Source organism: Actinia tenebrosa, unplaced genomic scaffold (assembly GCF_029948245.1).
Source record: "Actinia tenebrosa isolate PJP-AT-01 unplaced genomic scaffold, QUT_ActTen_1.0 PGA_scaffold5__44_contigs__length_20552954, whole genome shotgun sequence".
NCBI lineage: Eukaryota > Metazoa > Cnidaria > Anthozoa > Actiniaria > Actiniidae > Actinia > Actinia tenebrosa.
In genome coordinates, this window is record NW_028292582.1 from 9381652 (window position 1) to 9453740 (window position 72089).

General features: G+C 40.4%; 3 protein-coding genes across 9 annotated transcripts in view; all 3 read left to right on the forward strand.

Annotated features, from left to right (window-relative positions):
- The first annotated feature begins 11598 nt into the window (after positions 1-11598).
- LOC148906496 (uncharacterized) lies at positions 11599-37274 on the forward strand. The gene is made up of 2 exons (XM_089038429.1): positions 11599-11706; positions 35824-37274. Exon 2 carries the CDS (start codon positions 35826-35828, stop codon positions 37272-37274), a length of 1449 nt encoding a protein of 482 aa, XP_088894555.1. The 5' UTR covers positions 11599-11706; positions 35824-35825.
- Positions 37275-44002: 6728 nt separating this feature from the next.
- Positions 44003-72089, forward strand: part of LOC116289738 (uncharacterized) — a 147410-nt gene continuing 119323 nt past the window's right edge. For 2 of the 7 annotated variants that reach the window (XM_031696681.2, XM_089038419.1), the window contains exon 1: positions 44003-44110. The gene's annotated coding sequence lies outside the window, so the exon portion shown is untranslated. Of the gene's footprint in view, positions 44111-44137; positions 48118-48324; positions 48487-49316; positions 49486-72089 lie in introns of those variants that run through there. The other 5 variants (XR_016121424.1, XR_016121426.1, XR_016121425.1 and 2 more) reach the window with 5 other exon arrangements.
- LOC148906497 (uncharacterized) lies at positions 52184-57198 on the forward strand. Its single transcript, XM_089037625.1, has 2 exons — positions 52184-52366; positions 52465-57198. The coding sequence occupies exons 1-2, from the start codon at positions 52184-52186 to the stop codon at positions 55768-55770; spliced, it is 3489 nt and encodes a 1162-aa protein (XP_088893751.1). The 3' UTR covers positions 55771-57198.

The following is a 72089-nucleotide window of genomic DNA, read 5'->3' on the forward strand; positions in this document are numbered from 1 at the left end:
GTCGGACACGGCAGACCTCAAGTCAGACACAGCAGATATTAAAGATAAACTATATCAATACATCAAAGCACGACCAATGAATCAAGAGATCCCACAGCTGGCTACTTCAGAATTTGGACCAGAAATAAATACAAAATGTAAGTGTTACCATCCAAACACCCGTCAGTGGATTCTAGATCAAGTCAAATCCCATGTTGACAGTGACTACCCAGACTCGTGTATAATGCTGATCACCGCTGGTCCAGGTATGGGCAAATCAACTCTTGCTGCTAAGATCTGTCAGACATACAAGGATCTTGGATGTCTTGCAGGATGTCACTTTTTTCAGTTCAGCAATGATACAAGAAACAATCCAAGGTTGATGTTGCAGTCCATAGCAGAGCAGATGCGTGGCACTGTTCCTGGTTATCTAGAGGCCTTAGAAACCAAACTGCAAACGGATTTTGGCAAGAAGATATCCGAGATGAACTGCGAAGAGCTGTTAACCATTTTGCTAGAGGAACCATTGTGTAGCGTGGAACAAAAAGACTCTAACTTGGTTGTTGTTATAGATGCTTTAGACGAGTGTTCACATGATCCAAAAGATGAACTACTGAAGGCACTGAGGAAAAAACTCCCATGTTTCCCTTCATGGCTTCGATTTATTCTAACCAGTAGACCATCAACAAATACCATCTCTGCACTTGGTTCAATTGTTGCTGTAGAAATAAGACCAGAAGATCAATCTAATATCAAAGATCTTAAACTTTTTTTCAGCCTGGAGCTTAAAGCCCTCTATCCACAATGCGACAGTGACGATAAAGCGTATCTTGTAAAGAACCTAGTTAAAATGACAAAAGGTTTGTTCTTAGTGGCTTTCTTTGTCATCGACTATTTGAAAAGAGAAAACGTTGCATCAGCAGAGAAGGTTTTGGAGCTGTTTCCTAATGGAATCTCATCAGTTTATGAGAATTATTTCTCTCGTCTTAAAGAAGTATTACTACCTTACATATCAGACAAGGAAGGGTTCTACAAGATGCTTGAAGCTGTTGTGGCAACCAAAAACCCTTTGCCAAAGAACATGTTTTACAATATTCTTTGTCTCAAGAGCGAGCGTGAAGTGCCACGCGAAGAGAAAAAGAAAAGAAAAGATGCGTTGAACTCACTTCATTGGTTGTTTCCTGTTGAGGGTGATCACGTGACAGCATTTCACAAGTCAGTATTTGATTGGTTGATTCTTGAAGAAGATGAAGAACATGACTTCAGTGTTCGTGTAGAAGACGGGAAAGAAGTACTTGCCAGTCAGTGTAATGATGTCCTGAGTGACATACGAAACGGAAAAAAAGATCTGGACAAACCGTTGTATCTTACAGACAGTGAGAAGTATGCTCTAAGATTTCTTTGCCACCTTGTAGATAAACGCTCATCAGTAGTCAAAGCAGATAAGTATGGATTCTTTTCGAACATTTATCTCCTGACTGCATTAAGGATGGAAAACATCAACTTTGCCAATTCCATTAGTGGCTGTGATATCATATCTAGTTCTTTACTGGGAATAATTAAAGATTTAACATTTGGTTTCCCTATGAATAGTATGACTCACGTCCATCCTCTTAACTTTTTTCGTCCCATTTCATTTGGTCGTTACCTTGCATTCTTTCTTCAAGCAGCACATGCGAAGGAAGTGATTGTCGAAATAACGCCAAAACCACTTTTCCCTTATTTTGATGAAAAGAGTTTATTGCAGAATCTGCCCATAGCAAGGAAAGGACCGGAAGAACACTCAGTTGCTGAATTATCTTCCTTACAATATCTACTTAAATGTAAGGATGGATTTACAGCTGTTCTACCTATTTCTTGTTCAAATTCACTGTCAACTGCAGTATATACGTTCCACCTTGATGGACGCTGTATCACGTCGAAATCCTTTCCTGGCAAAAGGCTCATAACCACCTCTCCGAACATCAACTTCATCGTTGTTGCCCAAGAAAATGGGAACAAGATTGAGATATTAGACGCGACGACACTTGAAGAGGTCAGTCAATACAAGTCTCCTCATGATGCAATACAAACATGTCACGTGTTTGGAGATGATCAAGGCTGCTTTGTTGTCATCAAGGGTTGTCATGACAACAAGGTCTACGTCATTAAAGGACTAACGGGACACGTACATAACACCATTACAGTGAATGAAGATAGTACTGTAATGGACGTTAGCTGCAAAGGCCATATTTTGGTGTCAAGAACATGGAAGCGCAATGGGCCAGAAAAACGAAATACTTTTAGTATTAGAGATTGGATTGATCATGAGCCGTTTACATACACCCACCGAGAACTGCTCCTGTATCACTATGACAGGGCAGAGCGACCCATTCGCATCTACCCATATACACTAGTAGAAAAGATGAGCAATCGTCCGTTTTACCACTTTTCGCGTAGACGTACTGTAGAAGACGTAATTCATTCTGAAGATGGTCGCCTTCTTGTATACCATCATGAAAATTCCATATTTATAGTGAAGACGTCAGATGGCTCTGTGTTTAAACAATGGGCATGTGACGTATGGTCGCTAGCGTGTCCTGACTTTTTGTTCCTATCACGGTCATATCTCGTGATCACTGATTTTAATTTCATGTCCGTGATAAACGTCCAAACAGATACGGTTGAGCACAGAATCTATCTTCCTTATCCTATTATGTCAAAAACGAAACAATACCTTCTGTTACCAGAAGGAGATGGGAAGTCCTTCAACTTGATCAGCAATCATTTCAAACCTGTTCATGAAGTGTCAAGACTTGTGTTTCATAATTTAAACCTTCGAGGTCTTCAATAAAGACACACGTCTTCACGGGATTCTACACTCAATCCAATTTTAGTTGAGAACATACTCGACAAGTTTGCACGTGACTACTTACTCAATCTTAAGAAAATGTCACTGACCATAAGGAGAAATTGGCACACTGACTGCTTACTACTGGTCTGTTTCGCATGTATTGACCCTTTAGACTCGCTTACATGACTTGAAAAAGGAAATAGCTGTTGACTACGGGCTCAACAAAAATTCCATATAGCTGAAGTGAACATAGAAAATCATGTCCCACAAGCTCATACAACAAATATGATGGAATATCTCAGATTTTAAAACTCTGATCGCGGAAAATTCATCATAACTGAATCGTTTCTGTTACTGGCCTTTAAAGAAAAACAGAAAAATTGCCTCGTAATCCTCGTTGTTATTTTTAAGACAGATACTGTGTAGTTGTTTCTGGGACAAGATTTTAATTCCACTAAGAAAACTGCTGAACGGTGATTGGTTCATCGTTGTTTGCCCAAGAAAACGGGAACAAGATTGAGATATTAAACGCAACAACACTTGAAGTGACCAGACAATACGAGTCTCCCCATGATGCAATACAAACATGTCACGTGTTTGGAGACCATCAGGGTTGCTTTGTTGTCATCAAGGGTTGTCATGACAACAAGATCTACGTCATTGAAGGATTAACAGGACACGTACATAACACTATTACAGTGAATGAAGATAGTACTGTAATGGACGTTAGCTGCGAAGGCCATATTGTAGTGACAAGAAGTTGGATACGCGAGGAGCCAGAAAATAAACAAGAACTTCTGTTACCGGAAGAAGATGGGATGTCCTTCAACTTGATCATTAATCATCTCGACCATTCATCTCACAAAGTGTCAAGACTTGTGTTTCATAATTTAAACCTCCAAGGTTTTCAATAAAGACACACGTCTTCAATGGATCTCAGTTGAGAACAAATTTGACAAGTTTACGCGTGACTACAAACGGAATCTTAAGAAAATGTCACTGACCACAAGGAGAAGCTGACAGCCATTTACTGACCATAAGGAGAAGCTGACAGCCATGTTACTGACCATAAGGAGAAGCTGACAGCCATGTTACTGACCATAAGGAGAAGCCGACAGTCATGTTACTGACCATAAGGAGAAGGTGACAGTCATGTTACTGACCATAAGAAGAAGCTGACAGTCATGTTACTGCTGACAGCCATGTTACTGACCATAAGAAGAAGCTGACAGTCATGTTACTGCTGACAGCCATGTTACTGACCATAAGGAGAAGCTGACAGTCATGTTACTGACCATAAGGAGAAGCTGACAGTCATGTTACTGACCATAAGGAGAAGCTGACAGCCATGTCACTGACCATAAGGAGAAGCTGACAGCCATGTTACTGACCATAAGGAGAAGCTGACAGCCATGTTACTGACCATAAGGAGAAGCTGACAGTCATGTTACTGACCATAAGGAGAAGCTGACAGTCATGTTACTGACCATAAGGAGAAGCTGACAGTAATGTTACTGACCATAAGGAGAAGCTGACAGCCATGTTACTGCTTTTGCATTTATTAAACCTATAGACTCGCTCACATGACTTGAAAAAGGAAATAACTGTTGACTGCGGGCTCAACAAAAAGTCCATATAGCTGAAGTGAACATAAAGCGTTATCAATAAGACTTATGTCTCGTTTCTGTTCGAGATGGCGAAGCGTTGATATAAGGTGAACTATAAAGTGCCTTCAAAGCGTATTTAACTGAGTTATTCTCTAAGAGGTCACAGATTCATAGATACAACACTAGAAATAGAGACAGTCTCTATCTTGCTAACGGTGCCGGACAGTTTTAGAGCAACAATCGTTTGTCTATCGTGGCGTTATCATCTAGAATTCTCTTTCTGATGAGCTACATAACTGTCCTTCTGTATCGTCCTTTAATCGTAATCTTAAAACAGTGTTGTTGCGCAACTGGCTAAGTAATTAGTTTTAATACTTTGCAGATTTATTTCTTTTTTCTTTTATTCATTATTTATAATTGTAGTATCTTATAGTAGTTCGTCCTTATTATTATTGTTAGGCATTAGATATTCGATAACAGTGGAAGTTCATTATCTTTCTATTTCAATTTTATTGTAATTTTTGATACTCTTTTTATAGTTTTATAGTTATGAAGGTCCCCTCGGGTAACCTAATAAAGTCTATTTTATTGTATCATGCCTGGAAGATATACACCTATTCCAAAAACGCGTTGTCATCGCCAAAGGCAATAGGCGATAGGTCATTCCGACAAGGAAATGGTTTCGTTGAATGCAAAGAACATTGAATCAGTCTCAACACTAAAGTCCATGTTCTTGATGAGAATAAGGAGCAAAAACACAAGTCATTCCAGCTATTCTTGGATCTTGGAGTGACCTATCTCCTTTCGCCTGTCACCTATTGCCTATTGCCTTTGGTGATGAAAACGTTTATTGAAATAGGTGTATAACGTATGTGTATTAGATACGGATTGATTCAATAGTAAGACCTTTCCCGAATGCATGCGCATGATGAATGACCACGAAATAATGGTTCCATGTCGAGGTTGGACTTGGTAAAATACAGTGAATGTATAAACAAATGAAGTCTAACCTCGACTTGAAACCATTGTTTCGTGGTTACTCAAGCGAATTCACGAAAGGTCTATTAGCATTGCCTCAGACCTCTTGTGATTACTAATAAGACTGTTTCGCTTAAGCCAAATATCAATACGAGAAGGTCTTGATTAACCTTTTCTTCGGCTATATTAACGTCTTTCGAGCAAGAATATATCTCCATATCGTCAGCAAGTTGCATTACATAACTGTTTTTACAGGCGTCGGAAATCCCATTATTTTGTATATTAAATAGAGTCGGACCCAAGACCGACCCTTGAGGGACTCCATAGGTGATCTTCATCTGTTGAGAACATTTCTGGCCAACATGCTTTTAAATTGGTGGGAAGACATCACGCAGTTATTTCATTTTACCTAGAAGCGTTATTGTACAAAATGGAAAGCTAAAAATCAGTGGCCGGAAAACGATGAAGAGATAACGCTGACATTACTATATCCTATACTTTACACCCTTAGCCTTATCCTAGATTAAAATTATGGACAATGCTTGAAGTTTTATTTTGAAATGTTGAAAAAAGGTCTATATAGAATCGCCGTTCTTGACATTTAAAATACTCGTATCTTCATTTAGTCTGTCCGTATTTTCATACTAGTTCATAATTTCAGTACTAATTTAAAAGCGTTTAAGTAAATGGTTCATTCGAAATAGGGACGCCAAACTAGAAACAAAGTCAATAAAGCTCGCTAAAAGCCATCTTTAGGATAAGAAAAGTGCTCTTATAGAATAGAGCTACTGCCATTGTCAACGATAGATCAACATTTCTAAGTCAACTTTACAGATTAGAAAACTAAAATTCTATGACATTGAATGTAATTAATTAATGAAATATCTCAAGCTTATATAAATATTACATCAAATATTCTCGTTTTTTGATAAATGTGTGATATCATAAATCATAAATCAGGCATTGGACTGTAAATGGAGTATATGTAGGACGACAGGACTATTGTTTTTGCAGTTGGAGTCGTGGATTGAACTAACACTACACCTTCAGAAATCTTCGATTTTTTTTTTTTTTTTTTTTTTTTTTTTGTCTTGTTCTCATTATATATAAACACTCCTTTCTACCACCTCTTTCTCTTTTACTCCAACGAAGGAGTAGCGTCCGAAACGTCAGTACGTTTTTTCATCTTTTAACGGTGTATAATTTACCCTTTTATCATTACTGTTTAGTTAGAAACACCGACGTAGCTCACACTAGTTTTTAGCTAGTTATCTCTTCTTAATGACAGCTTATGTCAAATCGAAGACAAGAAAACGGAGCGATTGGTTTTGTTTTTTTAGTGGATATTAATGAAGAGCGCTTTTCAATTAGTAATATACATTCCAAGTACTAACAATACATGCGAATATACCTATTTAGATATGGGATGTGTGAAAAATGGAGAGCTGCACACATGAGTGGACAGCGGTATACTGGCTAGTAAACAGTTCCGCAACGCGTCGCGTGGGAGGGTGGGTGGGTGAATGGGGGGGGGGGGGGGGGGGTGAATGGGCGGGTGGGTGGGAAGTCGAACTATCTCAAAGGCGTCGTAGATAATAGTGACACAAAAGGGAGTGTTCACGCTAATATATACAGAGCATGATGGGATATCTATTGTTATGTAAATACTCGCTTTTATTTCAAGTACTTAGAATAGCAATGAAAATCAGTAGAAAATTTATCCACGGCTGCTTATTTTACTATGAGAGTATAAAAGACAGTGTCATCATTCGGTCGTCCCAATTATCTGCTCACATCTTTTAAAATTACTGAATAATGATTTTCATTATGTAGTGGATTCTATTGGGAGAGAATTCCTGTATAACAGGTTTTCGTAAGCCCGGTATATGAACAAGAAATTGAAGTCGCCTACCGCGTAATCACCAACCTCCTGAAACGCTTAAAAAAAAATTATTTGAAAAACGACAAATCCATAATATCCAATCCCATATTTAACTATTTAACTTGCTTTGAGACATTTTTGTATAGGAGAATTCCCATATAACAGGTTATTGTAAAGACGATGCCGAATCAGTGTCCTTTCCGCGCAATTCAAAAAGAAGAAGAAGAAGAAGAAGAAGAAGAAGAAGAAGAAGAAGAAGAGAAGAAGAAGAAGAAGAAGAAGATGAAGAAGAAGAAGAAGAAGAGAAGAGAAGATGAAGATTACTCAGAAGAAGCGAAGAAGAAGAAGAAGAAGAAGAAGCGAAGAAACGAAGAAGGAAGAGAAGAAGATGATAATGAAGGATGCTCGACGAGATCAGCAGCTAGCTATCATGATGATGATGAAGATGAGAAGATGAAGAAGAGAAGAAGATGAAAGAGAAGAAGAAAGATGATGAAGCGCCAGAAGAGATGAAGAAGAAGAAGAAGAAGAAGAAAAAGAAGAGGAAGAGGAAGAGGAAGAAGAAGAAGATGATGATGATGAAGAACTCAGACTAAGTGTCATTTCCCTAGAGTATACATTTCTTTGTTTATCGGTTGTGCATGGGAAGACACATGAATATGGATATTCTCAAGAAAGTGACAAGTGGACTAAAATACTAGCAAAATCTCTAAAGAATACATTATTTTGTTCAAAACCGCATGCATGTCGTCATCGAGACAGAAATAATACTCAAGGGAAAGGAAATGACTAATCCTATAATGGCCTCAAATAGTAAAACGTTAAATACTCGTTGATTCCAAAATTTGTTGATGTATTTTACCGTATATTGTCTTGTGGGGACCTTGTGGGCATAATTCTGCTTTGCTGGTAAATTTACATAAACAACTTTTTTTTTTTTAATATTTATTCAAAATTTAATAACATTTGGCAGCTTACTTGACCTAATAAGTAAATATTACATGATGAACCGACTAAGAAAATCATTTTTTCACGACAGAAGTTCGGAACATACGATTCTTTAAAGTAAAACCCCTTTAAAAAGTTTTACCCAGAAATGGTTGCCAGGGTTACATTAAACAATCATAAAGCCATCGGATTACGTTCAACTTATGAAACTATAAAAGGTTAAGTTTAAAGCATATTACTCCTATAAATAAAGTATTTTCACCCCACCACCCTCATAAATCGTGAGATAGCAACTCTTCGACCCCAAAATAAGTTGCTACACAGGGCTGGCAACATTCTAGGGACTTTACTTATATAGCCCTATTTACAATAATACGGATCAATAGTGACAGTAATAGATCAATATAGACAATGTCTGTCATAATCTGGACTCAAACCGGGTGTATTAGTAGACATGAAGTGCCGGTTCTACACCCGGTGCGAACCGGTGCTCTCATCCAGACCCTACTCCGGGCCCGTAATAACGGTGACGTCATAACTATTCTATAGGTGAGGTACCGTGAAGTTCCGTAGGGGGAGGGGTGGTCAGCCATATCTATTTTTAGTTTGCTGGATTGCACCATACCAACGCAATAGGACGTTTGCATGATGGCGTCATTTGACTCCCACTACTATAATGCTTCGCGACTTTTCTTTCTTATTCAAATTTGTATTTCCCTATGAGAATAGTAAGACAATTGGTGCTAATTAACTGAATAAAAGAAAGTGTTCTTAGGTGGCATGGTTAAGTAGGAAGTAAACTTCAAAAAACGACTGAACCGTCAAAACATGAAAAAAGTGGACTTCTATTTTCTTACGGGTCCCGCCACACCGGATCGATCACAAATCAACTAAGCTAATTATGCAGAACACATTCCTCTATTGTTTCAAGTATACTGACCAATCAAAACATCATTGTGACTGATGTCACGCAACACAGTCACTGTTTTCTTAAGTGAGTGTCAGATTACATTAGTTGAGTTCGGTCAAGTTCGAGCTTCAAGTTTGAAGTTAACATCTGGACAAGGTACCGATCATTTAATATGTATGTAAAGTGTTTATGTATTGAGTCTTAGTTTTACATCGCCAACCGTTCCGGCCATGCGCCGCTCACCAAGTCAGCGGATCACATGTATAAAATAAAAACCACAGGCAGCCCAAGCTCTCTCAGGTCCGGACTTAGAGAAACAAAACCTTTTGCTACGGTATTCCTGTGCTTGAATAGGTATCCTATTACAAACGATGGCAAACGAGAGCTGAGGATTCAAGCTTTATTTTGGTACCAAACATGGCGTATTTTGCGAATAATTTTCAAGGTTTTTGCTTCACAAAGTGCCTATTCTTGAAGAAGGATCTCACAAATATTCGTCTCAAATCGGAGCTTTTTGAAAGTAAAAAACGAAAAGTATAAATTCGTTCAATCGACCACAGATTCGACATCAGTAGTTTAGAATGTGTGTATTTTATGGATCGACCCCGGCAAATGAGGTAACTAATTTTGATTTTGAGAAATCCTGTTTATAATATTTGACTTTTTGTGTTTTTCTGGCAATTTAACAAAGCACATATGGCAAGAAGGCTGTTAAAATCTAACTATCGAGACGAAAAGGTTTTTCCAAACAAATTAAAGTATGTTTGGTAAAAATTAAATGCTTTAATGTTATATATTGTTCTTCTACCCCGGCAAGTGGAAAACTGTTTACACAGAAATTTATAAATCGAAAACTATCTTGACTCTCTATACATTTCTTTGTAAAATCTGACTTAACTCGCCTAACACTTTCAAGCGACACCGCTGCATTTGTACGCGGGCGCATGACCGGAATAGTTGGCGATGTTAAAGTGCTACTACGACGAAAATCGCTCAAACTTGGATTCAGCTGAAACTTCCTAAAAATACTCTTTAAAGGTCCAATAATCACTGTACGAAGTGTTTTCTCGATATTCAGTACGAAAGTATGATATTTTTACGATTATTTCTTGGAGTCTGTGACGTCATACACTCAACATCAAACATTGCTACATATATTTCTTTGTATATAAATCCTTAATTTATTTTATTCCTATGAAGCCCAAAGGGTGGCTTATGTGCTTATTTCACATTACTTGTGACTATAATTTATATTTTGGGGTGTTTGGGTATTTCTTTCTCCCTTTACTACTGATATTTTGATCATAAACTACAAAGAAATGTATGGAGCGATGTTCGATGTTGAGTGTATGACGTCACAGACTCCAAAAAATAATCGTTAAAATATCATACTTTCGTCCTGAATATCGAGAAAACACTTCATACAGTGATTATTGGACCTTTAAAGAGTATTCTTAGGAAGTTTCAGCTGAATCCAAGTCAATCACGCGAATCACCTACTAGATATCAAGTCCACGATCTACTCTTTCTCAGTTTTTACAAAACAAAATGTCCACTATTTTAAAAATTAATTTGCACATTTCTTATTCACTAATGAGTTCAGCCAGGTGTGGACTTTCAAAAGAAGGAAAAATGGGGGCTAGGCGAATACGAAATCGTACTAATTTTTGAGGCAAAACATGTTACCATTGTACCCTTGCCAACCATAGAGCATCCGAGCATCTCATTTGATATTTACAAGAATTTTGATTTCAATAATTTCATGATTTTTTTTTTTTTTTTTTTTTTTTTTTGATTTTTTTTTATTTATTTATTTATTTATTTTTTACGGATAATGCAATAAAATACATACATACAGTTAATTATTCAAACAGTTAATCATTCAAGGGGGTTAAAAAATTTCCATAACGGTTTCCATTTCTTTTTATGTTTATCTAATTTGCTTGAATCTCTCGCTATGATAGATTCACACATAAAGGTAATCTTTAATTTTTTTGAAAAGAATCTATAGTTGCTGTGAGTTCTTTAAGCTTGCAAAGAAATATTCATGGGTTCGATTCCCGTCTGGGGCTCAGATTTTTCTGAGTCAGACGTTCCAATCTTGTCTTCTTTCATATGTTATTCTATTCTATTCCTTTAAAACATGCCGGACCGAGACCTGCAAAATGCAGTGGAGCGAGAAATCTATTAAGAAGTCAAAATGACCGGACCTCTTGTCAGTTGACGGGTAAACAAAGAGATACGACTAGATTATAATAGTTAGAGGATTTATTTTGACATGTTTTGGCTTAACATCCACTAATTGCTCCTCAGTCAACCGTTTGCTTGCCTGACGTCACACTTTTCGGTGTATCTTTTGAAAAAGCTTTATACTTCATGTATCTAATTTTTATTGTTTCTTTTCCGGTTGTTTCTATGATGAGTCGCATTATGATACCTTACACAAAATATTTACCTAAAACCTCGTCCAGACACATTGAATCAAGTTGAGTAGAGAAGTTTATATCGATGAAAATATCCCAGTATTTGTGAATTGTGTGGCTTTGAACATGGCTTAAAATACATTCAGGTAAGTTGTGAATGTTTTAGCATAGAAATAGGAATATATTTAATATATTCTAGAAGTTGATGTTGTATTTTCCTTCAATTTTCTTGAAATATTTCATGCATAAAATTTGATTCAGATTTCCCAAGATCGCTATTACTTTATATCCTTACATAATGTTTTGAAATACACTGAGCTTTTTTAATAGGATAGTTGATAGATGAAAAATGTAAGCAAAAGGGATTGGAATAGTAACAAATGTCGGAGCAACTTCAGAATACCCGGCCAAGCACTTTGTTTTAGTATTAATCAAGTCTTTTGGAAATGACGCAATAAGAAAAGAAGAACAATAGGGGATTAATGTGTGCATACTTTTGGTATGAAAAAGCATTATCATATGCCAAGACTTTTGGCAACGATTGTACATATTTTTACCATTAAATTGTAATAAATAAAATAAATAAACGATCGAAGATTCAGGCAGCTTTAGTTTAAAAATATCGTCATTTAGAAGCACTTGAACGTTGGTTAATTGTATCAGGATAAAATAACAAAATACCTAGATTATCTAGAGATGACAGTTGCTTGTATTGTTGATCAAAACCATACATATATAGTGGAGGATTAGCCTCCTCCGCAGGCAACTCTATAAACTCTCACATACTATCTCTCTAGAGAGCGGGCTTCCTTTTCCTTTTCTTTTTTCTCCCCTCCTCCCCTCCCCCTCTCGTCTGGTTTTTTGTTTCTTCGTTCCCAGGCTCCGGCTCATTAATAGCTAGAGAAACTAGAGAAAGCTACAGAGATGCCTGCGGAGGAGACTAGTGGAGGATAACACTTCTGAAGCATATAGTCGTGTGTTGAAGCAAAAGATAATATCATAACTAGTCGTTGCAAATTGCAAATAAAATGCTGCGAGTAGTTATGGGACAACGGTGATCTGATACTGAGATGGAAATACAATATTAAAACATTTTTATTGAAGTGTATTTATCAACGTTTGAAGAAGATACGAAAATATGTGTAAAAGCATAAGCAGTTGCCTCAATGGGCGATTGGCTTGGTTTGTTTTGCATCATGTTGCGAAGACCAGCGAGCTCTATCAGATAGAAAAGTCGTCAATGACAACGTCTCGGTATCTGGGATGATTTGTCTTTCAAGGGCACTCAAGTACGTGGCATCTCCCTCGGCAAGGATCTGATCTACGGTTGCGGTGTTCCAGCATTCGATTGGCAAACTCTGAACGTATAACAGCGCTGAAAATCTCATAAAAGAACATTGTCTTGGGATTGTCTTCCTCGTGAAACCTCACTAAAGTTTATGTGACCTTGATAAATGCTTCCAGCAATAAATAAGTTCGAATGTGTCATGATTAAACTACAAGACTCACCTCGGGTTATTTGAAGAAGAATCCAACTTCGAAGATCATTCAAGCTATAGCGGAGCGAAGGAACGCACGATTTTAGGTCGATTACCGCTTAACATAAGAACCAGGACGGATTATCGCGCGGTTTTCTTTCCAGGTTTACTCGGAGGAACGACAGAGGGGCTCTGGGGCGAATCATCGTGAGGCACGCAGGCAGTGACAGAAAATCGAGATTTCTCATAGCATCCACAAAGGCACACAGGGATCCCAATCGTCAAGATTAGTGTTGCTGCTCGCCTCCTGGCTCGCAGCAAAAAGCTTTGCTGTATTTGTACCAACAACATTTAAAGGGAGACTAGAGTGCAAACAATTAATCCGTGAACACTAATTACTAAATAGTACAAAATAGTGCTAATTAAACAATAGAAAACAATGGAATTTACATGAAATTGTGCTCAGTTACAACCCACAACTATTAATTTTTCTATTTTTCATGTGCTAAATAGAGTGAAGTCATTAAACCCGTGAAATAAATATTAGACTAATACACTTTAGTAGACCTTAATTCCATTGTTTTCTTTTGTGTCTTTTTGAATATTACATGTTGACTAGTATTTTTTATTTCAAGGGTTAAATATATGCCTTCGCTCTATATTGATATCGTAAAATCATCGAAAAAAATAGACCTATAGAGCCGTTGGATTGCTTTTTACTTGTACACATTAATATTCAGTAAGTGTTTATTAGTGAAATGCAACAATCTTTGGACCATTTGTAATATCTTATTTGTCATGAGCATAATTTAAATTAAATTAGTTGAATATGAATATATACAAAATACACACTTATCACAAATACAAAAATATACATATATTATTTAACTATATTATAATTATTACTATGAATAACAATATAATTTTTGGTATCAAAAAAGAAGTAATTTGTATAAGCAAGTTTTGTTTTTACTTTTAAATATTAGAGCAGCTTTGTCTTTGCAACAAAACTGCCTTAACTATTTTTGGAATAATCAGTAAGTATTACTATTAGTATTATTAGTCTGTAATAACCTTAAACTCAACTAATGAAATTGGAAATAACAGTTTTATTCTACGAAAGCCGAGAAGGGACTTCAGACTTCAGAGATAATAATTTCAGAGATAACGATTTCAGAGATGATAATTTCAGAGATGATAATTTCAGAGATAATAATTTCAGAGATAACGATTTCAGAGATAATAATTTCAGAGATAATAATTTCAGAGATAACGATTTCAGAGTTAATAATTTCAGAGTTAATAATTTCAGAGATAATAATTTAAAACTTATTATGCAATGACATCAAGTCTTTGCTTCGTCTCCTAGATCGATGTATGCAGTACGAACTCCGTTATAGCCCCTATTTTTTGGTAAGTGAAAGTCATTCTTATCGGAGCTATATCATCGGGTGTTCTGCATTTAGATCATACAATACTATACTCGTTTAGAGTGGATGCCAGTGGATACTCGATAATATAGCTCGTATAATATAATTAAAATTCATTGAATGACTTTTACCTGACCAAAACATAGAATTGAACAAGCTCGTGAACAAGGTATTAAAAAAGTTCAAAGTGAAATATTAAGAACAAAGCAAGGACGAATTGTTTAATAAATGTCCCGAGAGATTCAAAAAATTTATTCCCTTTATACAAGTTAGTTAGTTACCAAGAAGCGTGAAAGCGAACAAGTTAAAGAAATAGATTAAATTTTAACTGACTCGAAGAAAAAGGTTTCAAGTTATGACTTTATGGCCCCGAACAGGGGCTATAACGGAGTTCGTAATGCATACGAATCGATCTAAAGGAGACGAAGCAAAGACTTGATCAGTGTAATTGCATAAATAAAATAAAATAAAATAAATAAATAAATAAAATAGAGGATATTGCATGGGCGCGCGGAGATACGAATTTTATCTTCAAGTGATGAAAAGATCTCTCACGAATCCGTAGATATAGAGAAAAATAGATATTTCATTGGTAATTATATAATAATAAGCCTTTATCTCTGAAATTATTATCTCTGAAATCGTTATCTCTGAAATTATTATCTCTGAAATTATTAACTCTGAAATTATCATCTCTGAAATTATTATCTCTGAAATTATTATCTCTGAAATTATTATCTCTGAAATTGTTATCTCTGAAATTATTATCTCTGAAATTATTATCTCTGAAATCATTATCTCTGAAATTGTTATCTCTGAAATTTTTATCTCTGAAGTCTGAAGTCCCTTCTCGGCTTTCGTATTATTCAGTGTTCTTTAACGTTGATAATATTAATTTGGCTGCCTACTTTTAAACGTTCGATTTGAGCCCACGACGTGCGAGCGCTCAAAAACCGCTGAAAAATCTACAAGACTTTATTGAAGAACCATACGCGTTTTGAACTTCAACAGGGCAAAACCCTCAAATTTTGCTCATTCGAAAAAAACTCCTAAAAATCCTGGTTATATCATCATTTAAGAAAAAAGTTTATATTTCTAACACATGAAAAAATAGATTTTTGTAGGGATTTTTGTTCGACTTTATGAGATTATTTAAGAGCACCGGAACTACGAAATATGAAAAACCAATGTGTCTCTTTGTATTTTTGTCGAAAATATCCATGTATTATTGTAGGATGATTGACTTGCCTTCACTCGTACAAACATATAATAGTCTGCAAATAACTATTATCTTATGAATCTTTATTTTTTTCTAATCACTTCCGGCGGTGCTCCAAAAGCTCGTGCGTAGGCTTCCATTAAATGCTGATTATCTCGAAAACGAGCTGGGGACACCCTATTTTTCTTTCCAGATTTGGAATCAGCATTAAATTTCAATTCGGAAAATCAAAGTTTAAAAAAAAGTTTAAATCAATTTCCAAAAGTCATTATTTGTAAAGACACTGACCCAAGCCTAGGATATTCAATACAACTACTTAGTGCATTTTATGAGGTGACTGCCTACTTTTGGAAAACGATTTAAACTATTAACTTTATAACGCAAGCTAGAATGATTTTACTTGGCCCATATATGAAACAACATTTTATAATAATATGCAGGCTTGGATCAGTGTCGATAAGTATACAGTCAATTCAAAAAACGTTGTCGTCGACCGGCTCAAGCCTACGCGACTGGACCGAAAGGAATATCGGTAAAAATCACTGAAGCGGTTTAAATATTCGTTCTGAATAAATTGTGCCCACTAGTAATAAGATAATAATGGCGAGAAACAATCCATCAAATGTCTTTGGGGTTAAGGAAACAAAAACAAAGAACTTATGATTCAGTTCACAATTTCGAATATATGAAGGCATTTAAAAAACGTCTCCTTCAACACTTCCCGCTCGCTTACGAAGGTTCGTGCTGTAAACAAGGCGAAACTAGTCAGATAAAATTATGGAGTCAACTCGGCTTCAATGATTACTACTCAGAGTTCCTTTCGGTCCAGGCGCGTAGGCTTGAGTTGGTCGACGACAACATTTTTTGAATTGACTGTATGACTAAAGAAACTACAATTAACTTTATAACACAAGCTAGACTGTCATAATAAGATTCTCCTTTTTAACCAACATTTTTAGTACGATTACGAACCACTGCTTTGGAATACTTTGGCAAATTTGTCAGTATAAAAAAAGCTAGATTGCAAGAGCAAGCCATAACTCTTTTTAAGGGTAATACCGCTAGATGCTCGTCCCAGTCTTCCATTCCCCATTCCCGGTCATTCCATGTTTTAGTAACGTTAAAAAAAATTAAAAATTAAAAAATTAAAAAATTCAAATGTAAATAAAGATATGCTACTATTGTGAAATTCATTCATTGACGAGGAAATTACACATTGAATTTCATTAGAAAACCACACAAAAAGAAAGAAAATATATTTGCACTACATTTTGACAATGAATTTGACAGTTTTGAACAGTTTATTTTATACAAAAATCTTCAAATAGTATTAGAGATAACTGTTGTTCAAGTAATTTACCACCACAGGTATCCCAACCACCCAAATACTGAGCCTGATAAGCCCGTGGTTCAAGATACTAAAATATAGGGAAATTTTTTATGTAATGTGATTGTTATATCAGTGCATGAACTTGGTATGACCGTGTTCATGACTTGGGCATTTGATTGACGTGGATGGAGAGTAAGATTGTCACTCAATGTGATTGGTGTGCCCCATGAGCCTCTGGCTTGGGCTTCATCAATTATTGTATATGTTATTTTTTCTTTATTGACTGTGTTCGCACCATGAGCTTTTCACAGTTACATGAAAGTGTCATGTACTGAGATTCCTGTGGATAACAGTATGTGGTTGAGTAGTATAGGGGATGGGGGTTCCAGCGCAACGACCACCGGAGGATTACCCGTCTAAAGTGAGTTCCTCGATTCGTACCGCGATTACCCGCATCCCGTGTTTATGTAGTTAAATATGTTAGTCTATATATGGAGTGCGAAGATTGTAAAGAGTTTGCTTATGATTTCTGTGTAAAGTGCTTGAAACCCAAGTTTGTACCTACTAAGCCAAATAAGTATATTTGTTGTGGTAAGAAAATGCAAATAGAAGACGACACGTCAGCACAGTGTTACGAGTGTGGTAAGAATATTCGCAATGCCGTACCAAATGCTACCAGAGAGCAGTATTACGCTAATGGAGGTCGTAAGAAGACCCCATACAAAAGAATAAAATACTTTAGGGACTGGATGAGTCATATCCAAGGTTATCGACCGGTATATTTAGACAACGAAGTAAAGAAGAAAATCATAGACCATTTAGAAGAGCCAACCCCACAAAGCCTACGGAAAGCGTTGAAAAAATCAAAACTAGGGAAATATTACAAAGCTATTCCCTATCTTTTGTCTGAAATTACCGGTAAGTCTATTCCCGAGGTTTCTGATATGAGCAGAGCCGAGTGGATGTTTTGTCGGCTGAATAAGGATATTCCTTATTACCCTGACGTAATTTACGAAATATTTTACAAAATAGACCCCAACCACCCCCTGTTAGGATGGATTCCAAGAAGATAGCGAATCTTATGGCATAAGATGAGAAATTACGCGTAATAATTCGCCAAATAAGGTCATGCAAATAATTTATATTACGCGTAATAATTCGCTAAATAATTTATATTACGCGTAATAATTTACTAAATAAGGTCATGCCGTGTATTATGGTATAAATCTTATGGCATAAGATTACGCGTAATTTCCAGACTGTCGTTCGATATGTAAACGAAATCCTGTCACGCTCTTTTCGAAGCAGATGTTTACTGAGCAAGCTTTTTTTGAAGCTCTTCTTTTGCCTCCTGGTAGATCTTTTTGCGAGATTCCTCGGAAAGATCTTTTACGACTGTTTTTTTATTCCTTATGCCCGTCTTTAATTTCTCGTACTTTTCCTCTTCGGCCAGAATAAGCGAGAATTCTACGTCGTCTATCTTTCTGTCACGCAAAGCCTTTGAGACAAGATCGGTAATTGTATTTACTTTAGCCCTTGACAGAGCTATTGTCGTGTCATGCTTGGATATTTTGCTTGACAACTGCTTCATAATACCCGTAGCAACGGCTGAAATAATACCACAGGCTGCCCCAACGCCGGCCAAAGGAACTCCAACGATTATTCCCGGCCCAGTAAGCGAAGTAGCAACGCCAGAGCCCGTTAACACAACAGATATGGATCCTGAAGTTATCGCAATCTTATGTAGCGTACTCCGGGCTCTAACGTATTTCTTCCTAACTTTTTCGTAGTGTTGTGTCTGCCCTTCCAAGTAAGCCAGTATTAAATTTGCTTTATTCAAACGAAAGTTCTCTGCATTTTCAATGGGTGTCGTAGTGTGATAATTGAGAACATCTGGGTACAACTGAGGTGCTGATGGTATAACATCCATTATATATACTAATGTACGACGCTTTTGGGAATGATATTGAGGAGCAGCCACATCACGACAACCGGGATTACTGGAATTGGAGGGCCTTTAGGAAGATGTTTCCACATGCAGACCCTAGTAAGTTCGAAAGAAGACCCGATGGGATTTACTTCAACGGCTCCAGGATGTACAGCAATGAGGATTTGAAACCTACGCTGGTTAATCAGATAGACAATCAACTGAAGAATTCTGGTTATATCGAACATAAGCCCTTGCATGTCGAACCTAAACCTAGTTGGTCAAAGGAATTATTGCTGGGTACCAGTACTTATCCGATACCCGCGGTTCCATTTGATGAACATCCAAGCTTGGGCCTAACGCTGAATATGCGGATCTCTAACAACCATTCCTTTCCGTTAAAGGTGCGAGATATCTTCAAAAACGTGCCCATTGTTCATACCACTGCTAAGGAATCTCATGAATGGCTAAGTGGTCCTAACATGCGTTATTGGCCACAGCAACTAAACTTTGCGGTTTGGTGTGCCACTAGCGGCTGCGGTGTAAGTGTGAACTTGATGAAGAATTCAATATTCATGTTTCATTTTCACTTCACGGTTAGAAGAATACTGCATGAGATGGGAGTTACCGCTTTACCGGGAGATGCTGCGTTTTATCCTAGAGATAACAAATACGATGTTCCAGCCTATAACAGGCTTTGTAAGGAGTTCGGTGTTGTAGGGAAGGATTTTAGATGCACTACCGGTGCTAACAATGGTTTGGGACATATTTGGGCTTATTGGGGGATTGGCGGACACGAGCTAAGCGATAAGGAAGTTCATGCATTGCAGTTGCGATGGAACACCGGGTATCATAAGGAAACTCACGACAGTAGCACCTTCTTTGAACCAAATGCTAAGACCACTAAGGAAGTTAGAGACGGGCCTCTGTTTAAAGACGAGGGTGGTAAGTATCGTGGGGCTAACCCGCTAATCATCAAAATAGTCAACGACGAGCAAGCAAAGCAATATTTTAATTTCATACCCAAAGTAGGCAAAGGACTAACTAGAGCCGGCCTTGCCCGTTTGAACCGCAGCATAGAAGCTTACGTGTATTCTATCCTTGGAGCCCAAGTAAATACCCGATCGAGTATAATTGGAAATACCGGCGCCGCAGAAGAGACGCGGGCCGAAGCCTTGATGTTATTTGAAAGTTCAATCTTGGAGGGCGACATTAGCAAGGGCGTACAGCGTTACCAACTAGCTATACAAAATTCTAAGGCGAGGTTGGACTATGCAGTAGCCCCGGGTTGTTGCTTAATGCCCAGTAATTTATCTATAAATACTGGCTCTGTAGTAGGATACAACAACAAACTTCAACGAGCTACTAAGGATATGAAGTTTGGGGTGAACGACGTGAACTCTGACACTCTTAGGAACATTCCCCATTTCGTGGAGAAGCCAAAGAAGGAGCACGTAGAGAATCCTGCAGGGAAACCAAAAAACGTAATCAAGAAGAAGGTCATGCCTACGATACCTGAGGAATATAACCATAACTTATTAAAAGCCGGCTTAGCCGCCGCGAGCATTGGTCTGAGTTATTATATATGGCGATGAATAACCCCTACGTAGCTGCAGTAGATTGTGTCTATACGACTTACACAGGCGAGAAAAAATACACCCAGGCGTCTTGGGTTGATGTCACGGGCATGTCCGTGAATTTGAACTACTCGGGAAAGAAGTTAATCCTTTGTAGTATTTGCATTGGCACGAGTAGTCACGCCAACGTGGGTTTCAGGTTTCTAGATGACAACGGCATACTGCAGCCTATGAGAAATAAGACAAACAACAGGGAGCCTACGCATTTCTCCGTAGAGCCCAACCCCGGCAGCGCCGAAAACATCTCGGTTTGGACTTTCCACATGGTTGCTGATTGCCACGGGAAGGTAAAGCTGCAAATGAGAGTAGACGACACGGGCGTAGTAACGATAAATAGCATACATGACCAAAGAGATCGACCTTATAATCACGCTACCATTAGCACTCTTACGGTGCTTAGCCTTTAGAAGCAAATTTACTTGCTGAAATATATGAATCCACACGCGAAGGAAGATTGGTTTCTCCATTACCTGGAGGAAAAGGAGTACGTGGGCGACAAGTGACAAGACGCCGGATTGTGGGTGGAGGTTGGAGGCCTGGGATTGATCATGTGCACTATTTGTATTTCGGCGGGGTACTCATGCAATGCCGGTTTTAGGATCGTTGATGAGAATAACCACCCATTACCGCCATACAGGGTAAAAAGTAATAATAGGTATCCAGCTCATTTTTCGTCGGAGCCCGTTCCTCCGCAAGCGGAAGACATAACGCCGGTAACTTTTCATATGATAGCCAATTGTCAATATGCGAAGCTTCAAGTTCGCCCCAGCGATGGTAACGGCCGCATACGAATAAATGCCGCCCCGACTGTTAACCCTTCGACGGATGCCACTTGGAATCATAAGCCCATTAGCACCATGAGCGTGCTGCCGCTAGTTCCGCATTATCAAGGCGGCGCGAATACTATCTTTACTTATCCCCAGTCGAGAACACCTCGGGTACCCGACGACGATAAGCCCCCAGTAATACACAAGGACAAGATTAACCCCTCATCTTCTTCAGGAGTACCACTCCAATAGCTACGACTAATATCCAAATGTTATTCCCCACAAACTTTAGCAGTTCACCGCCGGCCCTAAGTGCCAGGCCAAGAACGCTACCCAGCAGCCCAGGAAGACCGGCTGCCATCTTTTTTCCCAAGTCCGTTAGTCCACTGCCTAATTTCTTTACGCCCGCGCCTGTAGCCTTAAGCGCGGACAAGATCACGCCTACTACGCTCGAAATAGCGACCGCAAATGCCAGCGGAAGACCATACTTCAAAAGGGCTCTTTTTACCTTTTCCTTGGTGGTAAGTCCCAATTCTCTTTCCAGGTTGTCCTTTTGCGCTTGTAATTCCGCAACCCTCTCCTGAAGGGCTTCTAATTCCTTTTGGGCTGCCTCCCTTTCCTCTTCGGGACGAGTTAGGTCATTGATTATTTCCTGCTGCCGCTCTATTTGTCCCTCCAGGTCTTCAATAGCCTGATCTCTTTGCCGGATTTGTCCTTCCCTAGTGTTAATTTCGGCAACCAACTGCCGCCGTTCCTCCAAAGAGCCGACTATGGTGGTACGTAAGTTCTTAGCTTCTTCCTTGCTTATGTCTAGGTCTTGCAGGGCAAGTTCGAAGGTCTTTTGGGCTTGGTCCCTATCGCGTAGGGCTTTGTCTGTTTGTTCTCTCATTTCTATTATTCTTTGGCCCTTATTGTTAAGTTCTCTCTTTTGAGCATCGAGGAGTAGTCGGTTTTGTCGCATGTATTCTGCCTCCCTTTCCTCCATTGTTTCCTTTAGTCCTTCGACTTCCCTTATCGCTTCGTTGCCTTTTTGTTGCCGCTGCATTAGGGTCTTGAACGTTTCAAAGGCTTCGCTGGTGTTTTCATCGTTTTCTCTTAGTCTTTCCACCAAATTAGGTCTTCCTAATGCGTTTTTGATTTCTTTTGGGAGATTACTGGTGAGCCTGTCGGAGTCTCTCCTTTGGTAGAGATTATACCACTTATCCCTTCCTTGATACTGGATTTGAATTTGCCCCTTATCTCCGGTTTGGAAATTAAGGCGGGTCAAGTCCACATTTGGAAATTTCTCCCTTACGTCGTCTAAAAGCCCCCTTAGCATTTCAGTTCTTAGGTCCGTGGAATCCAAGTTTTGCAATTCCAAGTACTCCGGAATAGATCTCCCTGGGTTCCTTGATTGCCACTTATCCTCTAAGGAACGCCAGGCCTCGCGGGCCCTGCTGCCATATTTGCGTCTTAATTTCGTAAAGAGGCCTTGCCCGTCAACGTTGTCATTAGGAAGTAAAGACTCGTATTCTTCGTCGTTAATATCGACTTGGCCTTCTTTGGTGGTGGGGTCAAAATCCGTTCCTTCTACTTCCATTATATATGATAAGCTCAAAGTTAAATCCCAACGTATTGCCTAAGCAGGTTGGCGGGCTGAAAGCAGAACGCACCTTTCACCGGGTCACATTCACACCTTCTAGCGCAAAGCCAGGAGAAACCTTGTACGTAGGCGTGCCCCGCCTAACGGATAACCTAGTCCTAGTACCCGGTACCTTGGCTTTAAGGTTCGACCTAGCGGTACAGTCAAGCCCCACAGATGAAAGGATTATCGTTAACAACGTGGGTCGCAACATTGTTTCTAAGATGCGCGTAAAGTTCGCCGGGGAATCCTTGCTGGACTTAAATAGGTACGATCTGTATACCACGTACAAAGACTTATGGTTGACAGCCTTTGACCGCGCGCAAAGGATAGAACAAGGAATTGGTAGTGTCATTCTACGTAAGGTCCGCACACCTACGAAAACGCAACCTACTGACGGCAGCGGAGAAACCGCAGTGGCAGACGCAAAGCGAATAAAGACAGCCTATGGTAGCAAGTATGTTATACCACTGGACTTTGAAGTGATTACGAATCACGGTGTGTATTACCCAAGACAGTTATCCGAGCTACAGTTTGAAGTAACTTTAGCAGATGCTAATAACATCATTGGTGGGCTGACCACTGCACTTACCAAAACAACCCCATACTCTATTACCAACTTAGAGCTGCAGTACGAAACGGTGTACAGCGAAGAGCTGGCCCGTAGCGCTGGCATGGAATATAGCGCCGGAAAGGCATTCCTTTACGACCACGTAGTGATGTATAAGACATTTAACTTCTTGGATAAGACGGATGAGGTTATCAATCAAAGCATTAACCTCCCGCGAAGAAGTCTCACGGGGTTAATGCTGGTGTTTGCTAAACCCTACGAGGCCGGTAAGCGCGACTCCGAAGCCTTTCACAACCCTAACATTACTAACGTCGGCGTGAATATTAACGGCGTTCCAAACAAGGTTTACTCCCAGGGAATAAAGCCTGAAGACATTTACAGAGAGGCCGCGCGCAAGTTTGGCGACCAAATTAACCCTGAGGAATTCTTCAATGATAAGTACGCGCTGTGGATCGACATGCGCACAACGAACGACGAAGACCTACATGGTCAGGGTTTACGTTTAGTAAATACGCAGGATGGGATAACATTGGAGATCAAGCGCACCAAGAACGCCAGTGCGGGCGACGGAGACAAAATAAACTGCTACGTTTTCGTAGTCTCAGACGCGCAACTGAGCGTAGAAATGAATCAGCTAAAGAGCGTTGCCTACTAGGCTCGCGTTCCTTGAGCCAAGCGAAAGGATAAAAAAATATTCCATACGTATAATATGCTTCGCGTATTTCAAAACAACGAAACCAAACTGCAAGCTGTACTTTAAAGCAAAGGAAGTGGCACTGGCGTTAGAATATGAAAACACCAGGAAGGCGATTAGAGATCACGTTTCTGAAAAGTACCAGAAAAGATTGGATGAGTTAAGAGGAACGAATCGTTCCCCCTTTACTACACAACCAAATGCCGTGTTCATCTCAGAGCCTGGGTTGTACGAACTGATATTTAGTTCGAAGTTACCTAGAGCGCTGGAATTCCGCGATTGGATATTCGAGGAAGTACTCCCCACCCTTAGGAAAACTGGTAAGTACGAGGTCGAGAAGCGGTTTGATGGTCCAAACAAGTTGGTATTCAAAATAGAAAATGAATTCGACCTGCATAAAAAGGTAGTGGACTACATCCGCAGGTTTTACCCCCAAATGCTTGTGACCCCTGGTCTAGGCGAACTGCAGGATTCGGACGGCAAACGTATAAAGTGTTGGCAGAAAGGATATCAACGCGGTCAGCCCGACTTAATGATCTTGAATGCGCACACCCATTACCGTGGATTCTGCATCGAGCTGAAGACTCCAAAAGGCAACGGGGTATTATCCGAGGATCAACGCCGCCTCTTACAGAGGTATGAAGAAAACGGTTATAAGGTAATGATTAGCAGCGACTACGACGAAATCTGCAGGGAGATCACCGCGTATGCAGAACGCCTACGAATTCCTTGCAGGTGGTGCTGTAAGGCCTTCAAAACCTCGGAGACCTTGGCAACGCACTTAAAGATATTCCATAGGTATAATGAGCCTGCGGCAAATACATTGGCGAGATCTAATAGAAGGTATTGCGTATGAAATAAAAAATTATGTCGTCTTCGAGGATATCAACCGCTTGCGGCTGGTCCTCAAAGACAGTGACGGCATAGAGTATTCCCTGTGGGCGCCTGATAGGGTCAGGTACGTCATACAGGGCGAGGAATTCACCCATCTGCGCTCGCATGGTAAGAAGAATGGGAGGTGGGAGTTCGACATTGAAAGGAGGGTCACTCCATCTCCTCTTTGTAGTTAAGCGCGTCTGCTAAAGTCCGCTGCGCTTTAGGATCCGCGGAGCACCAATGCCCCACAAAGGATTCTTCGGGGAATACCTTGCCACAATGAAGGCAGGTGTATTTTTTCTCCTCACGAATTGCGGGGGTTTCAGGGATTATGCAGTCGCTTGGTAGTTCGCATGTAATACAGTCCATATATTGAAAGGGCGATTAGGAATCCTCCAAAGAATGCGGCTGCGTAGGCTAGCATATACCTTTAAAAGGGGTCCTTATTTTTATTGTTGTTTTGTTAAATGTTGATCCCTAACAAACAACAAGAAAAATAAGATCAGGATTTGAGACTCTTTGCGCAAACCCTGCTTTACTATTAAAGGCCCCAAGAAATGCTATTGCGTATCATATATTTCAAAGAGTGTCTCAGAATGTTGACAATAAGGTTAAATCTTTGTTAAGGATGCCTGGAAACTATTTCAAAGAGTGTCTCAGAATGTTGACGTTTAGGTTAAATCTTTGTTAAGACAGTTGAAGATATGTTCCTCTTCTCTGACACAACCACAACGATCGCACTCCTGCCTCCAATACTCCCTTTTAGTCCACGGAACGCCTTCGGCGCGTTCAAAAGAGGGGAAAGTACGGACTATCTTCTTATGGTAATCTATGCGATTCCTTAAGTAATCCTCTTCATGCGGGCAGCGACACATCAAATCCGCACATTGGTAGCAATCCACGCCTTCCAAGTCGTAAGCGCGGGAGAGAAACCTATAATCATGCGTTCTCCGGTGCGTCTGTAAACGTTGACGACTACTAAGTATCTTATTACAGAAACTACACTGTCTGGTTCGATTACAGACGCCCCTTTTCAGATGCTGCTGCATTTCGAAGGGGTTGTGGAATTCCTTATTACAGTCCTTACAGAGCCCACAAATGCGTTTATCCTGATGTTGTTGCATCTTTTGAACGGTGCTGAATTCCTTACCGCAATCCTTACAAACCTTACTAATTGGTTTCTTTGTACAAACGCCACGACGAATGTAGTATCGTAGTCTTTGTTTGGTGCTGAACACCTTTTTACACATCGAACAGTCCATATATACTTAACTGTATCTTAGCCTCCATTTAACATCCTTTAACAAAGATTTAACCTTATTGTTAACATTCTGAGACACTTTTTAAATAGCATATACTTAACAAAGATTTAACCTTATTGTCAACATTCTAAGACACTTTTTAAATAGTTTCTGTGGTGTCTTAACAAAGATTTAACCTTATTGTCAACATTCTGAGACACTCTTTGAAATAGTTTCCAGGCATCCTTAACAAAGATTTAACCTTATTGTTAACATTCTACAGGGGATATCGCATGAAGTCCTTAACGGACTCCTTAGCCCACGTTGCCATAGTTATCAGCGCACCAAACCGTTCTGCGCGCTTCAGACCGCACATTTCATCGTACAATTCCTGCACGCGCTCTTTCAGCCGATCGATCTCCTCCCTTTGCATTTCTATGGTGTCTCTTTTATCTTTTGCGTCGGTGGCAATCCTTCTTACTGCGTCCACTGGGTCCATCGTATATATAATGGATCCGAACCATATTCCCTGCAATGCTCTGATAGTAGGACCCACCGGCTGCGGAAAGACCCAGTTCGTCGTGGAGCAGCTATTAGGACCCTTTAGATACCGCTTCGACTACATAGTGCTGCTTTGCCCCACCTACGTGAATAACCGCACCTGGACGGGTGTAGGCGTAAAAGATGATGACTTCTTTGTGGATATTTTGGACCCCAATGAGTTATCTGGACATCTTAAGTTCTGGCACAAACAATTCCCTAAAGATACACAAACCCTCCTCATACTGGACGACATCGCCTGCGGGGACGACGTAAAAAGACGCACCTCCGAATTAGTGAAGCTCGCCTTTAGCGGCAGACACGACAATATTAGCGTTTGGTTGCTCTCGCAGCAGCTTACCAGCGTCTCTAAGCCTTTTAGGGAAAACATAGGCTCACTTGTCGTATTTTATACTCCGAGCAAGTCTGACCTGGAAACCATCTTAAGCGACTACGGCGGTGAGATATCCAAGGAACAGTTACACGAATACATGCGGCATTTAAAAACGCACCAACATTCCAAGATGATCTTCTCTTTGAGGTTTCCCTACACGGTTGGAATCTATGATTCCTAATGTATATGGACATTGAGCAGCTCTTAGATGAAGTCCCCACACAGTTAGATGAAAGTAACCTCAAGGAACAACTTAACATCCTCGTGTCTTCTGGGAAGTGTAAAGAAATGATAGGCAAGGAACTTACCCATGAGCAGGTTAATAAGTTGTCGGAAGAGGAAGTCAAAAAGTTCCATAAGAGGTATGAGGCTGCCCTTGCAAGTAAAACCACGGACGCCGTAGCAGACTCCGCTATCCGACTTGCCACTAAATTGCTTGGACTTGCACTGCCCATAGACGACGTGGAGCAACTGCGGAAGGACATAAGCGATGACTATGTTATCGCCCAAGAACTTAAGATAACCTGTGGGTGGTTGTCTTTGAAGTGCGGTAAGTTAATGGCAGTCGCCTCTGCGGCACTTCACGTAGCTCAGCATGTCGACTTGAAGGAGGTACTAGGTTCCTTCGGAACATCTTGGAAGGACTTCAAGAAGGACAGAGAAGTCGAAAAGGTCTTCCAGGCGGCACTTGCTGATGATCAAGTCGCCTCAAGTACTTAGTCAAGTCGTTGTCAAGTCACCTCAAGTACTTAGTCAAGTCGTTGTCAAGTCATTGCCAAGTCATTGTCAAGTCGTCATCAAGTTACTTGTCAAGTCCTTCAAGTCCCTTAATATAAGATGAGTGGCACCGAAGAACAACCACCCGTAGAAGATACCAAGATTACCAAGGCTAAATCTCCAGGCAGAGTTGCCGCGGGGAAGAAGCTCGCAGAGATGAACAGGAAGAACAAAGCCAAAAAAGAAGAAAAGGTGGAGGAAAGAGAAGAGGAATCCTTTAATAATCCGGGATACGTCATTGGCGCGTTAGGAGTCGCTATAGCAGCAGGCAGCCTCTACTTACAATGGCGGGCTACGAAGCCAAAAGTAAAATTGGAACCAGCACATTACGCACCTGCGGAGCCGCCCGTGAGAAAAAGCAAAATCCCTGAAATGGAGTGATAACCTTCTCGCTTTGTAATATAATGTCAACCGCGTTATTGAAAACTGTTGAAGAAGCAGCTATCATTACTTCCATCGTTGCGGGTATTGGTTGGGTAGGTAAGAAAGTGCTCAAAGAAGACTTTACTGAAGACCCAAGCAAGAGCTTCGCTAATTTTGCTAACATGACCGCTGCCGTAGGCGGGGCTATCATGGTAAAGGATTACCTACGGAAGGAAAAGTACCTACCTACGGTGTGATTTTCTAATATATAATGGCTAGCGTGGTCGCAGGTGGAGTTATTGCAGCTTTAGCATTCACTGGAGCTAATTATGGTGGTCAGTATTTGGATAGATTAGTCAGAGGCGATAAAAGCGGAGATTTAGCCGCCGAAAGGAAGAGGCACGACTTAGCGCTGGAGAAATATCAGCGAGACGTGGCGGCTTGGAATGAAAAAAGACAAGCTTACAGGGATTGGCTGGACAAGAACTACCAAGACAAAATGCAGGCGGATAAGAACTTCGAAAACACAGACTACGCCTCCAAACTTTATGCGCAAGCACACCCCGCGGCATTAACGGGGTTGAGAAAGCCTCAGTTCAAGAATTACTACCAGCCTTCTAAGAAACAAAAAGACAATGAATTGGTATTTGTAGGAGTTGCAGGGCTGGCAGGAGGCGCGGCTTTGGCGTATCTAATATAATGATCGTCTTTTTGGAAAGCGATAAAAATAACTTTACCACTTATTTAAATCCCCCCATTAAAGCCCATAAGGTTCGGCTCATAAGTTGCTCTTTGTACAATTCTTGGTATAACCTGATTAGGGGCATAGTCACTGAGCATACAGGAGGATCTAACTATCAAGCCGTATTGCTGCCCGATGGACATTATACACCAATCACACTGGCCAAGGAATTAGCAAAACACGGTTATACGCTCACCACAGGATTGCCGCACGAAATGACCCTCAAACATATTATGTCAAATTATTCAATGACTTTTGGAAAGTCTGACCCATTGGGATCTTTATTATGTGCCTCGGGCAAGACAATTACCGACACAGCCATACCTGTGAAATGGAAAGTCGCATCCTCTTACGAAGTCTATTGCGATTTAGTCAATAGTTACAGCAATGGGGAAAAGTCTTCTCTTATGTCCAAGTTTCTACCCAAAGGTAATCCATTTGACCCAGTAGAATACACTCCCATTTCTTTAAGCTATGACTTGTCTAATTTGGTAGAAAGCATAAACATCACCATCAAAGTGGACGGAAAGACGGTGGATTTCAACGGGCGAAAGATCAATCTTGTCCTATCCTTCGCTTGAATCAAGCGAAGCGCGATTCTATTCATATAATGGGCCGCGTAGAGGACAAACTTAAGAGGATTTACTACGGGCCTGAAGGCTATTGGAAAGGAGCGTCGGCCATCAAGAAACTCGCGACCGCGGCCAGGGTATCAGAAGAAACGGCTAAGAACTGGCTAAGAAAACAAACCATCTGGCAGGTTTATCTTCCCGTGCCTAAGTACATTCCCAGGCCCAGCTTCACCGTAAATGCCCCCAATGAAGTTCATCAGGCGGATTTGCTTTTCTTACCGCACGATAAGGTGAGAAAAAAGACCTATAGATACGCTTTGACCGTAGTCGATATCGCAAGCAGATACAAGGACGCCGAACCCATAACCAGCAAGGATTCTGGGGAAGTCGCAGAAGCCCTAGGTAGGATTTATAAGCGCGTCTTGAAATGGCCTAAGCTGCTGCAAGTGGATGCGGGGACAGAGTTCATGGGCGTGGTTACTAAGACCCTGAAAGACCACAGCACTAAGATTAGGAGAGCTGAAGCTGAGTACCACAAGGGTCAGAGCATCGTCGAAAGATTCAATAAGACCCTGGCTGAGCGTCTCTTTGGGTACCAGTATTGGAAAGAGCTGGAAGATCCCTCCAAACGCAACAGGGAATGGACTCAGAGGCTCCCCCAGGTCGTCGCGGCTTTGAACAACGAGGCGGCCAGGGCTACGGGAATGAAACCCAAGGATGCTATAAAAAAGAAACACGTGGAACACAAGTCCTACGTCAGAAGTTCGAGGGCAGTCTTCCCCCAGGAAAAGAGATTAGGTGATGTCACGGTTCGATATCTCTATGAGCCGGGTGAATTAGAAGGAGGATCCAAAAGAGCTACGGATCCCAATTGGTCTTTGGAAACTTACCAGATCCGAAGTGCGATAGCTAAGAAGGGTCAGCCCATCTTGTATTATCTTCATGATGGTCCCACTCGTGGGTTCGTCAAAGAAGAACTGCTTATCGTGTGATGTCCGAATGCTATCGTATGGATACCATCATCACACATCCACCTCTTACCGTCAAATGCAGACAGCGACACCTTCTCCTGTGTAACGTTGTGTATTTGATGTCCGTAGCTGCGCAGGCTGTTCATTTTATGTCGCTGTTCCTTACGCGTACGCAGGACCTTTAAGTAGGAATCGTGGGTTATGTCCTTCTTAACCACGTATTTTTTTACGCCTTTAGCTTTCTTTTCTACACCGTCCAGCTTTAGCACGCTGTACATCTTGGGTTTCAGGCCCACGTATTCCACTATGGGTTTTCCTTTCATCTCATCCTTCATTTTCCCGATTACTTTCTTGTTTTTAGGGGAGTAAAGAAAGTGGTCGCGTGGGTAATCGCTGGTGTCGTATTCATCGATGTCGCGAACACAGTCTTCGTAAATGTCTTCCGTCTGCACCTCTAGTATCAAGGAATCGGTGTCGGTGTATAAAAGGCGGCACTTATCACAGTATTTCGGTTTTAGCTTGTTGTAGTAAAACTCATACATGAGCAGCTTTGATAGGTCTAACACTGTAAACCCCGTGTATACGGGTTTATTCAGGAATAGATTCGCTTTCTTCATGTGAATCACGTAGAAGTTTAACATTTCTACGTATCTAACGAATCCAGGCTGTGACACGTATGCTTCTGCTTCCTCTCTGGTGCTGGCTATCTTTATGCTTACGCGCTTGCGGATGTTCTCCATCGTCTTACCAAATACGCTATTGTTCATTAGTTTAAACAGGTTCTTTTCGAAGTCATTCTTTGCCTGCGTACGCTTTTGTGTGTTAAAGTCAATGTAGGAGCGCATCCATGGTTCCTGCGTGAACTTCAAAACGCGGTGGATCTTCTTCACGCGTAAGCCGTGGCGCACATAGAACTGCAGGTTGCGGTAATGCACCACGTACTTCTTCTTGTCCATCAGGTTCATCGTTAGCTTCCTGTATGGCTTGTATCCGGGACACATTTGCTTTTGCAGCGGACTCAGCTGCTTAAATGGTATTTCTATTGCTTCTGGTGCTAATGGGAACTCATTGTGCGCGTCGTGCAAGTGCTCTGGGTATTCCAGGTCCACCTCCAGCACGTAACCTTTGTCGTCTTCTTTACCTACGTTTAGGTAAAACTCTATGGGCTTTATGTTGTCCCATTCGAAGTCGCGTACAGGTAAGTACTGCGACATTGCCCAACCGTAGAGGTTGTTTGCGTCTAAGTAGAAGATGTATGTGGTTGGCTTCTCCGGGTCGTACTCCACCGTGGGATTGTTCGCTTTTGCGTATCGTCTGCTGGGTCCGCAAACACCGCCGCGGATACCGTCTTCCATAAAGCGGTACATGTCGTATTCCGTTAGGAGATCCAGTTGCGCGTTCGTCTTCTTTAGCAGCGCACTCCAACTAAGCCCAGGAGCCGTGTAGAAGTTCGCTGGATCCAACCCGTAGTATTCCATTGCCATCTTTCGAAAGCTTTGGAAAACATCTGCGAGCAGCACTACGTCTGAACGTAGGTAGATGTCGTGGTATTCTCCCATATTCTCACAGGAGTACTTTTCCCACACATCTAACGCATGCTGGTACTCCTCGTCCTTTATACCAGACTCGTTTAGGGTGCTGTAGAATCTCTCTTTGGGTGGTAGGGGTTCTTTGAATCGATCCCAGGAGTCCATGTATTCGTATGGGTAGACTCCTTTCCTTTCCGCGCCGTATTGACTGGAAATGGGGAACTCCGTGTTGTATTTAACCAAGTTTGCTAAGGAGTCCGCCATAAACTGCTGCGAATCTAAGAACTTTAGCTTGCCCACAGTTACGGACATGTACCTTTCTTTGTTGTTGGGTATGCACTTTACTTCGGAGCCGTCTGTTCCTTGTAAGAGTAAGTGACTGTCGTAACCCCTTAAATTGTGAAAGAATACGGGTATTTCCATTTCTGGATCTACTTTGAAGTTTATATTACATTTCCAATGAGCCGCACCTCTGTATTTACCCGTGATGTGGCAGTGATCTCTAACCTTATCCACATAGAAATCCTCAACGAATGCTTTATGACAATGAATGCAGTGGGTGGAAGGCTTGTTGGGCTTTCCCCCTTCCTTGCATACCTGCCACATTTGAAATGAGCTTCTCCTAGATACTTTCCATCTTCGTCCCACGCTTTCTTGGCTCGTCTTCCAAACTGGAGAAGCGTATGTTGGCAAATGTGGCATTTCTTTGCCTTGGTAAAAGCCTCCTGGTTCTCTTTGGTAAATACCATCTTCTTTGGGCGTCTTAATTGTTCTCTTATCTCTTCCTCCTCTTCTCGCAATGCTTCTAGAAACTCATTAGCTGCGTTCTTACCTCGGTAAATCACAGGAGGGTCGGCCTTACCATCTGATCTGACTACTATGTAACCAAAGGAGCAGATCTCGTGTAATCCCACCTTATTCGTGGCACCACTTTTCTGCTCTTCCTTAGTTATCAACGCTTCAAAGTCTGCATATATCACGTAAGGCACCTGCATCTGCTTTTGATGGTCTGAGTAGGATAGGTTCTTATCTGTGGGCATCTGGATCCGTTGCGCCACTTCTTCGACTCCGCGACATATTTCGTCGTGATCCTTTAGAGCTTTAACGCTGGTAAAGGATAACAAACAACAGTCGCAGAAGTATTTCTTGCCTTTGTGTTTGGTGTGTCTGTAAAATAGTCTGCTAACATGTTTGACCCACGAATAATGTCCGCCGTGGTAGAAGAGGTGTATTCGTTCTCCTTTACTCTTTGACAGCACTAGTGGCACTATCGTTTGGTCTCTGACTCCGTAAACGTTAATGGCTAGGTCATTTTCCTGCTCGAATATCGGTATGTCTGTCAGCTGCATTGGGAACTCCACACCGTCCCACTCCAAATCGTCTGTTGGGTACTTGCTTGGTCTACATGGATCCTTATCTACTGGATACAGTGCGGATCGTATTGCCCACATAAAGCAGCGATTGTCGTCATTCTTTACGTTAACGATTGCCTTCTTCCTTTCTACCCACACCGGCAGGGGCACGTAACTTCCTCCTCGTATTGGCACGTACCTTGCCATGCTAACCTCCATACCTTCTACCTCCTCCACTGTCCAACCTGATCCTTCTTTCGTGTAGTTAGACAGCGACTCCATTATTGCTTCTAAGGCTTCGCTGAGTGACCTACCCAGATTCGTGGACTCTAATATCACTAACGACTTCGATCGCAACATTGCTGCCGTCATTACCTCGTCTTTTGACAAACTTACTTCTACCATTATACTCGCTTTCAGGGCTCCTAATTCTTCTATGCCTTTTCGAAGAGTCCTTTTAACCTTCCTTTCTGACTGGCGCCAAAACTGTCTAACGTCAATCTCACCGTTACCGGGTATTGACACCGTTTCGAAATTGCTTTGGGATTCCATCTATATAATAGGAAATATCTTATACCTAATTCCAGACCCTTTTCAGATCGTCGTAGTCATACTCACAATCCTGACAATGCCAAAACAATTTAACCTTAGTCTCAAACTTCTTACCACATCCACAATCATAGCTGCTCATACATTTCGACTTCATCTTCAAATGCTTCTTTAAGTCCACTTCTTTCTTAAAAGTTCTCTTACGATCTTCGCACTCCATATATAGACTAACATATTTAACTACATAAACACGGGATGCGGGTAATCGCGGTACGAATCGAGGAACTCACTTTAGACGGGTAATCCTCCGGTGGTCGTTGCGCTGGAACCCCCATCCCCTATACTACTGGTTGTAGTTTTAAGATGGCAGACGAATAAACATAATCAGATGCAATCTGTCTGAATCATCGAGTTAAACGACCGTCCGACAGAAAGCAACTCTATTCCACTCTTCCTTCCCATCATGAGCTGAAATCTTAGTTATTTACCATATCTTCTATGATTTTGGATAAAAATAGTTATATGATGCTTTCTCATGACAAACCATGGAATATCCCACTTGTCACTTTAATATATTTTCTTTGCATACACACTCACATAGAAAATACAAGTGACCCATGGAATATTTTATGTTATTATAATTATAACAAGCTATTAATATTTGAGTAAAAATAATGCAGTAGAAAGCCTGGAGCGACTACCAAATATCCTCCAATATTTGTACTCTACGTTATTTGGTACAGTAAAAAAACAGTTTTAAAAACTAGTTAAAAAATGCTGTGAAGCCTTCTTTTTGGGAAATAGTAAGCTTAGTTTGATAATTAATAATTTATCAGACTTCTTAGGCTAGTGGGCATTATTTTCATCTTTTAATTGGTCTACCCCATTCCAATAAACAGCAGACTCGAAAAAACATCTTTAAAAAATTTATGTATTATTACTGTGAATATGAATAGGGGTTGGGTTCAGAGAAATAACAAGATTATGGAGTTTGTATGGAAAAAAATTGGAATTTCTGTGGTAAGGGGAGTCTTTAAAAAATCCCTCATTGGGGGATGTGTGGATCATTTCTGGAGCTACACAATATGAATATTGAATAAAAGATATACACTCGATTGCAGAAACGTTGTAGTATACATTTATACATTTATACAAATATCTAATGAGATGCATAATGCAAAATAACCATTTTCAACGCTTAAAACCGACTGATTTATAATCTGTACGATCTAATAGACAAGAAAAAAATATTTTGACAGTCATTGAATGAAACAAACAATAAATAAAGCGATTTTTCAGTTATGCATATCATTAAATATACTGAATAAATTAGATATATGTATAAATGTATACTACAACGTTTCTGCAATCGAGTGTATATCCAATAAATATAAATATCAAATTGAATGATCATTTAGCATAAACCTACTATGGTCTATCGCAAATCCTGCTTTCTGATTGGCTGAGCTACTAGTGGTATATTAGTGATAGAACATTATTGGTGAAAAGTGCCGGTTTTGAAAGACAAACAATGTGAAAAATAAATTACACGTATTTCAACCTCATTTCAAAATCGTTGTTTTCTTTTGTGGACCAATTAGTAGGTTTATATAAAAACAATAAGACCTCTCACCCTTATGGAAGCATTAATTGATATCATTACTTTTTTATTCCCTTCCTCAGTGATGGCTTCAGCAAGCTGGTGGAAAGAAACAGATGAAAAGATCAACTACACCAAGCTTTGTAGGTTGCTAGTCGATGGAGGCGCACAAGCAGTTTGTTCTGTATTTGATGGTAAATATCCACCATCTTCATTGAAAGCCTTCTTAAATGGTTACAAGACAACACTACAAAAGCTGAAGAAACCAAAAGGGAATGTACTGAATAACGAGCAATGGGACAAACTGTATCCACCAAATGGGAGCGACCCTAAATCTAAAGACTTTGATATCACTTTACTGTTTGTTCTTCTAAGAAATATTTGTGGACTTACAAAACCAGCAACTACAGGTAGTTGGGATGCCTTACCACCTGCAACCGACAACTCACTAGAGGCTAACCTTGCCAGGATAAAGTACTACAGAAACAATACAATAGCACACATACCAAATACTGAAATAAATGATGCCGACTTTGAACAACATTGGCAAGATATGTCAACTGCCCTTCTGTCACTGGGACTGAGACAAGAGGATATTGATACATTGAAGTCTGCTCGTTTGGGAGAGAAAGACTACAACCAGTTACTCAACGATTGGTATATATCAGATAAGAATGTCAAAACGCAGCTAGAGGATCTTAAGTCAGACACAGCAGACATTAAGGATAAACTAGATGACGTCAAGAATGTGTGCATCGAAGCACGACAAATGAATCAACAGATCCAACAGCTGGCTATTTCTGAATTTGAACCAGAAATAAACGCAAAATGTAAGTGTTTCCATCAAAACACTCGCCAGTGGATTCTAGACCAAGTCAAATCCCATGTTAACAGTGACCAACCAGACTCGTGTATAATGCTGATCAACGCTGGTCCAGGTATGGGCAAATCAACTCTTGCTGCTAAGATCTGTCAGACATACAAGGATCTTGGATGTCTTGCAGGATGTCACTTCTTTCAGTTCAGTAATGCCACAAGAAACAATCCAAGGTTGATGTTGCAGTCCATTGCAGGGAAGATGTGTGACACTGTTCCTGGTTATCGAGAGGCCCTAGAAAGCAAATTGCGAACAGATTTGGGTAAGAAGATATCCGAGATGAACTGCGAAGAGCTGTTAACCATTTTGTTGGAGGAACCATTATGTAACGTGGAACAAAAAGACTCTAACTTGGTCGTTGTTATAGATGCTTTAGACGAGTGTTCACATGATCCAAAAGATGAACTGCCGAAGGCACTAAGGAAAAAACTCCCATGTTTACCTTCATGGATTCGATTTATTCTAACCAGTAGACCCTCAACAAATACCTCTGCACTTGGTTCAATTGTTGCTGTAGAAATAAGACCAAAAGATCAATCTAATATCAAAGATCTTGAACTTTTTTTCAGCCTGGAGCTTAAAGCCCTCTATCCACAATGCGACAGTGACGATAAAGGGTATCTTGTAAAGAACCTAGTGGAAATGACAAAAGGTTAGTTCTTAGTGGCTTTCTTTGTCATTGACTATTTGAAAAGAGAAAATGTTGCATCACCAGAGAAAGTTTTGCAACTGTTCCCTGATGGAATCTCATCAGTGTATGAGAATTATTTCTGTCGTCTTAAAAAAGTATTACTACCTTTCATATCAGAGGAGGAAGGGTTCTATAAGATGCTTGAAGCTGTTGTGGCAACCAGAAACCCTTTGCCAAAGAACATGTTTTACAATATTCTTTGTCTCAAGAGTGAGCGTGAAGTGCCACGCGAAGAGAAAAAGAAAAGAAAAGATGCGTTGAACTCACTTCATTGGTTGTTTCCTGTTGAGAAGGATCGCGTGACAGCATTTCACAAGTCAGTATTTGATTGGTTGATTCTTCAAAAAGATGAAGTACATGACTTCAGTGTTCGCGTAGAAGACGGGGAAGAAGTACTTGCCAGTCAGTGTAATGATGTCCTGAGTGACCTACGAAATGGAAAAAAAGATCTGGACATACCATTGAATCTTACACGTAGCGAGAAGTATGCTCTTGGATTTCTTTGCCACCTTCTAGGTAAACGCTCATCAGTCGTCACAGAAGATATGTTTGGATTCTTTTCGAACATTTATCTCCTGACTGCATTACAGATTGAAAACATAAAATTTGCCAATCGTGTTAGTGACTGTGATTTCATATCTAGTTCTTTACGTGAAATATTTGGATATATGATAATTTGTTTTCCTACGTACAGACGCCGTCACGACCGTTCTTGTGACTTTTTTCGTCCCATTTCGTTTGGTCGTTACCTTGCATTCGTTCTTCAAGCTGCACATGCGAAGGATGTGATTGTCGAAATAACGCCAAAACCACTTTTTCCTTATTTTGATGAGAAGAGTTTATTGTCCGTAAAAATGAGAGGACCGGAAGAACACTCAGTTGCTGAATTATCTTCCTTACAATACCTACTTAAATGTAAGGATGGGTTTATCGCTGTTCTCCCCATATCTTGTTCAATTTCACTGTCAACTGCAGTGTATACGTTCCACCTTGATGGACGCTCTATCAAGTCGAAATCCTTTCCTGGCAAAAGGCTCATAACCACCTCTCCGAACATCAACTTCATCGTTGTTGCCCAAGAAAATGGGAACAAGATTGAGATATTAGACGCAAGAACACTTGAAGTGATCAGTCAATACAAGTCTCCTCATGATGCAATACAAACATGTCACGTGTTTGGAGACGATCATGCTTGCTTTGTTGTCATCAAGGGTTGTCATGACAATAAGGTCTACGTCATTGAAGGACTAACAGGACACGTACATAACACCATTACAGTGAATAAGGGTAGTACTGTAAGGGACGTTGGATGCGAAGGCCATATTGTGGTGACAAGAACATGGGAACGCGAGGAGCCAGAAAATGTAAAAACCTTGACCGATAAAAATGGTGAAGTAGAGATGATGAATTGGAGGATTATAATTAAGGATACTGGGGATTCATTTCCTCGTTATAAGTCCAGTATTCAGACACCATCCAAAGCGTTCGATATCTACGTCTTCCGACAAATGCTCCTATATCACTATGACAGTGCTGAGCAGCCCATTCCCGTGTACCCACTAGTAGAAAAGATATGCATTTGTCCCTCTCCCTATCTGCCCAGTAATGATATAGACGACGCGGTTCATGTTTCTGAAGATGGATGCCTTCTTGCATATCATTATAAGGATTCCATATTCATAGTCAACACGTCAAATGGCTCTTTGTTCAAACTTTGGGCATTTGACTTATGGGTGGTATCGTGTCTTGATATTTTGTTCGTATCAAGGTCATATCTCGTGATTACTGATGAGAGTTGCGTGTTCGTGATCAATCTCCAAACAGATGAGATTGACCACAGAATCTATCTTCCATATCCTGTTTTCCCAAATAGCAAACAATACCTTCTGTTACCAGAAGAAGAATGGAATTCCTTCAACTTGATCAGCAGTCATTTCAAAGGTCCAGTTAATGAAGTGTCAAGACTTGTGTTTCATAATTTAAACCTTCAAGGTCTTCAATAAAAACACACGTCTTCAATGGATCTCAGCTGAGAACAAATGTCACAAGTTTACACGTGACTACAAATCTTAAGAATCTTAAGAAAATGTCGCTGACCATAAGGAGAAGCTGACAGTCATGTTACTGCTGACAGCCATGTTACTGACCATAAGAAGAAGCTGACAGTCATGTTACTGACCATAAGAAAAAGCTGACAGTCATGTTACTGCTGACAGCCATGTTACTGCTTTTGCATTTATTGAACGTTTAGCCTCTCTTACATGACTTGAAAAAGGAAATAACTGTTGACTGCGTGTTTAAAAAATGTCCATATAGCTGAAGTGAACATGGTATTCACTTCAGGTTCAAGAGAATGTTAAGTAATATTCTCTTGCTTCAGCTGTATGGAATCTTTGTTGATCTCGTTAAATTAATTCAGCTTTACTGTACTTACTTACTGTTGTTATGTCCCACAAGCTCAACAAATATGCCGATGGAATATCTCGGAATTTAAAACTCTGATCACGGAAAATTGATCATAAATTGTTTCGGTTTTTACTTGCCTTTGAAAAAAAAAGAAAGAAAAATTGTCTAGTAATCCTTGTAGTACTCTTTATAACAAATACTGTGTAGTTGTTTGTGGGACAAGATTTTAATTTCACTGGGAAACTGCTGAAACGGTGATTGATTCGCTATTGTACGAGGGAGCAACCACGAATGGCGAAGGCGTCCATTTAGGGTGAAGTATAATGCCTTCAGAGCGTTAGATGTAGAATCAAAATTGAATTCAGACTTCCTAAAGGTTGGAAACTGGTCAAGATAAAAACCAGCTTTCTTTAAAAATATATCAAAATGTAAGTAGTTTATGTTGATAGGCAGTAATAAAGCGGCTAAGTCATATAGATTACATAAGTTTTTCTTTTGATGGTTAACCATTAGACATAGTTGAATCCTTTAATTATTTTGTAATTATAATAAGCAAGAATAATCTTACGTGGAATGAACATATTGATATTGAAACTAAAGCCCCGTCCACACGTATCCGGATATTTTTGAATCCGCATCGTGTTGTTGCGGATGTCAAATAATTCGCGTCCACACGTAGCATATTCCAATCGTTTTTACGGAACTCTGTCTTTTGATGATTTATAATTAAAATAAAATGAAGGTAACGAATCATGAAAGCTGGAAGGAACATGGAAGAAACGACAACTTGGAAAAGAATAATATGTGGTATTATCATATGACCCGTACGGCCCTGCTCGCGCGCTCTAATAAAACCATTGGAAAAAGTCACGTGATGGGGGCCGGACGGGTTGACGTAAGCGGGCCGGAAAAACCCGTCCGGCCCTGTTCGAATCCGCGCGCTTTCTCTTTTTTAGCTTTTATTTACTATTTCTTTCTTTCTTTTATTTTTTTATTAATTTTTTCGTGAGGGTCATATGATAAAATGCTTATTGCCTGAGTTAGGTCGGGCCGTACGGGAAAATATTTGGCTCTCGGTCATTTGTACGGACCTCGCTGCGCTCGGTCCGTACGGCATCACCTCGAGCCAAATATTTTCCCGTACGGCCCTCCCACTCAGTCAATAAGTACATAAAGTTTGACTTCTATTTCAAATATTAGTTTTCAATTACACCATCTTCGTTCTCCATATACTCCACCACAATTGGCCTATTTCATAATGACGTCACGGTTTGTGTACATCTGCTAAAATGATAAAAATGTAGGCTAGATTTAAGCTTAATTATTTTCTTTCGAGACATTAAGTTGTTCTTGGCTTCACCAGTTCATAAACCAAATTTCATTGTGATTTAAGATGTGTTGTTGTCATTCCATCCCCCTCCAGTGACCATGATCCCTAGCGTTAAAACAATAGTTTTTTCTCCGTCTCCCGAAATTTGAGAATTTGGATTTGAAGGACTTGTTTACAGATTTATGACTCGTAGATTGGCTCAGCAGCTGAGGATGCAATTCCGGGCTTTAGAAGTAATATAATTGAGCAGTAAAAGAAGATTTCTAGGATTGTAATTCGGAGAGCTTGGTAACTTTGGCCGTAAATACTTTTCGCTTAGTTTTGAATCCTTTTACTCACAGAGTTTCATTCCACTTCATTGGTTTGGATATTTAAAAAAACTATATTTGAAGAATATAATCTATAATGGAATGATCAAGAACTTCAGAACGGTTAGCGAAAAAAACAAAAAAACGCTTACATGGATATGTGTGCTGGTTCTTCAAATAGATATATTTGTTTTATCAGACTCGACGAGTCAGTCGGATCATTAGCGCTTATGAGTGTAATTCAAGATGGAGCGTATAGTAAAACTTAGTGACGTCGTAACGCAATGCTGTTTTTCTCCGTGTACAAAACCGCATCTGTAGTGCTCGGAAGTTCTGGAAAAAATACACCTAAAATGTTACAAAATTTAAATAAGCTCCAGCATACCCGCACATTGGGCAACCCAGTGCACATCAAAAGAGCGCCTTATTTCAAAAAACGTCGGTGGATGATCTGGAATCTGACACCGAAATGAATTGTGGGCTGTAAGCTGTAAATCGTTTTGTCTTTTTTATCAATATTCCGCAAAAAGGTAAAATTTAAATACAGTACGTGTGCAAAAAAATTTAAATACAGTATAAAATAAATATATTTAAGTCTAATTAAATACAGTATTAATTATTATTAGTAGTAGTATGCCATGTTTATGCGATGACCTGCTTTAAGGATTTGTGGCAATAAGTGTCATGTATTTTAAATTTTTAATGGGAAAACACTTAGTCACCGAAAATTGCACTCAGTCTCAGATTTCAAATCTCCGAAGGACAACGTTTTTCGAAATAGTAATATCAAAAACTTGAAGTTTCGATGTAAAGTCCACTTTGAAGTCTTAGTTTACCTTAAGATCATTATCAAGTATTTTGGAAAAAATTTTCAAGAAGTTGGCCATTTTGTCAAGGCAAGGATGTCGAACGACGGCGTCAGTGCTTCGTGTGTTGGCGTTTCTGCACCAAGATATCTTTCCATCTTCACTACGACAGTGTCTTTAGGTCTTATACTAGTAACTGTTCCAGCAAACTCTCTGATATGTTACGCCATTTTGAAAGATCCATTCCACGAGCTACGAACTCCGTTCACTTTTCTGATTCGAAGTCTCGCGATGACAGACCTCTTGGTTGGAATCTCAATGGATCCAACATCGGCAGTATTCCATCGTAGTGAAGCATTCGAAATAGATCTCGTAGATATTCGGATCCTCCACATATCTTACTTCATTCTCTCAACAGCTTCGATCCTCTCTTTAGGTGCATTAACAATCGACAGATACGTTGCTGTGATCTACCCTCTGAAATACAAAAGCTATTTGTCTGCATGGGAAGACACATGAATATGGATATTCTCTAGAGAGTGACAAGTGGACTAAAATACTAGCAAAATCTGAGAAGAATACATTATTTTGCTTAAAACTGTATGCATGTCGTCATCGAGACAGAAATAATACTCAAGGGAAAGGAAATGACTACTCCTATCATGGCCTTAAATAGTAAAACGTTAAATACTCGATTCCAAAATTTGTTGATGTATTTTATCGTATATTTGTCTTGTGGGGACCTTGTGGGCATAATTCTGCTTTGCTGGTAAATTTACATAAACAATTAAAGAAAAATATTTAGTCAAAATTTAATAACATTTGGCAGCTTACTTGACCTAATAAGTAAATATTACATGATGAACCGACTAAGAAACTCATTTTTTTTACGACAGAAGTTCGGAACATACGAACCCCTTTAAAAAGTTTTACGCAGAAATTGTTGTCATGGTTACATTGGTCAATCATAAAACCATCGGATTACGTTGAACTTATAAAACAATAAAAGGTTAATATTTTTAAATCATAAAGTTGTGTAGTTCAAAGTATATTATTCCTAGTGGTAGTCAGAAAGACCCTCACCCCACCTCCCATACCCCCCACTCCCCTCACAAATCGTGAGATACCAACTCTTCGATCCCAAAATGTGTTACTACACAGGGCTGGCAACATTCTAGGGACATCTGTCTGTCATAATCTGAACTCAAACCTCTTGTGTGATGAGGGCGTATTTTTGTTAGAATTTCAAGTGTTTTAGTTGTTTCCTATTTAGAACTGGTCACCCTGTGTTGTTGCCCTATGACAGGCCGGGGCGACCAAAATTAATCGCTAAAATGAATTAGCAGAAAATGATCTCAATGATTTAACTTCCAGCTGATAAAAATATAGAACTTTGGACAAGAAATTCTTTCATAAAGAAAACGTAATAAAAATATTTATAGAATAAATTGCCTTTTTTTCGTTGTGTACCCGGAAGTGGTTTTTTTCAAACGAAGCATGGGTTACTATCAATAGACGTCACTTCCGGTAATAGCTCTTTTTTGATGGCTTGTAGAATGTTGGAGGTTGTTTTGTTCTCTTGTTTTCTGGTTTCATTTCGTAGAAATAGTCAAATACAATAGTTTGAGGACTTCTTTTGACATGTTTTGACTTAACATCCGCTAGTTGCCCCTCAGTCAACTCCTAAACGTCACGTGATTGGGAGTAAGCATTGACGTCACACTTTTAGGTGTGTCTGTTTGAAAAAAGCTTTATACTTCATGTATCTAATTTTTATTGTTCCTTTTCCGAATATGTTTATAATGAGTCGCAATATGATACCTTACACAAAGTATGTACGTAACACCTCGGCCAGACATGTTGAGTCGAGTCGAGTAGAGAAGTTTATATCGAGGAAAATATCCCAGTATTGTGAATTGTGTGGCTTTGAACATGGCTTAAAGTACATTCAGGTAAGTCGTGAATGTTTTAGGATAGAAATAGGAATATATTTAATATATTCTAGGAGAGAGAAGTCTCTTGAAGCACCTGGTAGTCCATATTGTCATTTCTAATTCCGGGTTGTTTAGAGGTTAGAAAAGTTGGTTAATTGTATCATAACAAAACAACAAAGTACCTTGGTTATCTAGATATGACAGTTGCTTGTATTGTTGATCAAAACCATGCAGTTATAGTGGAGAATAACAGAGCTGAAGAATTACTGTTGTTTGTTGAAGCAAAAGCTAAAATATCAAGTTTTTTATTTGCACCCACAACATCTAAACCTCCAATAATGTCTTGAATGCGAACAGATAAGCTCAAACAAAAAACCACACACACACACACACAAAAAGATCATAAAATATCTAAGCTTTGTTTTGACAAAGAATTTGAAGGTTTTGAACAGTTTATTTTATACAAAAATCTTCAATTGTGGAGATAACAGCTCAAGTAGTTTACCACCACAGGTATCCAAGCCACACAAATAATGAGTCTGATAAGGCTGTGGTCCCAAGCTTAGTTTCTGTTTTTTTTATTTCTTATTGGTGGGGGAAAAATTCTTAAAACAGGCTAAATTCAAAAAAATAACCACACAGAGCAAAAGAAGTGCTATTTCTCAATGATCGGGTAAAATTTAGTGGCTTTATTTCACGTTTCAATGATTTTATTGAAATTTTTGAAGAATGCCCATACATTTCCTCGTAACACGACACCACAGAAACCAAGCTTGGGCTACCTGTGGTGGTTCAAGATATCAAAACATAGAAGCTAAGATTATATCTGGTCCAGAGCGATTTTCATATGAGTGGGAGACATATGATACTGACTTTTATCCCACATCATAGAAAATACAGCCAATTAGAATGCAGGAAAGCTGTAGGGTTGTATATTTAACAAATAAAACAGCTTTTTTTGTGCTCCATTCAGTAATAAAGCACTCAGGAAGTGGCGTAAGCACAAAAGAAGTGTAAGGAGAAGCATAAGTCATTAATTTTATCTTGGTATTGAATTTATTAATGCAGAAAGAAAAACGGTAGCTGGGTCTAGCAGCATTGAGCACTTCGTGCATGCGGATATGTGTCAGCACTTTGCTCTTTTCACTATTTAAGTGCACAGTTTTCGACCAATAATGATATTATAATTTATTGTTGATAGAGCAATTTTTGTAGGACAGTGATACAGTCGATGCCATATGCATGCCTTCCTGTGACCATATTTTTCTAGAAATATTTTGACTGAGAGATTATTTCTCACCCAATGTGATTAGTCTGGCAGTGCTGTGACCTTGGTGTACCCTTTTCCATGCTGTGTGCATGCCGTGTGCATGCCATGTTCTGAGTATTTCATTTGATAGACAGTAAATTCTCTTGCAATGAGCATATGCTTTGCTGTGTCACGACTGGGTTCGTGTCATAAGCTTTTTACAGTTTTATGGAACTTTTTATTCCACTCTTCCTTTCCATCATGCACTGTGCTCTTAGTTATTTACCATATCACTTGCCACTTGTATATAATAGTTATATATACAATGCTTTCTTGTGGCACACCATGGAATATCCCACATGTCACTTGTACATAATAGTTGTACAATGCTTTCTCGTGACACACCATGGAATATCCCACTTGGTAATTGTATATAATAGTTATACAATGCTTTCTTGTGACACACCATGGAATATCCCACTTGTCACTTGTATATAATAGTTATACAATGCTCTCTTGTGACACACCATGGAATATCCCACTTGTCACTTGAATATAATAGTTATACAATGCTTTCTTGTGATACACCATGGAATATCCCACTTGTCACTTGTATATAATAGTTATACAATGCTCTCTTGTGACACACCATGGAATATCCCACTTGTTACTTGTACATAATAGTTATACAATGCTTTCTCGTGACACACCATGGAATATCCCACTTGTCACTTAATATATAATATAATAGTATATAATAGTATATAATAGTTATACAATGCTTTCTTGTGGCACACCATGGAATATCCCACTTGTCACTTGTATATAATAGTCATACAATGCTTTCTCATGACACACCATGGAATATCCCACTTGTCACTTGTATATATAATAGTTATACAATGCTTTCTTGTAACACACCATGGAATATCCCACTTGTCACTTGTATATGATAGTTATACAATGCTTTCTTGTGACACACCATGGAATATCCCACTTGTCACTTGTATATATAATAGTTATACAATGCTTTCTTGTGGCACACCATGGAATATCCCACTTGTCACTTGTATTTTCTTTGCATACACACTTACATAGAAAATAAAAGTGACTCATGGAATATTTCATGTTATTATAATTATATCAAACTATTAATATTAGAGTACAAATTACGCAGGAGAAAGCCTGGAGCTACTACTAAGTTATGTTGTACAGTAAAAAAATAAATTTGAAAACCATTTTTAAAAATGTTTTTTTTGAAGCCTTCTTTTTGGGAAAAAGTGAGCTCAGTTCTTCTCAGTTAATTAATAATAATAATGATAATAATAATAATAATAGTAATGATAATGATAAAATAGTATATTATACAACCATCACTCCCCATACGGGGCTCTTCTGTGAGGTTCCCTCCACATGCACTACCACTACAGTCTATATTTACTACGTACAACACTCAACTCACATGTTGATTTTTATGGAGGGAGGAAACCAGAGAACCTGGAGAAAATCCTAGTAGCATATGAGAAAAAAACACATCAAACAAACTCAATTCACATGTGGCGACCGCAGGGCCCGAACCAGCGACCCAACCCGTTGGACTTACAGTGGTAAAAGACGACACGTTAGCCGCGAACACCACCCATGCTACCCTGATAACTTATTAGACATTTTAGGGTGGAAAACGAGTGGGCATCATTTTCATCTTTTAATTGGTACCCCATTCCATTAAACAGCAGACTCAAAATAAAATATCCCCTCATATTCCACCCTAAAATGTTTAAAAAATCTAAGTATTTTTTATTACTGTAAATATGAAAAAAAAATTATGAATGTGTAGTTCCAGAAATTATCCATACTCCACCCCACCACCCAACAGAGGAATGGGAATTTACTGGGGGTGGGGTTCAGAGAAAGAACAAAATTATGGAGTTTGTAAAGAAAAAAAATGGAATTTCTGGGGTAAGGGGGGTCTTTAAAAAATCCCTCCTTGGAGGAGGTATGGATTAAATTTCTGGAGCTACACAATATAGAAATTGAATAAAAGATGTATATACATATATCCAAAATATATCAATATCAAATTCAATGATCATTTAGCATAAACCTACTAATGGTCTATCACGAATCCTGCTCTCTGATTGGCTGAGCTACTAGTGGTATATTAGTGATAGAACACTATTAGTGAAAAGTACCGACTTTGAAGAAACAAACAATTTGAAAAATAAATTACTGAACAGTTATTTTAACCTAATTTCAAAATTGTTTGTATTTTGTGGAACAATTAGTAGGTTTATATAAAAACAATAAGACCTCTCGCCCTCATGGCCTTTGACCTCATGGGGTATTGACTCATAGACCATAAGAGCTACAGGTCTTAGATTGTTAAATATTAACTAAATAAATCAAGATTATTCAGGGTGAATGGCAGAAAGCATAACTAGCTTTAATAAGCATATAGGCAATTTGTACTGCGCATGCGCGCGTTAATAGAAAACAAAAGAATTTCAGCCGCCATTTTGTTTGTAATGCACAGTCTGTGGGTTTTCTGATCAACGTTCTCAGAATTTAGAGGCATTCGATGGAAGGGCTTCAAAGAGGATCAAAACTAGAGACGAAGGACTAGCACATGAGCATATCAACAAGTACATCGTCCTTTTATTTGGAGATAAATCACTCGTCAAAATGTGCCCGAAAGGGAAAAACCTCAAGACATGGTTATCTTTGTTCCTGTTGTATTTAAAATCTAACCAGTAAATTGAGGAAATCTTTCTTTAAGGTGAGAAATTATTCTTTGATGTTTTCATTTTGTTGAATTATAACTTTTAGTCGAAAGTTGATCGTCTGAAATAGGAGGATGTTTGATGGCCAAATTTGCGTGTAAGCTAATTTTTACTCAAATTCAAAGTCAATTTACTCGAAAGTTTTACTATTCCCCAAGATGGAAATTACCTCTATTAGAATGGCCTTTCTTTTATCTTTACAGGTGTGCAATTTTTTTGTACTGAAAAATTGTGTGGCATATGGTGTTAAAGGAAATATTAAGACCATTCCAGCTACCTCAGCATATCCTCAAATCTTGGGTAATTTTCCTTGTTTAGGTTTACCAAGATCTTCAAGTTTTTGGTTGTTGAAATATCTATATAAGGTAGCTTGAACACCTCAATGTTGTTTATTGTAGTTGTTTTTTAAATTGCTTATCTTTGTCACCAAAAATACTGGCATAGTTCGTAAGACTTTTATTGCTAAAATATCATTAGAGTGAATGCTACCCCGAGTAAGAAAAAGTAAAATTTCTATTTATTTTTGCTTTTCCCCAAATTTCTATTTGTTATCATTTAAGAGCTAATAAGCTATAGAATTAACTGGGCATAGTCATTTGCCTTGAAAAATTGTGCAGGCTTTACACAGTAATTTCAAACAGCTGACCTGTCATGCCTAAATCGGCCATCTTGGCTCACTGTTGTACGCTAATGCAGTAAACTCGTGTTCTTTTCACACTCTAGAAATGACAAGGCAGTTCTAATTTGTATTAAAATCTAAAAGTCAAAACAGAAGTTATGGCCTTAAACTATTTTTTGAAGATTTTTCACTTTCACTATGTAAATAACTAATATTACACTATGTGCTATGAATGCATGGATAAGAAAGGATATATATATAAGGTACTAGATAGAGGAAGTTTAAAGGGTTACAAACCATGGAAGAAATAAAAACTATCACAGCTCTTAGATCTGCCCAAGGTAGCTAATAGTCTAGCTACTTACAGTCTGTAATAAATGGTTTCCAAAATTGTTGAAACAATTTTCAGTTGATGTGAACTTCTAGAGAAATTTGTTATAAGCTTATAATTATTAGGATTCCAACCTCTCAATGGGGCTTCAACCATAATCTTTAGGAAGAAATTTCTTTACATACTAATTAGGAAAAGGATAATTAAATGTAATAACAATATAGTTTCTTTGTTCCTGTCTATAGGTAGAGGTGTATGATGAAAAGGTAGTCTGCTGCTCCTGAGAAGAAGGAAGGTGGATAGGAATGAATTATTTCTCAAACTATACGAGGAGTGGATGTTGTTTTGAATTGTTCCTTTCTATATTTTCATTGTAAAGACTAAATTAAAATTAAAATTTAATTAAACCGACAAGCTGCACTGTTGTATTGATGTACTGGTCCAATCCTATGACAATCACTATTATAGTAAATGAGGCTGCAATATACTATCATTTTTAGTCTAATATATAGATGTCCACAACTGACCAGGTCTGACCAAATTTATTTTTTAATCTTGGGATGACAGCATCATTAGGATTAATTTAGATGGGTATCTCATGACATTTTTTCGTGGATGGTGATACAATTAATTTGATTATATGCTATTCTGTTAATTTTCTGCACAGGTTGTTCATGATCATGGTTATGAAATGAATAAAACTAAAGATTTCTTTTACTTCATATGTAAATCCTCTATTAAATTAAGCTGGGAGGGGGGGGGGGGGTAATTCATTTCAGGTAGTTTGATAGGGGCTTATTGGCTCATAGAGGGGGACCTAAGTATTGATTTAGCCCAAATGCAGTAGGCTCTAAGCTGTCAGGTTCGTCATTTCACCACGTTCAATTACTGTACAGACCCATAGAAACCTTACTTCGATTTGTTAAATTCACAAGGAACTAGAGTGCAGAGTGGGAAAAACTGAAGTGGGTATGTCATGCAACAAAAAATAAGGGCCAAATTAGTGTGGTTCACCAAATAACATGTTGGTGAACTATCAAGACTTTAATAAATCACATTTAATCAGTATACGTTTCTTTAATTGGGAAGGTTTGGCTTTAAAAAATTCTTTCTTTAGAAAGGGGGTTACTTATTAGAAAGGGAGGGTTTATTCGAGAGGGGATGCTTAATAGAGGATTTACGGCAAGTGCATATATACTTTATTGGGCCTTTTCTTTCTCATATATTAAGTCAGTCTAACCATGAAACATGAGTAAAAAAGGAAATTTTACCAGTTAGAGAATTTTCTATGATTGTAACCACTTTCAAATATGCTTGCAAGATGAAAACAAGTACAGTTCTTGTACAGTGAAATAATAATTATTCACGACTCTACCCCAACGCGGTGATTGTAGGTTAGAAGATAATATAGGTAAGTTGTAGTGCTTGGGAACGAGGTTATTCCAGGCGAATGCCCTTGGAATTAAATTCGGATAAAATAAAGAGTAAAATAACGACCTAGCGACAACCTTTTTCATAAGGCATTAAAATATCCATTCGATAGCGTTTTAAATGGTCTCCAAAGGACACAGAGAACTAGTAAACGAGCGCTGTTAGACAGAAAATATTCCGCCATCTTGGCAATCTCTGCAGGCTCAATTCAGCGGTTTTCTATTAAAACTTATATTTGCACGCATGCGCAGACAAAATGCCTACGTGCTGCTTTAATACCCACTTGATAAAGCAGCCAGTAAATCAAATAATTTAGAATTTAGGAGTTGATTTTTGAGGAGGAAAAACATGGACACCAAAAATGTGTTCTTAAAAATTGATAGAGAATCACCTTTGGATGTATGAATTTGCTGCTTCATTTCCCAACAATGTCAAATCTATTGTTCTACACATAGCATATTTATTTTAAATATAGCCTTTTAACCATATAATGCAAACACGTAGATTAGTACTTAGGGGATTGAAGCCTAGCTTAGCTCTCCTAGATAAGAACAGGGGGTGGGTGGGGGCTTAGCCAACCCACATTTTGGATATCTTACCTTTGGTGTCATTTTGGATATCTGTTTAGTAATAATTACTATTATAATTATAATAAAATAATAATAGTGCTTTTGAATTTACCTTTTCTCTATAAATATGCCAAGAAATCGAAATAAATTTGAAAAAACTTACTGACGTTTCGGACGCTAGTCCTTCGTCGGAGTACAAAGAGGATTTTACTCCGACGAAAGACTAGCGTCCAAAACGTCAGTAAGTTTTTTCATCTTTTCACCAGTGTATAATTTACCTTTTCATCATTACTGTTTCATTAGAAACACCGACGCAGCTCACACTAGTTTTAGCTAGTTATATCTTTTTATCGAAATAAATTTTGTTGAGATGACGACATGTTGTCAAACCGTCCAATGCTTTGTCTCTAATGAAATAATATTTATAAATATTCATTGGCTTTTCTACAGAGTAGCTATTCATCCGTCATAATGTAATTGGTATTCGGTAGTTGATTTTTTAGGGACGTGGCCAGAGAACCTAGTAAAAAAAACCTTGAAGTTCAGTAGAGAACCAACCAAGCAACCCTGAGATTTCTCCAAAACTCCATCTCCTTCAGCTATTTGGATTTCTATTGGTTTTAGCAAAATACATTGCTATTGTTCCAGTTATCAATCAACTGATTCCATCTAATGAACTTCATTACCAGCCTTCAATGAAGAGCTATCTGATTGCACTTGGTTTTCCATCATCAGCAAATATTTCTATAGAACTAACACTTGCCATTCAGCTTCAAGTAAAGACACCACACTAGACCTAGCTGAAATAAAATTTAGAAATTTAGAAATCATAGAAGCATTAATTGCCCTATTTCACTATGACGTCACATCAAAACAATCTATTGTTTAAACGCAAAGGATCATGGTCGTCGGAGGGGGTTAAATCAACGCAAATTCACCGAAAACTGTTCTAAAACCCGTATCAATCCACAAAGATTAAACTGTTTCGCTAGGAGCAAATTTTGTTGAATTTTCTATTAAATTTGGCGATTCTATCCCCCACATAAACAAGCAGTGACGTCATAGTCAAATAGGGTAATTGATATCATTACTTTTTATTTCCTTGCTTAGTGATGGCTTCAGCAAGCTGGTGCAAAGAAACAGATGAAAAGATCAACTACACCAAGCTTTGTAGGTTGCTAGTCGATGGAGGCACACAAGCAGTTCGTTCTGTATTTGATGGTAAATATCGATCATCTTCATTGAAAGCCTTCTTAAATGCTAACAAGACAGCACTACAAAAGCTGAGTGTGAATGTACTGAATAAAAAGCAATGGGAGAAACTGTATCCACCAAATGGGAGCGACCCTCAATCTAAAGACTTTGATATCACGTTACTGATTGTTCTTCTAAGAAATATTGTGGACTTACAAAACCAGCAACTACAGTTAGTTGGGATGCCTTACCACCTGCAACGGACAACTCACTAGAGGCTAACCTTGCCAGGATAAAGTACTACAGAAACAATACTATAGCACACCAACCAAATACTGAAATAAATGATGCTGACTTTGAAAAACACTGGCAAGATATTTCAACTGCCCTTCTGTCACTGGGACTGAGTCAAGATGACATAAATGATTTGAAGTCTGCACCTTTGGGAATGAAAGACTACAACCAGTTACTCAACGATTGGTATATATCAGATACGGATGTCAAAACACAGCTAGAGGATCTGAAGTCACATACAGCAGACCTTAAGTCAGACACAGCAGACCTCAAGTCACACGCAACAGACCTCAAGTCACACGCAACAGACCTCAAGTCAGACACAGCAGACCTCAAGTCAGACACAACATACCTCAAGTCAGACACAGCAGATATTAAGTCAGACACGGCAGACCTCAAGTCAGACACAGCAGACATAAAGGATAAACTAGATGACGTCAGGAATGTGTTCATCAAAGCACGACAAATGGATCAACGGATCCATCAGCTGGCTACTTCAGAATTTGGACCAGAAATAAATGAAAAATGTAAGCGTTACCATCCAAACACCCGTCAGTGGATTCTAGATCAAGTCAAATCCCATGTTGACAGTGACCACCCAGACTCGTGTATAATGCTGATCACCGCTGGTCCAGGTATGGGCAAATCAATTCTTGCTGCTAAGATCTGTCAGACATACAAGGAACTTGGATGTCTTGCAGGATGTTACTTATTTCACTTCAGTAATGCCACAAGAAACAATCCAAGGTTGATGTTGCAGTCCATTGCAAGTGAGATGCGTGACACTGTTCCTGGTTATCGAGAGGCCCTAGAAAGCAAACTGCAAACAGATTTGGGTAAGGAGATATCCGAGATGAACTGCGAAGAGCTGTTAACCATTTTGCTAGAGGAACCATTGTGTAACGTGGAACAAAAAGACTCTAACTTGGTTGTTGTTATAGATGCTTTAGACGAGTGTTCACATGATCCAAAAGATGAACTACTGAAGGCACTAAGAAAAAAACTCCCATGTTTCCCTTCATGGCTTCGATTTATTCTAACCAGTAGACCATCAACTAATACCTCTACACTTGGTTCAATTGTTGCTGTAGAAATAAGACCAGAAGATGAATCTAATATGGAAGACCTTAAAATATTTTTGAGCTTCGAGCTTAAAGCCCTCTATCCACAATGCGACAATGACGATAATTCAGATCTTCTACAAAACCTAGTGGAAATGACAGAAGGTTTGTTCTTAGTGGCTTTCTTTGTCATCGACTATTTAAAAAGAGAAAACGTTGCATCACCAAAGAAAGTTTTGCAACTGTTTCCTAATGGAATCTCATCAGTTTATGAGAATTATTTCCCTCGTCTTAAAAAAGTATTACTACCTTACATATCAGAGAAGGAAGGGTTCTACAAGATGCTTGAAGCTGTTGTGGCAACCGAAAACCCTTTGCCAAAGAACATGTTTTACAATATTCTTCGTGTCAAGAGTGAGTATGATGTCCCTCGCGAAGAGAGAAAGAAAAGAAAAGATGCGTTAAACTCACTCCATTGGTTGTTTCCTGTTGAGAGTGATCACGTGACAGCATTTCACAAGTCAGTATTTGATTGGTTGATTCTTCAAGAAGATGAAGTACATGAATTCAGTGTTCGTGTAGAAGACGGGGAAGAAGTACTTGCCATTCAGTGTAATGATGTCCTGAGGGATATACGAGACGGAAAAAAAGATCTGGATAAGCCGTTGAATCTTACAGACAACGAGAAGTATGGTCTAAGATTTCTTTGCCACCTTGTAGATAAACGCTCATCAGTCGTCACAGAAGATATGTTTGGATTCTTTTCGAACATTTATTTCCTGACTGCATTAAAGATTGAAAACATCAGCTTTGCCAATTGTGTTAGTGACGGTGAAATCATATCTAGTTCTTTACATCAAATACTTAGAGATATGTCAAGGTGTTTTCCTAGGAACAGTTGTCCTCACCACCGTTCTTGTCGCTTTTTTCGTCCCATTTTATTCGGTCGTTACCTTGCATTCGTTTTGCAAGCTGCACATGCGAAGGGATTGAGTGTAGAAATAACGCCAAAACCACTTTTTCCTTATTTTGATGAGAAGATTTTAATGCATACTCCACGGTCCACACACAGTGTACTAGAGTATCTACTTAAATGTAAGGATGGGTTTATAGCTGTTTTCGTATCTTGTTCAAATTCACTGTCTGAAACTGCAGTATATACGTTCAATGTTGATGGACGCTGTATCACGTGGAAATCCTTTCCTGGCGAAAGGCTCATAACCACCTCTCCGAACATCAACTTCATCGTTGTTGCCCAAGAAAATGGGAACAAGATTGAGATATTAGACGCAACGACACTTGAAGTGATCAGTCAATACGAATCTCCCCATGATGCAATACAAACATGTCGCGTGTTTGGAGACCATCAGGCTTGCTTCGTTGTCATCAAGGGTTATCATGACAACAAGGTCTACGTCATTGAAGGATTAAAGGGACACGTACATAACACCATTACATTGAATGAAGATAGTACTGTAATAGACGTTAGCTGCGAAGGCCATATTGTGGTGACAAGAACATGGGGTCGCGAGGAGCCAGAAAACGTAAATACCTTTACCACTAAAGATGGTGAAGTAGAGCTGATGAATTGGAGGAAGCCCGTTGACGTTTTTCGGACACAATCTAAAGCGCACGATATCTACACCTACCGAGAAATCCTCCTATATCACTATGACAGGACAAAGCAGCCCATTCCCATTTACCCACTAGCAAAAAAGATGTGCAGTTGTCAGTTTCTCTGTTATCCCATTACTAATATAGACGACGGGGTTCATGTTTCTGAAGATGGATGCCTTCTTGCATATCATTATAAGGATTCCATATTAATAGTCAACACGTCAGATGGCTCTTTGTTTAAACGTTGGGCATTTGACGTATTGACGGTATCGTGGCTTGATATTTTGTTCGTATCAAGGTCATATCTCGTGATCTCTGATATGAGTGTCATGTTCGTGATAAATCTCCAAACAGAAGAGATTGAGCACAGAATCTATCTTCCTTATCCTGCTTCCCAAAATAGCAAACAATACCTTCTGGTGCCAGAAGAAGATGGGAAGTCCTTCAACTCGATCAGCAGTCATTTCAATCATTCTTTTTATGAAGTGTCAAGACTTGTGTTTCATAATTTAAACCTCCAAGCTTTTCAATAAAGACACACGTCTTCAATGGATCTCAGTTGAGAACAAATTTGACAAGTTTACACGTGACTACAAACGGAATCTTAAGAAAATGTCACTGACCACAAGGAGAAGCTGACAGCCATTTACTGACCATAAGGAGAAGCTGACAGCCATGTTACTGACCATAAGGAGAAGCTGACAGCCATATTACTGACCATAAGGAGAAGCTGACAGCCATGTTACTGACCATAAGGAGAAGCTGACAGTCATGTTACTGACCATAAGGAGAAGGTGACAGTCATGTTACTGACCATAAGAAGAAGCTGACAGTCATGTTACTGCTGACAGCCATGTTACTGACCATAAGGAGAAGCTGACAGCCATATTACTGACCATAAGGAGAAGCTGACAGCCATGTTACTGACCATAAGGAGAAGCTGACAGTCATGTTACTGACCATAAGGAGAAGGTGACAGTCATGTTACTGACCATAAGAAGAAGCTGACAGTCATGTTACTGCTGACAGCCATGTTACTGACCATAAGAAGAAGCTGACAGTCATGTTACTGCTGACAGCCATGTTACTGACCATAAGGAGAAGCTGACAGCCATGTTACTGACCATAAGGAGAAACTGACAGCCATGTTACTGACCATAAGGAGAAGCTGACAGCCTTGTTACTGACCATAAGGAGAAGCTGACAGCCATGTTACTGACCATAAGGAGAAGCTGACAGTCATGTTACTGACCATAAGGAGAAGCTGACAGTCGTGTTACTGACCATAAGGAGAAGCTGATAGCTGTTACTGCTTTTGCATTTATCAAACCTTTAGACTCGCTCACATGACTTGAAAAAGGAAATAACTGTTGACTGCAGGCTCAACAAAAAGTCCATATAGCTGAAGTGAACATAAAGCGTTATCCATAAGACTTATGTCATCGTTTCTGTTCGAGATGGCGAAGCCTTAATTTAAAGTGAACTATATAATGCCTTCAAAGCGTAGTTAACTGAGGTATTCTCTAAGAGGTCACAGATTCATAGATACAACACTAGAAATAGAGACAGTCTCTATCTTCCTAACGGTGCCGGACAGTTTTAGAGCAACAATCGTTTGTCTATCGTGGCGCTATCATCTAGAATTCTCTTTCTGATGAGCTACGTAACTGTCCTTCTGTATCGTACTTTAAGCGTAATCTTAAAACAGTGTTGTTGCGCAACTGGCTAAGTAATTATTTTTAATACCTCTCAGATTTATGTCTTTTTTCTTTTATTCATTATTAATCATAGTATCTTATAGTAGTTCGTCCTTATTATTATTGTTAGGCATTAGATATTCGATAACAGTGGAAGTTCATTATCTTTCTATTTCACTTTTATTGTAATTTTTGATACTCTTTTTATAGTTTTATAGTTATGAAGATCCCCTCAGGGAACCTAATAAAGTCTATTGTATTGTATTGTATTGTATCATGCCTGGAAGATATACACCTATTTCAATAAACGCGTTGTCATCGCCAAAGGCAATAGACGATAGGTGATTCCGACATGGAAATGGTTTCGTTGAATACAAAGAACATTGAATCAGTCTCAACACTAAGGTCCACGTTCTTGACGAGAATAAGAAGCAGAAACAAATCATTCCAGCTATTCTTGGATTTTGGAATGACCTATCTCCTTTCGCCTGTCAACTATCTCCTTTCGCTTATTGCCTTTGGTGATGAAAACGTTTATTGAAATAGGTGTATAACGTATGTGTATTAGATACGGATTGATCCAATAGTAAGACCTTTCCCGAATGCATGCGCATGATGAATGACCACGAAACAGTGGTTCCATGTCGAGGTTGGACTTGGTAAAATACAGTGAATGAATAAACACATGAGGTCTAACTTCGACTTGGAGCCATTGTTTCGTGGTTACTCCAGCGAATTCACGAAAGGTCTATTAGCATTGCCTCAGACTTCTTATGATAGTAGTAGGGTAGGGATGGCACGGGCCGGATTGTCGGGGTGGATTTCCTAATTTTGGGGTGGATTTGAGTATATTTGCGGTGGATTTAATTATGTTCTAATACGTCACGCATTACGTTATCATATGCGGTGGATTTCATTATCTTTATTACTTATTACCATAAAATGACGGGGAGAGTATTGTTAGGCAAGTTTGGACAAGTCTTTTGTTTACCAATCCAATTTATAGAGCGCGGGGATTTCGAATTTTTAACTCCAAAACTCAACCAACCAAGCAAGCAAGCAAGACCTAAAAATTTACTTTTGAGAAACGCAATGGCAATACACAGTTGTGACAAACGTCCCACGTTTGAATAAAAAAAACTGTGTATTACCATGCTTCGGGAGTAAATCGGAAAGCGGCCAAGCGAGATCAGACCGTGATTGGTGCGAAAGAATTTAGTGTCATGGTCATTAGCAAACAATAGAATTCCCAGAGCATCAAATCGTTGGGAAACGATCAATGTTTTCTGTATTTCTCATTCGCTTCAGATCGCTTTAAATCGGTTCAATAGTCTTGCAATTTTGTGTAATATTAGTTTAAGTTCTAATTTGTATTTGACGTAGTTTTGAGAGAAATGATCAGCGAATTTTAGAATAATGGAAGATCTAGTAAGATTGACTAGAAAACTGCGATGAAAAGTGCGCATCAAATGTTTACGCCGTCTTCTGCACTATACGTTTTCACAAAATCGCATAAGTCGATTACCTTCAAAATGTTCCTTCTAAAACTAGATACAGAGTAAGACTAAATGAGCAATGACTTTTGTGAATATATAGCTCTGAAATATTAATTTCGGCCGTATCAAATCCATTGTTTAGTTTTGAAGTAGATTACGCACTATATTTAAATAATCTCAAATATCTCATAATTAGCTAGATGATTTTTTTCAAAAATCCCTACAAATGGAGGCATTTAGTATATAATTATGTGGTACGAAGCATTTTAGTGTTGAACGCTCTGCAAGGCTAAAATTATTTTCTAAACGAAAACAAATATTTCATCCTAATCACGTGTTATGACGTCCGATCTCACTAAAAATTACATCAAGCATTAATTCAATCTTTATGTGACTTATGTGCAAAAAAGATTTGCAATCGGATAAAACACGTTTATGCACCAGCGTTCCAAAAATGGAAGGTAGCGGTCAAGCGTGAGGGGGTCCGAGTATTTGCTGACTTTTGTGTCCAACACAATGCACTTAATGACTCATAAACGATAAACAATAAGACCTACTAAGTTCTTCCTAATCATGCAAAAATCAGCTGAAAATGATTAGTTCCTGTTATCTTGTTCTATATTATATAAACAGCAATCGTTCTATTTCATACTGGACCATAGTACAATGATTCTTAGTTCCCTTGGCATTCAAGCTTATTAATGCTGTCATATCTCTTTCCTTCAATCATTTTTTGTCACGTGATAAATAAGGCACGGCATCAAAACAATTTTAAGAATGCACTAATCTACAGGAAGCCCATATCCGATTTAGTTATTGAAAAACACAGAAAGCCCATGGCCAATTCGTATTTCCACAGGCAGCCTATCCGATTTAGTTATTGAAAACACAGGAAGCCCATGGCCAAGACCATTTGAAATACCAAAATCAATAACTGATGTTATAATAATTTTATATTTGCTTATTTTTTCTATGATTGAGAGTCGATGAGAGGTCGATGAGAGGTCGATGTAAGATTACCTCCTCTCCTCCTGCTATCAGGCTATCAATAGCTTAGCTATCAGGCTATCAATAACTTAGCTTCTTGGCTATCAATAGCTATTAAACCCTCCTCTCCTCCTCCTCCTCCTCATCTGACAAAAGTCAACAAATCCTCGAAGTATTTCTTGAGTTTGGAAGATATACGCTTGGTTGATTGCTGAACTTTGGTGTTTGCTTTTAAAAGAATTATGGAAGGATGTTATCATGAATTTGCTCAACACATAATATTGTTTCAAAAAAACATGTATTTTCATTAGTCTTTTGAATTCATTGACGGTAGCGTGATATCCTCGAGAGCCTAACTGGAATAACGTAGCCATTGTGTTTCTCAAAAGTAAATTTTTAGGTCTTGCTTGCTTGCTTGCTTGGTTGAGTTTTGGAGTTAAAAATTCAAAATCCCCGCGCTAGCAGCAGTAAGGGGGACTCGCGGTGGATGTCGAAGATTCACGGGTTTTACAGGCGTTTTGAGGAACGGTCCGGCACGGGAAATACCCGCGCGACAAGTCCCTTACTGCTGCTGTGTTGAGAATTAAAGGGTCGCAAGTGAGGGTTAAGATATTCCTTACATATAGATGGACACCATCACGAGCATTCGTAACAAAACTGTGCGCCGACTGCGAACTCAGGTGTTGGATCGCCTGGATGCGGACTTTGCCTTCACAACGTTTATGGAGGGAGATACAGATGAGACGATGAGCGAGGAAAGAGCAGAAAGGATAATTGACTTGATGCCCGAAGGTAATTACCGTCTGGAGTTGACGTTTATAAAGTATTTAGACGGTGAGTGGATAATAGAAAAGGGGCGTACTCCAATACGGGCGTCGGGTAAGCAAAGCTTGTTCGTGCTGAATAAAGACACCAGACCGGGAGCGTTAGTAGGTGTGGATATGCTGTTCTACGAGGTTGCTTACCCGGTTACCGTAGTTATATACGGCGCGTACGAGATTAAAAAACCGGATGTTAAAAAGCTTAAACCAATGCGCCATCCTGGTAACTGCGTAGGAAAGCTGGTTAGAGAGTTCTTTGAGGATTCCTCTAGGGGTGGTAAGTTAACTTTGAAGAGAAGAGAAGCCATCAGGAAATGGGAAAACGCCACTTACAACGCCGGAGCAACCATAGACAACATCAAGAAGTTAGAAACTGCTTTAGAAAGGCGCATACACGTGAAAGACATCACCGACGGCTTCATTTACTCCGGGACGCACAAGTATGGGGGCCGGGGTGCGCCTATCGTAATTTACCAGCATAACGCACATGCGTGGAGGGAGTTAAGGTTCCCAAAGAAGAAGAAGACGTGCGTTTACAAGGAGTCGCCGCTTGCAGAATTAATGCACGAGAATTCTATTTGGTTAATGGATGCGGAAGGAAGTCAATTTATGACCCAAGATGGTACTTTGCATCGTCCTGAAGTGGAACAGCTGCGCATTCGAAGCGCCTGCGAGACTTTAGGAGAAGACTTCTCTGACGAAGTGCTTAGCAGTCGCAGTTTGGACTTCTTAGCCGCAAAGAAAAGAAACGGGTGGAAATCCACACCGGAGGACTTCAAAGATATAGCTAAAGCTTGTGTAGAACACGGTCACGGTGGTCTGTGGAACATGGAGTACGATGAAGACGAATACGTGTCGCTGGATATGAAACATTGTTACCCCGCAAGCTTCAAAGGCCTAGGAGATTGTAAGGAATATTACGACCGTTACGGACATCCAGATTCGCAGTTCTTTCGTGTTGCGTTGGATGGTCACTACGACGCCCCAGCAACGGGATTTGTCAGACTGACCAGTTGGAAGTTAGCAAAGGGCCTGCATCCAATAATTTACGCATGGTATGGAAAGCATTTGCAGGAGAAAGAATGGATACCAGTGCCATTGTTAAAGTTCCTTGAAGAGCGTAAACTCCTGAAATACACAGCGCATGAAGCCATACTTTGTCACAGCGCCTTTACGCAATGGTTGCCGGAGCATAACCCCACAGCGCGCGTGGTCATAGGTAAATTCACGCAGGGCGCAAAAGAAGGTGAAAAACACATGCAGCGGCGCCTAATAACAGACGAAGGCGAACTAAGTTTCCTCATCAAGCGTGCCCACGATCAAGGAACGATGGTGTCTGTAGAGAAATGGGATTACCTTGTAGATGATAAACTACACGAATGGAATGCGCTGTGTTATTACCAGGACCATCGACCGCAGTATTACCATCTGCGTGCCAGCATGCTCGCATATGCGCATATCAACCTCTTAGCGATGCTCCTGCGGTTTGACAAAGAAGACATTCCACGCGTAGCCACGGATTCCTTGTACGTGAAACCGCACGTATTGGAAAAGATGAAGGAATTCTACACTGCCGATGAACTCGCAGAAAGCGGACAATGGCGCGTCAAAGATGAAGAGATCAAAGCTTGGAGAGGCCGCGTAGAATATCACGGAGAGCACACCCAGGGCACCGTAACGCCGACGGAAGAGCCACTGCCCTCAGTTGCGGACCCTATTTCCTACCAACGCTTCTCTTACCTCTACGGTACGGGAGGCAGCGGTAAGACGACGCGTGTGTTAGAACTCTTTCCTAAGATAAAGGTGCTAACTCCAACGCATCGTTTGGAAAGAGAACTCTGCGAAATGGGCCACGACGCTCAAACGTACCACAGCTTCTTTCGTTGGAATGGCCAAAAGTGGGTACCTGAAGCCATCCACGACATACCTCCCGTGATACTTTGGGATGAAATCTGTACCGTGCCCTTAGAAATCCTGCAGGAGTTCGTAGACTTCCTCCGCGGAAAGTGCCAAGTAATATTCGCCGGAGATCCCTGCCAGCCTCCTCCTATAGCCGGAGAGATGCCCCACGAATGGCTAAAGGGGTTCGTAGACTACTCTGAAGAAATCAACACCGACTACCGCAGTAAGGATCAAGTAAGAAACCTGAAAGCGGAATTAAGGGGCCTTAGTGACGCCGACCAATGCAAAACACTGCGCAAACGCGTACGAGCGAAGAAATACGAGGACTTCCTTTACACATGGCATCCAAAGGATCTGGTGCATACAAAAGGATTTGCTAAATATACACCGAGAGCGCTTCCCTACGCATCCCGTACCTGTTTGCTACAAACCCCACGACACCCGCATGCAAAAAAGAGACGTCTGGGTACCTGGTACCGACATCCAACTGCAGAACGCAGTAACGCACGATAAAGCCTGGGTGCCCATAGAAAAGGTGGAAAAAATAACCTCCCATCCAGACTGGCGCTTGGGCTATTGCATGACAGTCCACAGCGCGCAAGGGCTTACCATAAAAGAAACCTTATGGATCATAGACCAGCGGCTGTGTTGGAGCAACCTTATCTACACCGCCGTAAGTCGTGTGGAGTATGCCAAGCAGTTGAAAAGAGCCTGGGGTCCGCAATTGCGTTACGACCGCACCCCAGAAGACATAGCCAAAGAGAACATTGCTAAGAAACTCCTTCGCTACAAGCGGCACGACGAAGAAAAAAATATGACGTTCGACCTATGCGTGGACGACGTCTATAAGAAAGGGGCACGGTGTGCCAAGTGTAACATACCTCTACTATGGAGGTTTGACCCAAATGACGATCAGCAGTTCTCCGTGGATCGTATGAATAATAAACGCGGGCATTGCAGAGGCAACGTAAGACTGACATGCCTAGAGTGCAATCGGGCGCGTGGAGCAGCGCTACTCTGAGTCTTTGGGGACTATGAGCAGCTCTTCCTTGACAAATCCACGACTTGGGCCATTTAGGTAATACAACACGGGTTGCCCTTCCTTGGTGACGGACTTCGAAATCTCATACGTTTCCAAAGACCAGTTAGGATCCGTGGCTCTCTTACTGCCACCTTCGAGTTCCCCCGGCTGATAGAGGTATCTGACCACTATGTCGCGGGGTAGCTTTTTTTCTTTCAGTCCGACCGCCCTCGAACTTCTGACGTAGGACTTGTGTTCCACGTGTTTCTTTTTTATGGCATCCTTGGGTTTTATTCCCGTAGTCCTGGCCGCCTCGTTATTTAAAGCCGCGACGACCTGGGGGAGCCTCTGAGTCCATTCCCTGTTGCGTTTGGAGGGATCTTCCAGCTCTTTCCAATATTGGTACCCAAAGAGACGCTCGGCCAAGGTCTTATTGAATCTTTCGACGATGCTCTGACCCCTGTGGTACTCTGCTTCGGCTCTCCTAATCTTAGTGCTGTGGTCTCTCAGGGTCTTAGTAACCACGCCCATGAACTCCGTCCCCGCATCCACTTGCAGCAGCTTAGGCCATTTCAAAACGCGCTTATAAATCCTACCTAGGGCTTCTGCGACTTCCCCAGAATCCTTGCTGGTTATGGGTTCGGCGTCCTTATATCTGCTTGCGATATCAACTACGGTCAAAGCGTACCTATAGGTCTTTTTTCTCACCTTATCGTGCGGTAAGAAAAGCAAATCCGCCTGATGAACTTCATTGGGTGCATTTACGGTAAAGCTGGGCCTGGGAATGTACTTAGGCACGGGAAGATAGACCTGCCAGATGGTTTGCTTTTTTAGCCAGTTCTTAGCCGTTTCTTCTGATACCCTGGCCGCGGTCGCGAGTTTCTTGATAGCTGACGCTCCTCTCCAATAGCCCTCAGGCCCATAGTAAATCCTTTTAAGTTTGTCCTCTGTTCGACCCATTATATGAATTCCAAAACAAGATTGATCTTTCGCCCGTTAAAATCCACCGTCTTTCCGTCCACTTTGATGGTGATGTTTATGCTTTCTACCAAATTAGACAAATCATAGCTTAAAGAAATGGGAGTGTATTCTACTGGGTCAAATGGATTACCTTTGGGCAGAAACTTGGACATAAGAGAAGACTTTTCTCCATTGCTGTAACTATGAACCAAGTCGCAATAGACTTCATAAGAGGATGCGACTTTCCATTTCACATCATATGTACTGCCGCTATTTATCGTGGTACTAGTAAGACCCAGGAGTTCTACCAAAGAACTGTCCTTTAGATTGGCACTTCCACTATTTTTCTTGAATGTCATTTCATGGGGTAATCCTGTGGTAAGAGTATATCCATGCTTTGCTAGCTCCTTAGCCAGTGTTATAGGGGTGTAATGGGAATCTGGTATTTTTGGTTTGGTGGAAGTCACGACGACAAAGCCGCCAATCAAATTATACCAAGAATTGTACAAAGAGCAACTAACCAACCGAACCTTATGGGCTTTGATGGGGGGATTCAGATAAGTGGTAAAGTCATTCTTGTCGCTTTCCAAAAAGACGATCATATATTTCAGGAAACACAGTTTCCTTCTAGTGATCTGAGCGCAGCTCAGAGCAGATACGCCAAAGCCACGCCCCCCGCCAGCCCTGCAACTCCTACGAAGACCAACTCATTGTCTTTTTTTTTCTTAGAAGGCTGGTAGTAATTCTTGAACTGAGGCTTTCTTAACCTAAAGTCGGGGTGTGCTTGCGCATAGAGCTTAAAGGCGTAGTCTGTGTTTTCGAAGTTCTTATCCGCCTGCATTTTATCTTGGTAGTTCTTGTCCAACCAATCCCTGTAAGCTTGTCTTTTTTCATTCCAAGCTGCCACGTCTCGCTGATATTTCTCCAGCGCTAAATCATGCCTTTTCCTCTCAGCGGTTAAATCTCCGCTTTTGTCGCCTCTAACTAATCTATCCAAATACTGACCACCATAATTAGCTCCAGTGAATGCTAAAGCTGCGATAACTCCGCCTGCGACCAAGGTAGCCATTTATATTACAGCAAACACAGTTTGCTCACACCGTAGGCAGGTATTTTTCCTTTCGTAGGTAATCCTTTACCATGATAGCCCCACCCACGGCAGCGGTCATCTTAGCAAAATTAGCGAAGCTCTTGCTTGGGTCTTCAGTAAAGTCTTCTTTGAGCACTTTCTTACCTACCCAACCAATACCCGCAACGATGGAAGTAATGATAGCTGCTTCTTCAACAGTTTTCAATAACGCGGTCGACATTATATTACAAAGCGAGAAGGTTATTACTCCATTACGGGTATTTTGCTTCTAGGCTCCTGCGCCACATGCACGGCCTCCCACTTTACTTCTGGCTTCGTAGCCCGCCATTGTAAGTAGAGGCTGCCTGCTGCTATAGCAACTCCTAACGCGCCGATGACGTACCCAGGATTAATAAAGGATTCCTCTTCTCTTTCCTCCACCTTTTCTTCTTTTTTGGCTTTGTTCTTCCTGTTCATCTCCGCGAGCTTCTTTCCGGCAGCGACTCTGCCTGGAGATTTAGCCTTGGTAATCTTTTGCTCGGGCTGCTCTACCTTCGACTCTGGTTCACTCATTTATATCTAAGGACTTGAAGGACTTGATAAGTAACCTGGGCAAGTACTTGAGAAGGACTTGAGAATGACTTAAGTAAGTACTTAAGGACGACTTGACTAAGTACTTGAGGCGACCTGGGTAATTCCTGAGGACGACTTGACTAAGTACTTGAGGCGACTTGATCAGGTACCTCAGCAAGTGCCGCCTGGAAGACCTTTTCGACTTCTCTGTCCTTCTTGAAGTCCTTCCAAGAGGCACCAAAGGTGCCCGCAAGTTCCTTCAAGTCGACATGCTGAGCTACGTGAAGTGCCGCAGAGGCGACTGCCATTAACTTACCGCACTTCAAGGACAGCCACCCACAGGTTATCTTAAGTTCTTGAGCGATGACATAGTCCTCGCTTATGTCCTTCCGCAGTTGCTCCACGTCGTCTATGGGCAGCGCAAGTCCAAGGAGCTTGGTGGCAAGTCGGATAGCGGAGTCTGCTACGGCGTCCGTGGTCTTACTTGCAAGGGCGGCCTCATACCTTTTATGGAACTTCTTAACCTCCTCTTCTGACAACTTGTTAACTTGCTCATGGGTAAGTTCCTTGCCTATCATTTCTTTACACTTCCCAGAAGACACGAGGATGTTAAGTTGTTCCTTGAGGTTACTTTCATCTAGCTGTGTGGGGACTTCATCTAAGAGCTGCTCAATCTCCATATATATCTACGCTCGAAGCTCAACATCATACGGAAACCTCAAAGAGAAGATCATCTTGGAATGTTGGTGCGTCTTTAAATGCCGCATGTATTCGTGTAACTATTCCTTGGATATCTCACCGCCGTAGTCGCTTAAGATGGTTTCCAGGTCAGACTTACTGGGCGTGTAGAAGACGACAAGCGATCCTATGTTTTCCCTGAAGGGCTTAGAGACACTGGTAAGCTGCTGGGAAAGCAACCAAACGCTGATATTGTCATGCCTGCCGCTAAAGGCGAGCTTCACTAATTCGGAAGTGCGTCTTTTTACGTCGTCCCCGCAGGCAATGTCATCCAGTATGAGGAGTGTCTGAGTATTCTTAGGGAATTGTTTATGCCAAAACTTTAGGTGTCCAGATAACTAGTTAGGATCTAAGATATCTACGAAGAAGTCGTCATCTTTCACTCCTATGCCTTCCCAGGTGCGGTTATTCACGTATGTGGGGCATAATAGCACGATATAGTCGAAGCGGTATCTAAAGGGTCCTAATAGCTGCTCCACGATGAACTGGGTCTTTCCGCAGCCGGTGGCTCCTACTATCAGAGCGTTACAAGGCATGTGATCTGGGTTCATTTATATCTAATGAACCCCATTTATATATAATGGAGCCCGTGGAAGCAGTCAAAGCAATGGTTAACGTCGTCAAAGAAAAGTCAGACCTGGAGAGGACGGTCGAAATGCAAAGGGAGGAGATAGACCGGCTGAATGAACGCGTAAAGGAGCCATATGAGGAAATGTGCGGTCTAAAGCGCGCAGAACGGTTTGGCGCGCTGATAACTATGGTAGGTTGGGCGAAAGATTCCGTGAAGGACTTTATGAGATATCCTATGTAAATCGTGTAAGTCATTTAAACGATGCCTTAGGATGTTGAGGATAAAGTTGTTATCTTGTTAAGTAGGGTACGAAACTCCTCAAAAACCCCCGTAGGATGTTGAGGATAAAGTTGTTATCTTGTTAAGTAGGGCTGGAAACTATTCTGAGATGCCCATAGAATGTTAAGGATAAAGTTGTTATCTTGTTAAAGGATGTTAAATGGAGGCTAAGATATAGTTAAGTATATATGGACTGTTTGATGTGTAAGAGGGTGTTTAGCACCAAGCAAAGACTGCAATACCATGTTCGGCATGGAGTTTGCACAAAGAAGCCAATTAGCAAGGTTTGTAAGGATTGTAATAAGGAATTCAGCACCGTTCAAAAGATGCAGCAACACCAGGAAAGACGCGTCTGTAGAAGCGCCTGTAAGGATTGTAATAAGGAATTCAGCACTCTTCAGGAAATGCAGCAACATCTGAAAAGAGGGGTTTGCTGTAGGACTAGGCAGTGTAGTTTCTGCGATAAGATACTTAGCAGCCGCCAACGTCTTCAGACACATAGAAAGAGGCATGAGGAGACTTATCGATTCCTCTTTAGGACCTACGACATGGAAGGAGTGGATTGTTACCAGTGCGGTGATATTATGAGTCGTTGTGAACATAAAGAGGAATATCTAAGGAATAGGATAGACTACCATAGGAAGATAATTCATATCTTTCCCTCCTTTGAGCGCGCCGAAGGAATCCCGTGGACTAACAGAGAATACTGGAGGCAGCAGTGTGACCGCTGCGGATGTGTCAGAGAAGAGGAACACATCCACAACTGCTTAACAAGATAACAACCTCATCCTTAACATTCTACGAGGGTTTCTGAGATAGTTTCCGACCTTCCTTAACAAGATAACAACCTCATCCTTAACATTCTGGGATGGATATATGATAGCCTACGCAGCCGCCTTCTTAGGAGGATTCCTAATCACCCTTTCAATATATGGACTGTATTACGTGCGAACCCCCTGTTGACTGCATCGTTAAAAAAGAGTCGCCGACCCTCATTGTCGACGAACCCTACTTAAACGACGCTTTAAATGCGTCTAACCACATAGAGGCGAAGGAAGGACGCACTTTGCGACGTCAAACGCCCAGCGACCATCCTTCTTCCCATACGACCTCAGATGCGTAAACTCCTGCCCCTCTATCACGTATCGGACGCGATCCGGCGCCCACAGGCTGTACGTAACACCCTCATGCGCCAACAACAACCGTAGCCTGTCAATATCTTCAAATGCTACATAATTTTTTATTTCATACGTAACGCCCTCCTTTAAGTCTCTCCAGTGTATCTGCCTCACAGCCTCAAACGCCATATATCCTATGGAATATCTTTAAGTGCGTCTTTAAAGTCTCCGAGGTCTTAAAGCGCTTACAGCACCACCTACATGGTAAACGCATTCCTCGTGCATACTCCGTGATAGCTCTGCAGATGTCGACGTAGTCGTTACTGATCATTACTTTATAACCATTTCTTTCGTATTCGTGCAACAGGCGACGTTGGTCCTCAGATAATACCCCATTGCCTTTAGGGGTCTTCAGCTCTACGCAGAAACCACGGTATCGCACGTGTGCGTTCAAGATAAGGAGGTCGGGTTGACCGCGTTGGTAGCCCTTCTGCCAGCACTTTATGCGCTTGCCGTCCGAATCCTGCAGTTCGCCTAGACCAGGGGTCACGAGCATTTGGGGGTAGAATCTGCGGATGTAATCGACCACTTTCTTATGCAGGTCAAACTCATTTTCGATCTTAAATACCAACTTGTTTGGACCGTCAAACCGCTTTTCTATTGCATATCGACCGTCCTTACGCAGCGCGGGTAGGACCTCTTCGAATACCCAATCCTGAAATGCTTCTGCCTTTGGCATCTTTGAACTACATATTAACTGATACAACCCAGGTTCGGATATGAACACGGAATGTGGGTGAATAGTAGAAGGGATGCGATTCGTTACCCTTAACTCACTCAGCCTTTTCTTATGTTTTTCAGAGACGTGGTCACTAATAGCTTTTTTGGTGTTTTCGTATCCTAACGCAGACGCCACCTCCTTTGCTTTAAAGTAAGGCTTGTCGCCTTGCACTATGCATTGCAGTTTGGTTTCGTTGTTTTGAAATACGCGAAGCATATTATACATAAGGAATATTTTAACTTTTCGTTCACTTTGTTCACGAAACTAGTAGGCGACGCTCTTTAGCTGATTCATTTCTACGCTTAGCTGCGTGTCAGACACCACGAAGATATACGCGTTTATCTTAGTAGTGTCGCTGGCATCTTTGGTGCGTTTGATTTCCAAGGTTATTCCATCCTGCGTATTTACTAAACGTAGGCCCTGCCCATGTAGGTCTTCGTCGTTGGTGGTGCACATGTCAATCCATAACGCGTACTTATCCTTAAAGAACTCCTTTGGGGCAATTTGGTCGCCAAACTTGCGCGCGACTTCCCGGTACATATCCGCGGGCTTTATCCCTTGTGAGTAAACCTTGTTAGGCACTCCGTTAATGCTAACACCTACGTTGGTAATGTTAGGATTAAAGAATGCCTCAGAGTCACGCAATCCTGCGGTGTATGTCTTTGCAAACAGTAACATTAACCCTGTAAGGCTGCGCCTGGGAAGGTTAATGCTTTGGTTAATAACCTCTTCGACGTTGTTCGTAAAGCTGAACGTCTTATACATCACAACGTGGTCGTAAAGAAAAGCCTTGCCGGAGCTGTATTCCATGCCAGCGCTACGAGCCAGCTCTTCACTGTATACCGTTTCGTACTGCAGCTCCAAGTTAGTAACGGTGTATGGGTGGACGGCTGAGGAACTTACGTCTTTTCCCTGCAGGATGTTCGTAGTATCTGCTAGGGTCACTTCGAACTGCAGTTCACTTAGCTGCCTTGGGTAGTATGCACCGTGGTTCGTGATAATTTCAAAATCTAATGGAATAACATATTTAGTACCGTAGGCCGCCTTTATTTCGTCTTCTCCTGATGCGCTAGAGGTTGCGCTTCTTACCTTACGTATGGCTGCGCTTGCTATTCCCTGCTCTATCCTTTGCGCGCGGTCGAAGGCCGTCAACCATAAGTCTTTGTACGTGGTGTACAAATCGTACCTGTTCAAGTCCAAAAGGGATTCCCCGGCGAACTTCACGCGTATTTTGGAAACAAGGTTCCTGCCTGCATTATTAACGACATAACGCGTGTCTGCGGTACTTGGTTGTATTGCTAGGTCGAACCTTAACGCCAAGGTGCCAGGAACCAATACTAGGTTATCCGTTAGACGGGGCACGCCTACGTACAGCGTCTCTCCTGGCTTTGCGCTGCTGGGGGTAAAGGTGACCCGGTGAAAGGTTCGTTCTGCCTTTAGTCCGCCAACCTGCTTAGGTAATACGTTGGGGTTTAACTTTGAGCTTATCATATATAATGGAAGTAGAAGGAACGGATTTCGATCCCCTTACCGAAGAAGGTCAAGTCGATATTAACGACGAAGAATACGAAACCCTGCTTCCTGATGACAATGTAGACCCCCGAGGCCTTTTTGATAAATTGCTGAGCAAGTATGGCGTCAGGGCCCGCGATGCTATGCGTTCCTTAAGAGATAAATTTAGGTCTAAGAACCCCCACACGCCCATTCCAGAATACTTACAAATGGAATCCCTTGGCGTGCGGTCGGACTTAATAGCGGACCTCATCAAGGACCTAAGAGAGCGATACCCAAGCCTAAACCTGGCTCCTTTGGACTTCCAAATAGGAGACAAAGGGCAGGTTCAAGTTAGAGAATCGGGTAGGGAAAAATGGCACAACCTGTATCAAAGGAAGAATTCCCACCTGCTTAACAACCAGCTTCCAAAAGGAGTCACAAATGCGCTGGGAACGCCCAACTTGACGATGCTAAGCACTTTGACTCAAAAGGAAACAGAAGTTGCTCAAAGGGCCTTTATTAGAGGTGTTTCGAAGCCTGGCTACAAAGATGCCCTCAGATCTGCAATCAGACTGCAAGAGGAGTGCCAGGAAAAACTTAACCAATTAGAGGTCGTCGAAGAGGAAAAAAGCAAACAACTTGAAGAACTTCCCTCAAATAGCGATGCGACCGGAGGCTTAATGAGTTACTTGCGGAGAATAAGTGCTGAAAAGGAAGCACTTAAGAAGGAAATACATGAAAATAACATAACCATCGATGACCTTACACACCAACTCGACGAAGCAACCAAGGAAGGGGGTAATATCGATAGTCACTTCAAAGCCGTCCAGGAGGAAAACCAAGCATTGCAGGGGCGTATAGAAGAATTGGAAGACGAATTCATGAAACAAGGCAGGCTAACTACTGAAAGTCATGTCGCCGAAATTACAGACTTTAGAGCTAGGCTTTCTAAGCTGTTGAAAGAAAAAAGCACCGCAAGAAATCAGCTAAAGGCTGCTTTGAATGAATCGGCGGGAAAAGACGCAGAACTACAGCGCTTAGGAAAAGAATTGATGGAGTCTGTTGACAGAGAAAGGCAAGTAATGGCGGACAAGGCAGTGGCGGAGGAACGAATACGACAACTTCAACAGGCCGTCGAAGACTTGGAGGGGCAAATAGAGCGGCAGCAGGAAATAAGTAACGACCAACCCCGTCCCGAAGAAGAAAGGGAAGCAGCCCAAAGGGAATTAGAGGCTCTTCAGGAAAGACTGGTGGAATTGCGTACGCAAAGAGAAGGCTTGGAAAGGGAGTTGGGGCTTACCACCAGGGAAAAGGTAAAAAGAGCCCTTTTGAAGTATGGCGTGCC

What these genes read in the sequence shown, in the direction of transcription:
- LOC148906496 (XM_089038429.1), top strand. Translation starts at nt 35,826, where the DNA reads ATGGCTTCAGCAAGCTGGTGGAAAGAAACAGATGAAAAGATCAACTAC.
- LOC148906497 (XM_089037625.1), top strand. Translation starts at nt 52,184, where the DNA reads ATGGCTTCAGCAAGCTGGTGCAAAGAAACAGATGAAAAGATCAACTAC. An exon ending in TACAAAAGCTGAGTGTGAAT is followed by an intron (nt 52,367 to 52,464) that starts GTACTGAATAAA and finishes TGTTCTTCTAAG; the next exon opens with AAATATTGTGGACTTACAAA.